Source organism: Pistacia vera, unplaced genomic scaffold, assembly GCF_008641045.1.
Source record: "Pistacia vera cultivar Batoury unplaced genomic scaffold, PisVer_v2 Contig570, whole genome shotgun sequence".
Lineage (NCBI taxonomy): Eukaryota > Viridiplantae > Streptophyta > Magnoliopsida > Sapindales > Anacardiaceae > Pistacia > Pistacia vera.
Genome location: NW_022196413.1, coordinates 2,031,955 through 2,094,921, shown reverse-complemented (window position 1 = coordinate 2,094,921; position 62,967 = coordinate 2,031,955). Strand labels below are relative to the sequence as shown.

At 34.5% G+C, this 62,967-nt stretch overlaps 5 protein-coding genes and 1 non-coding gene across 7 annotated transcripts; 3 read left to right on the top strand and 3 right to left on the bottom strand.

Moving 5' to 3' along the window:
• Positions 1-22,382: 22,382 nt before the first annotated feature.
• On the bottom strand, positions 22,383-22,464 carry TRNAS-AGA. The gene has a single exon. It is a non-coding gene; the product is annotated as a tRNA-Ser (tRNA).
• A 110-nt stretch (positions 22,465-22,574) lies between these two features.
• On the top strand, positions 22,575-28,020 carry LOC116109053 (glutamyl-tRNA(Gln) amidotransferase subunit B, chloroplastic/mitochondrial). Its single transcript, XM_031395310.1, has 9 exons — positions 22,575-22,829; positions 22,926-23,610; positions 23,973-24,182; positions 24,919-25,059; positions 25,168-25,371; positions 25,760-25,957; positions 26,585-26,653; positions 27,024-27,140; positions 27,623-28,020. Exons 2-9 carry the CDS (start codon positions 22,981-22,983, stop codon positions 27,701-27,703), a joined length of 1,650 nt encoding a protein of 549 aa, XP_031251170.1. The 5' UTR covers positions 22,575-22,829; positions 22,926-22,980; the 3' UTR covers positions 27,704-28,020.
• A 728-nt stretch (positions 28,021-28,748) lies between these two features.
• Positions 28,749-30,671, top strand: LOC116109062. Its single transcript, XM_031395319.1, has 3 exons — positions 28,749-28,806; positions 29,852-30,287; positions 30,391-30,671. The coding sequence occupies exons 1-3, from the start codon at positions 28,797-28,799 to the stop codon at positions 30,554-30,556; spliced, it is 612 nt and encodes a 203-aa protein (XP_031251179.1). The 5' UTR covers positions 28,749-28,796; the 3' UTR covers positions 30,557-30,671.
• On the top strand, positions 28,765-29,563 carry LOC116109061. Its single transcript, XM_031395318.1, has 2 exons — positions 28,765-29,242; positions 29,346-29,563. The coding sequence occupies exons 1-2, from the start codon at positions 28,797-28,799 to the stop codon at positions 29,509-29,511; spliced, it is 612 nt and encodes a 203-aa protein (XP_031251178.1). The 5' UTR covers positions 28,765-28,796; the 3' UTR covers positions 29,512-29,563.
• A 730-nt stretch (positions 30,672-31,401) lies between the features above and the next one.
• LOC116108990 lies at positions 31,402-34,905 on the bottom strand. The gene is made up of 7 exons (XM_031395233.1): positions 34,512-34,905; positions 33,775-33,844; positions 33,536-33,591; positions 33,318-33,393; positions 33,142-33,178; positions 31,879-31,993; positions 31,402-31,795 (listed from the first exon to the last, which is right to left on the bottom strand). The coding sequence occupies exons 1-7, from the start codon at positions 34,802-34,804 to the stop codon at positions 31,552-31,554; spliced, it is 891 nt and encodes a 296-aa protein (XP_031251093.1). The 5' UTR covers positions 34,805-34,905; the 3' UTR covers positions 31,402-31,551.
• Positions 34,906-35,700: 795 nt separating this feature from the next.
• On the bottom strand, positions 35,701-51,917 carry LOC116109048 (DNA mismatch repair protein MSH1, mitochondrial). Of its 2 annotated transcripts, none has more exons than XM_031395304.1 (22): positions 51,675-51,917; positions 51,152-51,296; positions 50,655-50,752; positions 49,975-50,050; positions 49,600-49,719; positions 48,809-48,856; positions 47,347-47,411; positions 46,108-46,193; positions 45,419-45,583; positions 44,518-44,627; positions 44,112-44,217; positions 43,941-44,016; positions 43,249-43,307; positions 43,070-43,137; positions 42,218-42,391; positions 40,903-41,109; positions 39,692-39,948; positions 39,475-39,618; positions 38,013-38,070; positions 37,446-37,745; positions 36,498-37,229; positions 35,701-36,183 (listed from the first exon to the last, which is right to left on the bottom strand). In XM_031395304.1, the coding sequence occupies exons 1-22, from the start codon at positions 51,791-51,793 to the stop codon at positions 35,956-35,958; spliced, it is 3,441 nt and encodes a 1,146-aa protein (XP_031251164.1). In that variant the 5' UTR covers positions 51,794-51,917; the 3' UTR covers positions 35,701-35,955. The 2 variants fall into 2 exon arrangements, with proteins under 2 accessions (XP_031251164.1, XP_031251165.1); XM_031395305.1 differs by having other exon boundaries at positions 51,152-51,293.
• Between the last annotated feature and the right edge of the window lie 11,050 nt (positions 51,918-62,967).

The following is a 62,967-nucleotide window of genomic DNA, read 5'->3' as shown; positions in this document are numbered from 1 at the left end:
TTGAAATTTTCATGTTTGAAATGACCATTTTACCCTTTTAACTATTAGATTAAACAGTTATCTGTTAATTTAAGGGTGAGAATCTGCAATTTATGAAACCAGGGGTAGGAACTTGTAGATTCGCCAAACCTTGGGTGGGAAAATATCGTTTACTCTTCAAAAAATAAACCTGAAAATATTTTGCAATTTTTTTTAAGTTAGAAAAACTGACATGGCACACTTAGGATTCATTAAACATGTAAAACGGATTAAATTGAAAAGATTTAAAAATATGTGGGTAATATTATAATTAACAGAAGTTTGTTTAAATTTTGAAAATTAAAAACAACCCCCCACCCTTCAAAATCGCTTAATTGAGCAATATACCCAAAAATGGATCGACGAACACCTTCGATTTCTTTGTGGTTTCCGCCGATAAAAGTGCCCTATTTTCAGTAAATATTCGATCCTAAAGCTTCCTTACACAAAATCATAGTTGATATTCACAAAGAGGAGGAAAATCCAACCCCATTCCAAATCCTAGACTTTGGTGGTGACGGTTGTTCAAAGGCTGTCGAAGAAGATGCTCCGGTGGATCATCTGATGAGTCAAGGTGGTCCAGAGGCAGAGGACATAGCGGCAGCACAAGAACAGAGAGAAGAATCAAAAAATGGTTCTAAAGAGGAGGACGCCGGCAAGAATTCAGGCGAGGAGGAGGACGTCGGTGAAGAAAGAGTACGTTTTTTATTGGTGGTTTTGAATTTGATGAGAAATTTGATTGATTTGTGCGAATTTGGGGGATATGTAGTTGGTTTTATTACTATGGTGGTTGTGGCGTTTTGTCGAGTAGTTGGCAGGCATGGGGGAAGTGGCTTTGTTTGGGTTCCAGAGGATGGGGGAAGGCAAGGGAGGCTGTAGGGAGGTTGTTTGTGGGAGGTTGGAGGGCTGGGGATGGCATTGTAGCGCAGTCCAGCTCCTCTATTCTGCCACCTCCTGCCATCCTCAACAAGCTCTAGTGATGAAACCTGCCACAACAGCCTTTGTAGGGCTTGCATTGGCTTCCCCCAGTCCTCTCGAGGCCAAAAACACCCACTCCCCGATGCTCTTAAAGCCCATATCCCCCAAATTGGCAGCCTATTGGATGTTTTGGTTGTTTGTTTGTTTGTTTTTTTTTTTTTTTTTGCTGATATTTAGTTTATATCGATTGTGCAGATTTTTCGAAGCATAAATTATAAAGACTATGGGTTGGAGGTTGTAAACGATAAAGTACCGTACTTCCCCGTAAAGGTGACAATTAGGTCAAGTTGGCAAGTTTTTACCAGAATAATAGAGATTTTAGATGAACAAAAGAAGGGTATGAATCGATTCAAAGAGAGTTGTTTCGATCATTTTGTGAACATTGGAGAAAATTGGAAAAAAGATGTTCTGGGGGTAGGGAGTGTATTATATGTTGTTGCACTCAGTTAAAAGCCAAAAAAAAAAAAAAAAAAAAAATTTGAAATGTGGTTCGTGGTGGATGGGAAGCCACTACGTTTTGGGATGATGGAATATGCCTTGATTACACGCTTAAGATGTGGGGCATTTCTAGATGCGAAAGAGCAAGAGAGAATAAAGAAGAGTAGGGTAGCCGATAACTTGGCTAAAAAGCTTTTAGGGGGGAAGGTGTCTGTTACGAGACACGATTTAGAGGGGAGGTTAGGAGAAGGTGGGTATAACTCCTCAGAGAGGCTCAAGATGTGCTTGGTATGGTTCGTGCATTCGATCCTAATGGCTTATGACTTAACAAAAGTCGTTAAGATGGATTGGGTGAAGTTTGCAAGCAACATAGACTTCTTTAATGCTTATCCATGGGGACGGGTATCATTTCAGCTAACCATGGACTCTCTGCATGGAAAAGACATGGCGATAAAACATCGCCAATCTGTCGAGAAGAATAGACCGAGCACGTACAATTTGTTTGGCTTTCCATTGGCAAATATTAATAGCTTTTTGTTATATTTTTTGTATGATATGTGTTTTAATTATGATATGAATTGTTTTTTTACAATGTAGGCTTAGATATATGAGGTTGTCCCTGTCCTGGCTAAGCCGAGGAAAGGGGAAGAGGTAGGTGGGGGGGGGGGGGGGGGGCAGTAAGAAGACTTCGGATAGTGATCGCAATTCTAATTCGCACATCAAGAATATACCCATTGGATTAAGACAAAATAGACATGGAAATTCAAGCGGCTAGGTAAGATTAAAGGATTAATCTTTTGAATATGCACTTGCTTTTAAATGTGGCTAAATTGATTGATTTTTTCTTATTGAGGGAGTCGTTCGTCCCTTCCTCGCTGCTACTAGGGTTGAGCAGGAAGAGTATGTTAATTGTTCAGAGCATGGATGATGCAACAGATTAAGGATAGACTACCTAATGCAGACTAGAAGGGGTCACGCAGAGAATGTTGTTGACGCCAAGGATGATGAAGTCCAATCAACGGGAGGGAGGAGGACGACAAAATAGACAGATATGACAAAATAGACATGGAAATTCAAGCGGCCAAGTAAAATTAAAGGAAATTTGAATATGCACTTACTTTTAAATGTGGCTTAAATTTGATTGATTTTTTTATTGAGGGGTCGTCGTCCTTTCCTCACGCTACTAGGGTTAAGCAGGAGAAGGAGTATGTTACATGTTCAGAGCATGATGATGTAGTAGAAGAAGGGATAAAACGCCTAATGTGGGACCTAGAAGGGTCACGCATGTGAGTGCTGTTGCAGGGCCATACTGTGAGAATGTTGTTATGTGAGGATGATGAAGCTCCATCGGCGGGAGGGAAGAGGAGGAGGATGAAGAGGTTCGTACCTCCACCCAATTGCAAACCGTACAACAAGTACCGCTTTACCGAGGTGTGGGGTCAGGAGAATGAGGTAGTTGACCTCATAAACGGTATGTTGAGAGTTTACAATAGCCGTTTATGAGAGATTTGAGAAGATGGAAGAGCAGATGAAAAGGTGGATTGAGAAAGTCGATAGGGTGGCAGAGAAAGTTGGTAGGGTGGTGGAGGAAGTTGGTAGGGTATTGAAAGTGGTTGAAGTGCAACCTGAGCATAAAAGGGAGAGCTGAAAGAGTAAGTACGTAATTTCTCCTTATACGGTAGTAACATATGGAAAGAAGAGGAAAACGAAGAAAAAAAAATGAGGAAGTCTGTGAAAGTGGAGAAGCAAAAATAGAGAAGGGTAAGGAGGAAGGCGGAAGAAATGGGGAAGTGAAAATGGAGGAGGGTGAGGTAGGACATGAAGGAAATGGGGAAGTAAAAATAGAGGAGGGTGGGGAGGAAGGCGGAGGAAGTGGGCAAGTGAAAACGGAGGAGTTAAAGGTCGATTTGTATAGGCCAATAGATAAGGAAAAGAAAAAACTCTTTTATGCCTATTACAATGATTTTGGAAGTGATGGGCATGTGAAGTGCAAGATCGAAGATTATCCCTAGGAGTGGTTTGAAAAGATGTTGACAATGGGTAGGTGGCTCGACGACTCGGTGAATTATTTTCCCTGATTTTTCTTATTTTTGTTTATGTTTTCCATGAGGTATTGTATACTTATGATGTTGTTTTTATTTGATGCAGCACATCGATGAGATATTGGCACTTATGAGGCTATGATAGAGCAATAATGGTGATATTTTGTATTCACACTATGCCATCACCGATGTGGCATTTGGCCAAACGCTAGTAACTACATATGACACTTTAATGAAAAAGGCTAATGGTAGAGGTGCAACAAGGGGAGGCAAGTGGAAAAGATTGGCCACAAATGACTTCGACGGTGTCTCTAATGATTTTTGGTTTAATGACAGGATGATGCAATATATATGGGGGGAAAGGCCCAAACATGGCAAGAGTTGGGCAAACGTTAAAAAAATATACTGCATCATGAACATCAAAGATATGCATTGGATAACCGTCGTCGCGCTACTAGAGGAGGGCTTGCTGTAGATCCTTGACTGCAGCCCAAGTATTTGTCAAGAGAGGCAATTGGAGATGGAGTTACAGCTACTGTGTATATTGTTCTCACGGCTGTTGTGTGACAGCAAGATGTTTCAACACTTGGGTGGTGAACTACTGACGGGAAAATGGCCACTCAAGTGCCTTCCCGTCTAGACAAATGACTCAAGGTAAATTTTGTATAAACCTTACATAATACAATTATTCTATAAGCTGATTCTAATGCTAATGTCTTCCTCCTATTGTAGTGCTGATTGCGGGACATATGCACTAAAATTTATTGAGTTCGACATGACCAACACCCCAATGGACAACTTGAATGACAAAAAAATGTGCAATTGTCGGGAGCATTGGGTTGTTGAGTGCTTCCATGGGCATATGGATCCCTTTTGACTGACCATAGCCCGATCCAAGTCATTGTTGATGCTATCATCAAAAGGTATGGAAGATGGACTTAGAATTTTGTAGTTTATGTGATGTTGTCTTATTAGATTGTCTTGAATAATTGGATTGTCTTGAATTGGATCAGCTGGTGTTGTTAGGCGTCAGGCTATTGATACTTGGGTTGTGGTGTTATGTATGCTTTGTGGCTAAGGCCAAGGCTGGATAATGTTAGAAAGGGTGCTGTAGAAGAAGATGAAAAGGTTGTTGCCGGTGCTGAAGGTGCGCTAGATAATTTTGGAGGATGGAGAAGTGGCTGAAGAGAATCATGAAGAGTGGGGATGGAGGCTGCCGACCCTGCTTTTGTTTTGGGTGTATATAAGACATTTATTTGTTGTATATAATGTTGTAATTTAATGTAATTGACACATTTCAGATTTGTACAAAAGCAATTCAGTATTTCTTTCCCTCTTTTGAGTTTGAGTTTGAGTTTATTTAGTATTCTTGTTACATGACATTGATGTGTTGATGCAATTAGGTTTTCAAATTCATGAGAAAATATGGAATTAATATGTGTTGGTGATTTTAGTTTGTCAAAATTCAGGAGAACATCTGGAAAAAATATTTGTTGCCCATGATCGCTTAAGTGATACATAAGCGACTACATATATCGCTTAAGCGACCAAGGGTTTTCTATATAGGATCGCTTAAGTGATCGTGCATCTAGGAACATCTAGATTCTGCCATGGACATGATCGCTTAAGCGACCAAAGGTAAAAGTGAAGAATCGCTTAAGCGAGACAATAAATCGCTTAAGCAATCGTGCATCTCGGCAGATCTTGATTCTACCTTGGACTTGATCGCTTAAGCTATCTCAAATCGTTTAAGCGACCAAAGGTAAAAGTGAAGAATCGCTTAAGCGATCGTACATCTAGGCAGATCTGGATTGTGCCCTAGACTTGATCGCTTAAGCGATCCCAAATCGCTTAAGTGACCAAGGATAAAAGTGAAGAATCGCTTAAGCGAGACCATAAATCACTTAAGCGATCGTGCATCTTGGCAGATCTTAATTCTACCTTGGACTTGATTGCTTGAGCGACAAAGGGTAAAAGTGAAGAATCGCTTAAGCGAGATCATAAATTGCTTAAGCGAGACCGTAAATTGCTTAAGCGATCATGCATCTGGAATGATCTTGATTCTGCCTTGCACGTGATTGCTTAATGATCGCTTAAGCGTCCAAGGGTAAAAGTGAAGTATCGCTTAAGTGATCTTGATTCTGCCTTGGACATGATCGCTTAAGCGACCAAGGGTAAAAGTGAAGCATCGCATAAGTGATCTTGATTTTGCTTGTATGTGATCGCTTAAGCGACTGTACGTGATTGCTTAAGCGATTGTACTAGATCGCTTAAGTGACTAAGTCTAAATATTCAAGATCGCTTAAGCGAGACATGAAATCTCTTAAGCGATCTAGTGTATTCGGATTATTTTTATTATGCCTTTCACAAGATCGCTTAAAAGATTTAGATTATTGCTTAAGCGATGAAAGCTTATAAACACTGGATCGTTTATGCGATTCCTTTTTTTTTTTTTTTTTGGAATAGGTTGTCAACCCCATATTAAGTGACGTTAATGTGAACTTCAAACGTTCACAACATCACATGATTATTAACATTAAAATTAAGCGACATCGGTTATTAACACTTATTAAGGCCAATTAAGAAGAATTATTTGCAACTTAATTCTATCAACACATATTAAGGTTACAACTGTAAGATATATAGATGAATGTCATAGCGCACTACTGTGACACATTAGTAGAAACGTACCTCATTTCATAAATATGGATGATGTATTTGAGAATGATTAGATTGAAATAAGCTTCAATTTTGACTGTACGATTAGTTTAGTGAACCATGATCTGTCTTGTGTCAATTGATTTGATTATTTATATCCCTTAATCGATTTTTTTTTTCAAAATTATATTTTGATTAAACTAATTTTTTTACGTCTGTACATAAACATGGAAAAAAATATATTAAAGTATAGAATGATTCTATATAATGCAAATTTTAATGTTTTTAAAGTACCAAAGTAAATTACCCTTAATCACTTAAACAATATATGGTTTTGCTTAAGCGATCCTGTCTGTTTAGCCTTGGTCGCTTAAGCAATAATAAATCGCTTACGCGATCTTGTCAAAGGCAGAATAAAGGTCATCTAACCATACTGAATCACTTAAGCAATTATAGGTCTCTCTTAAGCGATCTAGTATATTTAGCCTTAGTCGCTTAAGCGATCACATACAGTCGCTTAAGCGATCACGTATAAGCCAGAATCAAGATCAATTAAGCGATGCTTCACTTTTACCCATGGTCGCTTAAGTGATCATGTCCAAAGCAGAATCAAGTCACCCCAAGTGCACGATCGTTTAAGCAATTTTAGGTCTCGCTTAAGCGATTCTTCACTTTTACCCTTGGTCGCTTAAACAATCATAGACCGATCATATCCAAGGTAGAACCAAGATTACTTAAGTGATTTTTCACTTTTGGCCTTGGTCGCTTAAGCGATTCATGATCGCTTAAACAACCAAGGCCATTTTGCTTCTTATCTCGTCGATCTTTTGATATTGTGCACGTTTGAGTGAGAAATTATATTCTGTTTTGTGGGTGAGCTCTATATTCATTCATAACCATCCATATTTGTGAAATGAGGTACGTTTCTACTAACGTGCTATATTCATGACTAATTCAGTAAATTGATTGATTGATTGACTTGATACGACAATTATGTTGATAACATTTATTTTGCCTATCTTACTTCTTTGGGCGACAATCAATGCCGTATAGAGGTAATATGCGAAATTTTACTTACTTAAACCCTTTTTTAAATGGATGAAAATGAAAAATAATTAATTTGATTTAATACGTTATAAATGATGATTTATTCAAGGTAACAATTCAATTTAAAACATAAAAATTTGAAAACAATAACTCTTCAACGGTTGGCCTTGGCAACTCTCTCGATTTCATTATTTTTCTTGATGACATAGCTAAAAATACGGGTATATAAAATCAATTTAATGCACCACAAAAGAAAAACATAATAATTATATCAGATCGCTTAAGCGATCTTCGGTCGCTTAAGCTATCTGCTTGTCAGATCTGCATATAAAAAAAGATCGCTTAAGCAGCAGTAGATCGCTTAAGTGACCAAGGGTCGGTTAAGCGATCTAGTGTTCACCAGATCTGATTTGAGCAGTAGATCGTTTAAGTGATCTTAGGTCGCTTAAGCGATCTTTTGTTCAAAGTTATAGATAATGTTAGAGTAGGTGCCCTAGAGCCAATCAATTATTGTAAAATTGACTCTGTAATATATGTTTATTTATCAATAAAAGGCATATTCTTCTATATCGTGTATGTAATGATATATGTCCTTAGGATGGTAGAACCGTGACGAAGGTATCAAGTGTTTCAAATCTTGATAGTGGAAACCCTATGATCACATATTGTGGCCATTCTAGAAATGTCCGTAGCCCCAATATTATTTTGACCAAGGACACAGATAATATGGTAAGACTATTATAGTGTTGAACGACCCTGTCGAAAGGCAGTGACTAATCTCACTTGTCAAGGTTGTTTGCCGATAACCTGGTGCAACACATGGGTGCTTGTTATAGGCAATTTCACTGGACATACCCACCATAGGATTCCATATGGATGGTAACCCCAGTGTCTATGGAATAAATCCTCTAACGGATGGTTGTGCATGTGATCCTTAGACTTGAAATCACTGGAGCTCCTTGTGCACTAATTGGTGTAGTTTGACACTAGCCCAACGTAGTTCTATTCAAAGCTATCAATACAGTAGTGATTGGCTACATTGAGAAGTGTATCGAGACTATGGTGGATCAACAAAGGATTCATCACTCCTGGGTACGGGAGAAGTTATCTTACTTGGTAATTCAGTAAATGGCAATGACACTAAATCTGTGGTCACAGTAGGATTGAGTTGATGCTCAATCCAATTTAATATTCCTATCATTGGTCCAATAATGGAATACAAACATGTCGAGGATATCTGAGGTTGACACTATTTATGTACCTCAGTCTCGATGAGATAACAGTTGATGAAAGGATTTGATTGCTTGGTAACCATATCATTGACAGGCTGCAGTTTCGCTGAATCCGAATCTATCGGGTGGCCATGATGTCTTGCTAGGGGTCAATCTTGGTCTGTGTATAGTGAGACAATTAATAGGTGTTAATCGCGATACTACACACTGGCAATATGATGAGGAGCCTACGGGCCACACAGTTAGAAGATAATTTAAGAATCAATTTGTGAGAAGGGTATTTTCATCTTTTAGGACGAAAGGGTATTTTGGTAATCTCACAGTACAATTAAATTTGCTGAGGTTGTTGCCTGTATTTAAGTTTAATATTAAAATTAAATTAGTGAGATTATATTTAAATATATCTCTGTATATATTTAAATGAATTATTATTATTAATTAAATATTATTATATTATTATATATTAATTAATTTTAATTATAATGATAATTAATTAATTAAAATACCATAAAGGGTGTGTTTGGTTGCCAGGGTAAACTAGAGTTGGAACCCATGGCTATTCCTAAGTGGAATAGGGTTTTAATTATTGCACTATATAAGTGCAACTTAAAATTAAAACATNCAGCAAGTTCACTGGACTGACCCACCAGAGGATTCCATATGGATGGTAACCCCAGTGTCTATGGAACAAATCCTCTAACGAATGGTGGTGCATGTGATCCTTAGACTTGAGATCACCGGAGCGCCTTGTGCACCAATTGGTGTAGTTTGACACTAGCCCAACGTAGTTCTATTCAAAGCTATCAATACAGTAGTGATTGGCTACATTAAGAAGTGTATCGAGACTATAGTGGATCGACAAAGGATTCATCACTCCTGGGTACGGGAGAAGTTATCTCACTTGGTAATTTAGTAAATGGAATGACACTAAATCTGTGGTCACAGTAGGATTGAGTTGATGCTCAATCCAATTTAATATTCCTGTCATTGGTCCAATAATTGAATACAAACATGTCGAGGATATCTGAGGTTGACACTATTTATGTACCTCAGTCTCGATGAGATAACAGTTGATGAAAGGATTTGATTGCTTGGTAACCATATCGTTGACAGGCTGCGGTTTTGCTGAATCCGAATCTATCAGGTAGCCATGATGCCTTGCTAAGAGTCAATCTTGATCTGTGTGTAGTGAGACGATTAATTGGTGTTAATCGCGATACTACACACTGCCAATATGATGAGGAGCTTACGGGTCACACACTTAGAAGATAATTTAAGAATCAATTTGTGAAAAGGGTATTTTTTTCATCTTTTAGGACGAAATGGTATTTTGGTAATCTCACAATACAATTAAATTTGCTGAGGTTGTTGCCTGTATTTAATTTTAATATTAAAATTGAATTAGTGAGATTATATTTAAATATATCTCTGTATATATTTAAATGAATTATTATTATTAATTAAATATTATTATATTATTATATATTAATTGATTTTAATTATAATAATAATTAATTAATTAAAATACCATAAATGGTGTGTTTGGTTGCCAGGGTAAACTAGGGTTAGAGCCCATGACTATTCCTAAGTGGAATAAGGTTTTAATTATTGCACTATATAAGTGCAACTTAAAATTAAAACATAAAGAATTATTCATTCAATTAAAACCCTAGCCACCCTATCTCTCTCTTTCTCAAGAAGAAAACTTTTCTTGTTCTTATTTCTTGATTCTTGAAGCCCTTGATTGTTTTAGCAAAATAATCAAGGGTTCTTCGGATTATCTTTATGTGGACTTCTGTGAGTGCGATCTTACTTTGAATCGATTGGCGAAAAATCACGTGAATAGTAGACGGTGAACAGTAATCATGAACAGTAGACAATGAACAGTAACCGTGAACAGTGTTCCTATCCGAAATCAAAGATATTCGAAGGAGCCTCCAAACGTACGTAAGTATTCTAATCATATTTTTTGTTTATAAACATGTAAACGGTATAATCTATACTCGGGTCTAAGCAAAGAAAGGTAATTGATTTACCGATTGACTTTTGTTTTCTGCTACATATGGTATATCAATTACTTACAGACAAGAGCAGATCGTTTAAGCGACCAAGCGATCGGCTGTTATCTACAGATTTGAACATCAAATCGCTTAAGCGACATAAGATCACTTAAACAATTTGCTATTCAGATCTACAAATAACAGCCGATCGCTTAAGCGATCGGCTGTCGCTTAAATGATTCGATCTTATGTCGCTTAAGCTATCTGATCTTATTTATAGATTGCTTGCTTTCTTGCTTCTGATCGATTCGAACCTAATTTTCTAGATCTGCATGTGATCGATTCTGGCAATTGCTTCTTTTATGGCCAGGTTGCTTGCAAATGGAGCACTTATTTATCCTCCGAGGAACCTCACAAGCTGATGGAATACGCTTAACTCTTTTTCTCCATTTTTTCTGTCTTCTTGAATCGCGGATGGATGATAATGTCAACCAACTCTAGCAGCACCACCCACTGGTTTTCTGGAGGAATTGGATATATCATTTTCGAATAAGCCAGCATGTAGTGATTTGCCATATAGAGGGGAGAGCAAAGTTCCATGTAAATTCTTGAACCAAAATCTGGCTTCCGTTGGTGTTTTAGTGCTGCTAGTGCATGAGGACAAAGTAAACGTTGAATGTCAAGCACTTTACAGCTGCAAATTTTACTAAAGAGGGTAACCAGGGCATCCGGACCATAGTTGTGCACAGTGAACTCTTGAGCATTAAGAGGATAGGCAAACAATGCATTTGGCAGTTCCATATGTTCTCGCAATAATTTTTCAGTTGACGGAACAAGGGTTGTGGTAAAATTATATGACTCTATATGACGCTCATGGAACCACCGTGACAATATCCTCTAGATTGCATAAAAAAGGGCAGCTATTGGAAACTCTCTTTCTATTAACAACTTCGAATTTATGGACTCGGCTATGTTCGTGGTCATGACATCTAACCTTCTTCCAGGAAAGTAAGCTTTACTCCATCGCTCAAAACCAACATCATGCTCAAGATACTTAACAATTCTATCATCTTGATTCGGATTTGCCAGAAGTGCTCCTCAAACTCATCAACTTGATAAGCTTTTGCTGCCATGTAGTATGTCTGAAAGAGGCTAGCACACGTAAACTTTTGTTTTATGTTCTCACCAAGGTGCCTCATACAGAATTCGTGATGTGCTTGAGGGTAAATAGTGGCAATCCCCTTCTTTATAAAATTGTGCTTATTGGATATTACGCACAATTCGTCGCTGTCAGGCACAATCATACGTAATTGCTGAAAAAACCAAGCCCACAACTTGTCGTTCTCAAAGTCAACCACACACCATGCAACAGGATATGTGTGATTCTCGCTGTTCTGTGTAGTGGCCACCAATAATGTACCTCCATACTTTCCCGTTAAAAAACAACCATTAACAACCAATACCTTTCTCATGTTTACAACCCCTTACAGCAGCACCATAAGTGATAAAAAAATATTTAAACCTCATATTCTTGTCCCATTTCAAAGCCGTCTTGTTACCTTGGTTTGTCAACTCATGCATATAACGGTATGCTTCTAATACTACGTACCTGTGCTCCGGTGTGCCCCTCACAAAATCATGTGCATGTTGTCTCCTTTTCTAGCATTTCTAGTAACTAACAGTACATCCCAACTCTGTGTGCACAAGTCTCTGAATGTCCTTAGGAGATTGACATTTCCCTTTAACAAATTGACTTTTGACAAATTGTCCAATAACATTAGCGGAGGCTTGTCAATGCTCACTTGAAATATGTCCTAACCCACATCTGTGCTCACAGGTGTATGTGCTAACAATAATTTTTTTAGACTTTGCCAACCTTCTACAATAAACCTGCCACTTGTACTTTCGGTCACGACATACAACCGTCACTACCGATGAATTAGACTTTTTGGTGATGAACTCAAAATTACCTCTCACGGCAACAAGTTTTAGCTTCCTCACCACTTCCTCTTTGTTGTAAAATAAATGCCCTATGAACAAGTCCGATCCATCAGTAAAAACATGAGCTGATTCACTACTACCTGTAATTGCTGCCGTTGAACCTGCATAAAGGACCATAGTGTTCTCTTCCTCACAAACTACACCTTCTGCATAATCTATATTTAAAGGAATCTCTACATCTGCGGGAACATGTACGGGGTCCTCCTCGTCAACATTTCCATTCTGCCACACATGACCAACCTCTTATACAGTGTCCTCCTCACCACCCAAATCATTGCCTATACTTGATTTTTCAACTAAGAAATCAATGCCCTTGTAGTTCAAATTAAAACCAGCATTCTCTCCACCAACTTCCTAGTTATCCCCTTCCTTTGAACCAATTTCCAACGGTTTATCTACAAAAGAAACCCTTAAAATCGGCCTCGAACCATTATCGCCTACATCAATCATATATAACTTCACACCTTCATCCGACTTTAATATAGCAGGAGGTACCTTATAATGTTCAGGAACTCTGTTTAAAACATACTTCACAACTATATCACTACGTGAGCAACTTAAATCATCTTTTCTAATTATTTCATCAATCAACTCATCAAAACTAAGCTCCATGCTCACAACAATTGGTATAACTTCTTTGCTCTTCCCAATCCACTTCCGGCAACTTTCTTCCTCCACCCACTCACCAAAATATTCAATACCCAAAACAACTTGTCCCATGTCTTATAATAGCCAAGTACCTATAATGCAAGAAAAAAAAAATTATTAACTGATGTATTAAGGGTTGACAGATTTTAAAAAGTATTTGCAGAGTCGTTTAAGCGATCTGGTGTATCGCTTAAGCGATTTAGTATATCGCTTACTAGATCGCTTAAGCGATCCATTATATCACTTAAGCGATCTAGTATAAATAAACCTGATCGCTTAAGCGATCTTCTGCCATTTACCTTATCACTTAAGCGATCTGCTACCATATACCAGACTTATAACAGATCACTTAAGCGATCTTCTGCCATATACCTGATCGTTTAAGCGATCTGCGATCTGCTGCATTATACCAGAAATACCATATTACTTAAGCGATATACCAGATTGCTTAAGCGATCCATCATATCTAGAACACATTTTCAGTCATCTCCACCTACAATCGGTGCTACCACCCCCAGCTACCCACAATGCAAGAAAATATTCAACAAATTTCACTCCTTTCAACTTGCATTACTTCAAACACAACCTAATAACCTAAACAACTAAATCAAAATCATAACCCAAACCCAATCCATCATTAAATCTTTGTAAATCGAAATATAAAATTCAAAGAAGAGATACACATACTTGGACAAAATGTCAGGATGAGGAGGAGGAGGAGGCAGATTTGTGGCGAAGAAGATGTCAATGGCAGAGGAAGAAGAAGCTGTAGATGAAGAAGAAGATACAGAAGAAGAAGAAGATGTAAACGAAACTTAGAAGAAACAACAACCAGGCGAGGGATGCGTTAATGGCGGGAGGAAGAAGAAGAAGATGTTTGGGTTTGTTTGCAAGAATTTCGGCTCTTTTGGGACATATTATAATTTTTAAAAGATTACACAATACTTCATTGATTCTAATTAACCACTAATCATGTTTAATTAATCTTAATCAGTAATAAGGCTATTTACTTAACATTTTCAAACTACATGGCCTTTTAATTAAATTTGAACTTGATTTGACCTTTTAATAAAATGCCCCGTTTACGTCCCACTCTCAACTCCAACGTTTCAAGCAAGTTTCAGTCAATATATATTTTTTGGATTTTTTGTTTTACCAGAAAATAGCCTTCTCATAAATCTTTATTTTTAAAAAAATTTTATTCCAAATGTTCAACTACTCTCACTAAAATATTGTTACTACGTAAATAATTATTTATTAGGGCTTAATTACATCATAAGGTACCAATAATCACTTTTTTCTATTGAAGGTACCGAACTATTTTTTTTCTGTTGAAGGTACCAAATTATCAATTATTTCTATTGAAGGTACCGAACTTATATACCATCAAACACTTTAGAGAGACTGACCTCAAACATTGCTAAAAATAAATGATGTGGATTTTTTTTAATTCTAAAATGTGTATGTGGAAATTTATAAGGGTTGACATGTACATGTAGTGCTAACGTGGACTTTTTAGGGCTGATGTGTACATTTTCATATTTTAAATTTGTCAAATTTACATCTTCTTCCAATTTTAATTCCACAAAAAGCACCCAAAATAACCAAAATCACCCAGAACGAAAATATTATAATAACATAAAGCACAAAATGTACCCAACAATTTCATAAATGCGTAAAAAAAGGACCCCGAACTCAGTTAGGCTATGAAAGGTAAAAGTCGTCTTCTCAGTTTTCTATCTAATTTTTATTATTATTTATCTTCTTTTCTTTTTTCTTCCCCTCCCCTCCCTTTCTTTCTTCTCTCATTTTCTTCCCACTCTACTTCCACACTTATTCCCTTTCTACAATCCTCTTTTCATTTTCATTTTCTATACGGGTGAATCTAATCAAAACTCTAATACAAACCAAATCATAACCTAATCAAAGTACAAATCAAACCCTACATCTAACACACAATCACAAATCAAGCAAAAATCAAATTGGGTACCAAAAAATACTCAAAAACAAACCCAAATCTTGAACCATGAAGAAATCCAAATATTAAACCATGAGTGCTAGAAGAAGAAGAAGTGGTGGAGATGGAAAGAAATAGGAAAAACAAAATTGGAAAAAAATAAAAAGTGTTGGAGTCCCACATCGACTAGACACACTCAATCTTTTTTTTTTTTATTTTGGGTTATTCTTTCTTTTTATTAATTTTTTTTTGGTTTTGTTTTTTTTCCTTCTTTAATTTTTTTTTTGTTTTTTTTTTTTGTTTTTTTTTTTTTATTTTTTTTTCTTTTGTTTTTGTTTTTTTTTTAAAAATTTTTTTCTTTTATTTTTTTTTTCTTTTTTCTTTTTTTTTTTTCTTTTGTTTTTGTTTTTTTTTCAAAAACTTTCTTCTTTTATTTGTTTTTTCTTATTTTTTGGTTTTTTCTTTTTGTGGTTTTTTTGTTTTTTTTTTCTTTTTTGTTTTTTTTATTCTTTTTGTTTTTTAAATTGGGTGATCCTCCCATTCAACAGGGCCTTATTGGGTGAGGAGTCAGATTCACCAGATAGTGGAAAGAAATAAAGAGTAAAAAAAAAAGAGACAATGGGTTTTAATTAGGATAAGTTTTCAGTATGGGTAGGTTTTATTGATTCTGGGTGGTTTTAGTGGTTTTTATTGAAATAATAAAAAAAAAATGGCTAATTTGAGATTTTTTAGATTATAAATGTCTAAGTTAGCCTTAATTGCCACGTCAAAATATCTAGTCAGCACACCAAAATTGTCATGTCAACGATTTTTTTACAGAAAAAATGTCATGTCATCAATATTTAACACCGTAGGAAATTTTTTGAAAGTTTGGTACCTTCAATAGGAAAAACTTAAAGTTTGGTACCTTCAATAGAAATAATTGATAGTTTGGTACCTTTAACAGGAAAAAAAATAGTTCGGTACCTTCAATAGGAAAAAAGTGATAATTCGGTACTTTCTGATGTAATTAAGCCTTTTATTAGTGCTGAGATAGGATTGCTTAGGTTTTAGATAATATTATTTAATCAATTTAAAGTAATAAAATAAATAATCTTTCTCGACATAATAAAAATATATTGTTGTTAGATTTTAGGTGTTTAAATTAGCATAACTTCGTATTATTTATTAACTTTGAGGGCCGTTTGGATCGGAGGTATATAAGATAACGGGGGTAATCTTCGCTTATTTTGCAAGATTCCTATGTTTGGTTTGCAAGTAATAAAATATTACGGTAATCTTTTATTGCAAATAGTGTTTACTATTGGTAATAAGGAGGGTAATCTTATTACCTTGTTAGGGGGTGTTATTAAAACATTACTAGGATAATATGATTTTTCTACCCATTTTGCCTTTAATTAAAAACCATTTCGGACACAATTGCCCTCAAATGTCTACCAAATAACAATTACCCAACCCCCTTACGTTTGAGAAATTAGTTAAAATACCCTAGCTACAAAGAGTTTAAAAGTTAACAAAATACCGCCAGCCACCCAAGATCACTGTCGGCCGTGAGTCACCACCGCCGGCCACCGACGTTAATCGTCGTAATGGTGCATGATCAACGAGATCTGGCTGGTAGTGCGCTGCTAAGGCCTTTTCCGGCCATGGATCACAGATCCATGGTCGGAAATGGCCAGATCTGGGGTTTCTATGACCATTTCATAACCAAAGATTTGGCCGTGAAACGACAAAGATGTGGCTTGAAACGGCCACAGATTTGGCCATGAAATGGCCAGAATTTTGGCTGTGAAATGGCATGAAGATCTAGCCTTTTCACGGTTAGATCTGTGGCCATTTCACGACCACATCTTTGGCCGTTTTCCTACCATGGATTTGTTATCCATGGCTATTTTCAGCTTTTTCGGTGCACGACCGACCATATACAGTTAGTCGTGTGCCATTTCGTTGACTACCGGCAGTGGCTTGGGGTAGGTGGGAGTGATTTTACTACAAATTAAAGTTTTATATGGGTAAGGTGTTTTAGCAAAATTTCAAATGTAGGGGGTTAAATGATTCAAAAAATAATAATAAAAAAAATACTATTATATAATATTTAAAAAGGAGGGCAATTTAGTAATCTATATAATATACCCACCTATTTATCCTCCCAACCAAATATATTATTCACCAATTTATTCGGACCAACTAAACATATTTTTTAAACATTCCCAATAGTCTTCAAGGTGATATTTCTTTCCGTTAATATAATATAACCCTATGATAAAACATTATATGATCTAAATGCCCCCTGAACACTATAAAATCTAACGGTTTACTAACAACATGATATTTAAAGAATTTTTATAGATTTTTGTTATTATATTTTATCTTTAAAAGATATATGTCTTTAATTAAAAAAAAAAAAAAAAAAAAGACGAAATTGTAAAATTACATTTCAATGTGTTATAGCAGCATCATTTCATAAATTTAAACAATTCATAGTCAAACTAAAAAATAAAAAAATAAAAAAGATGAAATTGTAAAATTATATTTCAATGTGTTATAGCATCATTTCTTTCCAAACATAAGCTCAATTTGTTTTTACGGTGACTTCATTCTTATAAAATATAAAAGGAAAGAATATAAGTACTTTCAATTTTTACCATTATATTTAGTTATTTTTTTTTTTTTTTTGTTAATTGTGATTAGGGTAAAGTATAGATTAAAGGTGACTAGTATTAAACTCATTTCTTCCCCGTTTGTAATTGTATTTGGTCAATTAATTATCATTAATAATCGTGTCATATGTCATATATTTTGGCTCTTTAATTATGATGGTGGTGACAAAATCATTGGCGAAATAAACTATTTCATCAATTTGATTTAAAACATATTAACTTTATAAATGTAATATTATAGAAATTTAACATTTAGCTTGGATTTATTGAGAGAGACATAATAAATTTAAAACGTGTTAAATGAAGAGGGCATAATTTATAATTTAAGTGATTTATGAAGTTAGTTTTCAAGTCAAGTCAAACTAATTAATTAACATCACTTGAGATACAATTATATGCTATTATTCTTATTACCATCTTAATTAAACCAATAAAATATATGATTCAGAAAAACTTAATTCAGAAGATTGAAATGCTTTAAACACCTTGGATTTAAATTGTGTTTTGTTTAATAAAATTTTAAAATAATAATTGTTTATAAGCTAATTTTCATAAGCTTAGACAAATACCCCCTAAGAGAACCGATAAAATATATGATTAAGAAAAACTTAATTCAAAAGATTGAAATGCTTTAAACACCTTGGATTTAAATTGTGTTTTGTTGAATAAAATTTAAAAATTGTTATTATTTTAAACATGCTTTACTTCTGTAGATGCTTCTATATCTCTAATTCTAAGGTTTAATTACTTTTTATTTATTATTTGTTTGAGAGGTGAGAAAATTTTCTAAATAATTTTATAATGGGAGAATGTCATAGACTATCCTTAAGGTTTAATTACTTTCATTTATTATTTGTTTGAGAGGTAGACATATTCGTTTTTGGCCACATCCATAGATCTGGTTGTTTCTTTCTGGCCAAATCCACGGGGATTTTGCTAGAAATGGCCAAATTGGTGTACGGCCTGCCAGATCCGACCAATTGTGCATCATTCTGACGATGTCTATCGGTGGTCAATAGTGGTGGGCAGATCCGGCTGTGGTCTTAGGTAATTTGGTTGAAGTACAAGGGTAATAATGTCTTAAAAATCTTGTGTATAAGGATAAAATAGTCTATGAATATTCTTAGAAATTGTTTTCAAAACAGGGGCATTCTTGTCCAAACATTTTATTAGTTAGGGATAAAATTGTAACAAAATTAAGATTACCAAGTAATCTTAGAATACCTAAGAAAATGGTGGTATTCAGGTTACCACCTATCTAACTTATAGTAATTACTATTGGTATTGGAGGATTACCGAAATTTTTTATTGCTTGACAACTAAACATGATAATATCAGTAATATAAAATGACATTAGTAGAGTAATAGGGGATTATCCCCAACCAAACACAAGGTAGTGTAGAGACAAAGACATTTAATAAAATGTATTATTCAGAAAAACTTAATTTAGTAGATTGAGGGTGTGTTTGCTTTATTATTTTGAATAGGATTTTTGAAAAAGTTAAGTTGGGTGGTTATTACGAGGTAGGATTTGAAAATTAACAAAAACACCCACAAGCTTGTTAATTTAGCTAAACACTTCTACAATAAAACATTGAAAATTAATAAAAATACCCCCACCTACCCATTAAATGCCGGCAGTCGGCCACCACCACTGGAGGGTGGCCGACAGTTGCTATAATGGCACACGACCAGGCAGGATTTGGCTGGTCGTGCGCCGATATGGCTCGAAAAAGGCCAGATCTGTGGCCAAATCTGGCCGTTGACGGCTAGATCTGACCACGTTTGGTCGTCAACGCTGACCATATCTTGGCTGTCATTGAAAACCAGCTACGGCCATATCTTGGCCGTTGCTGACGACCAGTTATGGCCATGGATCTGGCTTTTTCCAACTAGATCAACAGTGAATTTGGCCGAAAAATGCTAGATCGGCTCACTACCGGCCAGATTTAGCTGATAGTGCGCCATTACGCTAAATTTTGACTAACCACCTTCTGGCGGTGGTGGCCAAAATCTAGCAAATGTGGGTGGGTGGGTGTGTTTTTGTCAATTTCTAAATTTTTTGGGGGGTGCTTAGTTAAATTAACAAACCTAGGGGGTTTAAAATAGTTGAATAAAATAAAATTGGATTTTCAGAATAGAGAAACAAATATGTATTTTGGGTAGGATAGGGATAGAATATGATAGAAACAGTTAACAAACACAGAGTGAAATGCTTTAAACACCTTGGATTTAAATTGTGTTTAGTTTAATAAAATTTAAAAATTGTTATTATTTTAAACATGCTTTACTTCTGTAGATGCTTCTTTATCTCTAATTCTAAGGTTTCATTACTTTTATTTATTATTTGTTTGAGAGGTGAGAAAATTTTCTACATAATTTTATAACGGGAGAATATCACAGACTACTTTAAGGTTTCTAAATCTATTATCCGGATGACAACTTACAAATGTATATATATATTTCATCATAGACTATCCTCAAAATTTGAAATTGCATCATGAATACTCCTTTACCCTAACTCCTCTTGTGGTAAATGAGTAAAATGATTAACTTTTGGTCTTATAAAAAAATATTTTGCAAACCTAACAACAACATGACAAAGTTAGCGCAAAAGGTTGTCTATGCAAAAAATTATCATCCAAATCATAAATTTGAAAACGTTAAAGACAGTATATGACAATCTCCCATTTTATTAATTTTCAACAGAATAAATACTTAAGTTTTAGTTGCGTAAAAGTATATACAAAAGACATTCAATAGGTAACTATAACTTCAATTTTATAATTTTAGCACATCATATTGTTTTTAGAATAAAAGTATGTAACCTTTTAGTTTTTTACTCATCCATTAATATCAAAAAGTTACCCTAAATTTAATGAATTTGGACTGGCGATCAATAATTCTATAGAATCTTTATGATTAGATAAGAATATTATGTCTTTATCTAAAGTTGTATATCCATTGTTAATTAACTGATATGTGCCAAGGGAATTAACTCATTCTTATCTTAATTAATATGCCTACTCTTCTACATGGATTAACGTTATCCGACTTTTTATTAGGGGGAAACTTGTTTTTCTTTTATTTTATATAAAATTATATCCCCATACCAAGTATTCTTCGAGCAATACGATACTTATAATCAAATGTCATAAACTGTTTCTCACAACTCTGACGTGACAGTTTGTAATTAGTTAGTTCGCAATGAATCCCACTTATCCAATTACAAGTTGATCAATTGCGAGCTACCACGTCGGGGTTATGAAAGAAAATTTATAAGATTAGGTTATGAGTCAATCTTTATTAAAATTTATAAGATTAGATTGTAAGCCAATTTTTATTGATATTCTTCTTTTATTTGACTCGTTCCATGCATAAAAATAATAAGAATTTTATATGATTTAATAAGCTTATAATGCAAATTGGATAACTTCTGTTTACAGACAATAAAATTGTAACATTTCAAAAATAATTGCGGAAAAGAAATTGTATAAAATATAAAAAAATATTTAGTACGTAGGAAATATAAGTAATCACATAAAAAATAATCAAACTTAATATTTACTATACGGAAATTTATTACTGTATCGTAAGTCATAACTATAATGTTATTAAATGGATGTTTTGGTTAATTACAAGTAATTTGGTTAACCATGAAGATGAAAGAGACGACAACGGTTATCGTTTTCTCGAGTTTGAAACAAAGAAGGTTTCTGAGTTGAAGAATGTGTGTTACGAGATGAGTGAGAGCTGCTGCATTGGATCATCAAATGGTTGGAGGAAAGAGTTGCTCCTCTTCATTTAGACCCTTCTTTACAAGTTTAAAATGCAGCTCCGTCGTCTGAATTCTTTGATATGGGTATTCTTGAAATGGAGAGAAGTGATCTTTATGGTGAATATTGCATCTACTATATCACTAATAGGAATTATATAGATTCTTACAGGTTAAATCTACATGAGAATCTATCTCATAAACAAAGTTCTTTTGTCATTAGACGATTTTTGTTTTAGTTATCTATGGTCGTGAGGCAAAGCTTGCATACTGCAAGACTGTGGACTAATTGTTGGACGGAATCAGAGGGTAAGCATCAACCATACCATGGTATCATATGCACTACAAAAAATTATGCATTAGGCAAAAATTCTACTGAAGTTTGGTATTTTGATGATTGGTTTAAAGGAGTTATTAACTGCCTCATTTGATCCTTGATGAGAGGTTAAAAGGCAGTTGATGGGAGTTACTTAGTCCCTAGCCTAGCCATATATAAAGATATATCTTCTCCATCAAAGATATATCACAAAAATACAAAAGAAAAGAAAAGGTTTGGAGGCATAGGCTAGAAGACAACTCTCAACTCACAAATCATTCACGTTTTAGCTTTCTACAACACTTGAACAATATGGCTGGAGGTAAGTAGTTAAATTCCGCTTTATATTACATACGTAATGTTTTACAGGATATTGACCTTTCTTTTCTAGAGAAATCATCACAATTTTGGTGGGATTTCATTTGTTTTTGTTTTGATTAATTTGTTCTTTTGTAGAATTGATAAAATGATGGTCGATTATTAATGTTTACTATATTACAATATTTTATGTTTAACATCACTGTTTAAATTTTATATTTCATGCATGAGTTTGATATCATATTCATAAGAACTTATTAGAGGATTAAAAAGCAAAAACGTATTTCCAAAAAGCGTGAGCGGCAGGATTCGAACCTGCGCGGGCAGAGCCCACATGATTTCTAGTCATGCCCGATAACCACTCCGGCACGCCCACATTATTGTAAACTGTGCACTTAAAAGTTATAAATTTCTAATTTAAAGCTTGTTTTTGTGTTGGTTTTGTTCAAATGGATGACTGTTGGAAGGCTGTAATTGCAAAGTCATTCTCCCGGTCTATTTGCTGCATGAGATGTTAACCATTGTCAATCCTCTCTTCAGTTCTTTTTTCTCCATACTGTAAATACACTACACGTTCTTCTTTTCGCTTTTGAATTTCCTCTCCTTTACATTTCAGTGTTGTCTTCTACAGTTACACACAATCAAATTTTTGCCTTTTCAGTGTTTTTATGAAACCAACTCTCCCTCTTCCAGTTCACCCGTAGCCGTCGAACCAATCATCACACTAAAAATCTGCCATTGGTGAGTGTTTTTATTTATTTATTTATTATTATGATCATGATTTTCGATTTAACTTATGTTTTGTATCTTGCTGATTACCTGTTTGATTTTATGCAGAGGCCACACTTGTGTTGTTTGATTTTCCTATTTGGAGTAAATAAGCTATAGAAACATGGCTTCTACATTGTTTAGAACCATTCAAACTCATTCTTTTATGCTCTACCCAACCACATTACTTAGAAGAAGCAATGGTGTTTTTTATTGTACAATGAAGAGCACACATAGCCAGACAGCTACACAAGAGAAGCAGCAAATCAGAGTTACACCACAAAACCAACAGAACAAAGCTAAAACACTTGATAAAATAGCTAAAGATTATGAGGCAATTATTGGTATAGAAACTCATGTCCAGCTCTCCACACTCACCAAGGCCTTTTGTGGCTGCCCTTACAACTACGGCTCTCAACCGAATACTAGTATCTGTCCAATTTGTATGGGTTTGCCCGGGGCCTTGCCAGTTCTAAACTCCAAAGTGATTGAGTCGGCGGTGAAACTAGGCCTTGCTTTGAATTGCAAGCTTTCTTTAAACTCAAAGTTTGATAGGAAACAGTACTTTTATCCAGATCTTCCAAAGGGTTACCAAATATCACAGTTTGATATCCCAATTGCAACTGGTGGTTACTTGGATGTGGATCTTCCTATTGAGTTTGGTGGTGGCCATAGGAGGTTTGGCATTACTAGAGTTCATATGGAAGAGGATGCAGGCAAACTACTTCATTCAGAAGATGGGGATTACTCACAGGAAAACACTATTCCTCATATTTTACATTAGTATTATCCAGTTTCTTTCTATGTACATTACACTATTCATTTTATCATTTGTTTTTTCTGTTGATAACGTTGGCTTCTTCTATTGATTGCATTCTATTTTTCATTGTTTTCTAAAGCTTGAGTGCTATAAAATTGATATTGTTTGTGAAATTATTCGAGCAAGGATTCAACAATAAAGATTCTTTGTCACGTTTAGAGGCTTTTATTGATTGGTGTTTGCTAGAAAGTTGTTCTCTATATTACATTGTTTTATTCTGAAATTGAGGATTGATTATCAAGTTGACAATTGTTGTATGCCATTGCCTTGATGACCATGTTGGTTATGCTTTGCAGGTTGATTTGAATAGAGCAGGGGTGCCCTTGCTTGAGATTGTTTCTGAACCCGATATGCGAACTGGAGTTGAAGCGGCGGAATATGCAGCAGAATTGCAGAGGTTGGTTAGGTATTTGGGAGTTAGCAATGGGAATATGCAAGAAGGTTCACTACGTTGTGATGTGAATGTCTCAATTCGACCAGTTGGACAATTAGAATTTGGGACAAAGGTTAGTAAGTGCCCTTTTACTTTAGTATTTTCAGTTTTTGACGAAAAAAAAAAAAAAAATTTACGATCCTGTGAATTGCTGTGGGTATTTAGGGTTCAAGGATATCCTGATAAGAATCTGTGCGATCATGTTTCAAACTTGATGAAGCCTTTAAAATTGCATTCTTAAACTGTGAAAGTAATTTTAGGTGGTCAAAGCCATCTATAGCTTTTTGAGGAATGGATGAGAGCAGAAACCATTGATATTGCTTTGGCTTCCGATTTGACTTCTTTTAATGACAGATGTTAAGCTACCACTTCACCTAAAAGCTTAAGCTGATAGTTAGTGGTCTAACAATATTATTCAAGATCTAAGACACCCCCTCATACCAGTGCAAGTGGACAAAAACAACCATTACCACAAATACAACCTGAATAACATGCAGAATTTATTATAATTTAACTAATATGATTGCGGATTCGAACACAAACCACTTGCTCAACTTGACTTTGATTCCATGCTAAGCAATCACTTAGTCCAAAAACTAAAACTAATATGTAAGAGCTTAATACTAGTATTTAAGCTCTAACAACATATTTATTATTTCTTGTGATAATTTCAATTGCATTTATCAGCAAGACGAAATAACTTATATTGCTTTGTTTATAACAATTTCTGAAGAACGAATTGTTTTTTTTTTTTTTTTTCTTTTTTGTTTTTGACAGCTCATACATTTGACTATATTTTGTATTGGCAGGTTGAGATAAAGAATTTGAACTCATTTTCATCAATTAATAGGGCCATTGATTTTGAGATAGCACGGCAGGCACTTCTCTATAGTCAAGGCCAAGGTGATCAAATTGTTCAGGAAACTCGTCTTTGGGAAGAAGGTGCACAGGTCATAGCCATATCTAGATTCCATTTTAGTGCAAAATCTGAAATATTCAATTTAAGTTTGATGCTTCAAGACTACTTACATGCTCTGTAAACCTCTTATACTGTTTAGAAAACAATTACAATGAGGAAAAAGGAAGGACTTTCTGATTACCGATACTTTCCAGAGCCCGACCTTCCAGAAGTTATTCTCTCTGCAGAATATATTAATAGCATTAGTAGCTCTTTGCCAGAACTTCCAGAAATGAAGCGCCAGAGGTATGAGAAGATGGGCCTAAGCATGCAGGATGTCCTTTTCCTTGCAAATGACATGAATGTAAGTTTTTATATAGTCTGGTGTGTCTATATCGGATATGTTGGATGGTATTACAGCGATAGGCATCTGTTTTCCCCGTTTTTAATGTACAATTATTGTCCTACTCTTATGATCCTATAATTCACCATTTAAATGTGGTGAGCTTCAAGGGATCAACATGTGCCTTCTGAATTCCTCTCAAATTAACATCAGTCCCCAAATTATTTAAGCCTGAGGCCTGTGCCTTGTGATATCATCCTACGAATCTGCCTTGTGGGAAGGACAGAATGGTTTAATCCTCAAATGCTTTCTCAATTATATCTGCTTATGGTATTACATTATTCCTTAACACAGGTCATGTTGGAATGATCTAAGATATTTTGACCTTTTTTCTGAATGAATATCTCAGGTTGCCCAATTTTTTGATGCGACTATTGCAAAGGGTGCTGATGTGAAACTGGCAGCGAATTGGATTATGGGTGATATTGCAGCCTATATGAAAAATGAAAAATTGTCTATAAATGAGATCAAACTTTCTTCAGAAGAGCTAGCTGAGCTCATTGCTTCAATAAAGAGTTCGACTATTAGTGGGAAGATTGGAAAAGAGGTAAAAGTTTGCTTCCATTGTTAAAGCTACTTCACATTCTATTTTTCTCATTATCTAATACTTCGTCTGACTTTAATCTGGAGTCTAATTGTGTTTGGTCCATTAATTTGGATGCTTGAGTCCTAACCTTGTTTTGTGATTGGATTGTAATAGCTAATTTAGCTTTCAAAGAGTAAATTTTATTTACCTTTTTCCCATTTTCGACTATCTCTTCAGTATGAAGATTTTACTGTATTCTTTTTCCCCCCTCATTGTAAGATTATAGAAGCCTCACATGCAGAAAAAGCAAGTTGAATTGACAAGTGTTAATTAAAGCATATAATTGGATTTTCTCGGAGTACTTAGGAGACATAAGTTTCCTAAAGGCATGCTAGGACTAAGGTTAAAATTGCTGTCCTGTCTACTCAAAGCAAAATTAGATTTTATAATTAGCATCTCCATGTCATGCATAGCTTTTAGATTAGTGGTAACTCAAGAAGTTATAGCCTTAGGTCAATTATTTTCTTTAGGATGGGAAGTTTGGTTGGTCAAAACTTTGAGTTTCTACAGGGTGAGTGGTTTTGTGTATCATGCAATGATTGTCTGAATTTTTTGTTTTTTCATATTATTCTCTTGTAACATTTGCAGATTCTCTTTGAGCTAATGGCCAAAGGTGGAACTGTCAAGAGAATTATAGAAGAGAGGGATTTGGTTCAGGTAAGTTTTAAACTTTGTTGCAGGAGCTTGTTTAAAGAGAAATAATTCAAATGGGTAAATATGTCATTAATATTCATTCTAGCTGTTGGCCTGAGCTCAACTTGTTAAGTAGTCTACTCAATGTCGAGCTTTGGGTCATTTAAGCAATTGACAAGGCTGAACAATTTCAAGCAGTTCACGTCCCTTGTTCCCTTGATTTTACACCTCGAAATGGGGTTGGTTGTTTTGTTTAGTGACGTGATATAAAGGAGAGTATTTATGCATTGGATAGAAAATAGGCTTTGTCTGATGATCAAAATGATAGGCATGTTATGAGTGATAGACTGATAGGCACTTGGGTGGAGAGTTCTCACATTTCCTAACATTGCAGATAGTAGACCCTTCTGAAATTGAAAAAATGGTGAACAAAGTGCTCTCAGAGAATCCAAAGCAGCTGGAGCAATATCGAGGGGGCAAAACAAAGCTACAAGGATTTTTTGCTGGTCAGGTAAACAAATGTTGCAAATTTCGGTGGACCATTTTTATAATTATGGAGTGCAGCATAAACATAGAGCTACTTCTTCATAGTATGAAAAACTCTCTCTTAGTTTGGTACCTTCGATTGAATATTGAAACCCATTCCATACTGTATAATAATCCTTTGTTAGGGATCTAGCTTTATACTTTTGCCTGAAATCCGCTAGTTAAATTCTTTAAAGATGATTTTAACATAAATCAACTATTATATAGGACTTCAGTTCAAATGACCAAAAACTATTGCCAGGTTTTGACCAGACCAGACACACTTCTGCTTATAATTCTCCAGTTGAAGATAAATATTATGATGGCATGCCATGTATTTAATATGTACTTTCAAATTATCCTAAAATAACCTATAGTATATATGAACTTAAGACAAGTACAGATAGAGGACTCATTAACTAACTATTTTTTCTATGTACTTGTTCTCTTTATTATGTTGACAAGCAGGTAATGAAAATATCAAAAGGCAAGGCAAATCCAGGGCTTCTGAACAAGATCCTTATAGAGAAATTAAATGCCAAAAGCTGAAAAGTTGGTAGGCAGGTCTTTTTTTATTACGTGCCAGCTTCCAGTAATGTCCATCGTGGTGTCGGATCTTTCATTGAGTCTACAAGATGCTAGATTAATATTTACCTACCAATGGAAGCCGATGCTGCCTATATGACAGGATGCAGCAGGCATTGGCAGTCTCAGGAGTTTTGCATTACAGTGTCTACTGACAAAAACAGATGTTTAAGCCCGAATTGGTAGTTCAAGCTCCCAACTCTGATTGTTTATAATACTTGACAGTATTTTGTAGGCTTAATTTAATCGTATCATGCATAATATGAAAAAAAAAAAAAAAAGCCTTTGTTCTGACATTTTAGTGGCTTATAATTATGGCTATTCTGCTGTCATATTATTTAAAAAATAAAATAAAATACAATATCTCAACATGATAGTTTATCTTGTTCTTGTATTATGCTCCGGCTGAGCTTGGTGTTTTGATTAAAGGATAAATTATGAAAGGTTGTTTTGTATATTAATTTCCTCAGTTTTGGAGCAATTCAACCTGAGGTGAAGTTAGTGCTACTTAGTTTGGTTTATCTGGTATTTTATATTGTCATATGCTACACAACAGAGGCAAGAGAATAAATACAAATATTAAAAATATAATATTTTGATGAATTATTAGGTGGGTAAAAGAATAAATTATTATTTGTTACATACTGTTATTTTATTTTGCAATATTTCCATTTGTGACAAAACAACTGAAAAATGAATTGATTAAAACAGTTAATATTTCATAATTTTGTTATGAAAAAAGGGTTTGGGAATCACAAACAAAATTAGGATGGGATTGACCAAGTCTAATGATGTTCTCTAAAATGCAAGCACATATCCCTGAATTAGCATGTAATTCTTCACCCCCAAATTTAGCCACGATTCTACATAACTTAGTCTGTGAATCACAAATTTGAAGGCTACAAATTTGTTAGCATTCAATTGTTTCCCGGATAAACCGAACACATAATGAACATATGATATTCTGTGCCATTTCTTCACCCCAATTTAAACCCTCTTTGCAGCATTGGTGGTGGTGGTGGCAGTGGCCATTAGCCGCCAGCCGCCACAACAAGACATGGAAGCTGGTGGGAACTCAACTCCAAGAAAAGTAATGTTGGTTGCAGACCCTACCAGGGAGTCAGCTGGTGCTCTTCAATATGCACTTTCCCATGTTTTGGTTGAGCAGGATGAGCTAATATTGATCCATGTTGAGCATCAGTCTGCATGGAAAAATCCATTTGCAACTCTTCTCAAAAAACAAACCTCTTCTTCTAGCAATCAAACGCCTTCTGCCTTGTGTTCCTCCTCTGACGGAGGAGCACCAGCGGCCGGAGAGGAGGATTTTCTTGATCAAATGAAGCATGCATGTGAGGTTGCTCAACCCAAATTGCAGGTTAGTGTTTCGAGGGTGCAAATGGATGCCAATAACAAGGCTGCTGTTATTCTTTCCCTCACCAATATGCTTGGAATTGATCTTCTTGTTATAGGACAGAGACGAAATCTCTCCAATGCTATACTAAGGTGAGTTTTTAGAATTCTGAATTGGGTTATTTTTATCAAGAGAGAAATGAGGCACTATAATGTTTGTAAATTTTATTTGTCTTTGTGATTTGTAATGAAACAGATATAAGCGGCCAGGAGGAGCATCAAGAGGGGCAAGGGGAATGGACACAGCGGAGTATTTAATAGAGAACAGCAAATGCACTTGTGTTGGAGTTCAGAGAAAAGGGCAAAATGCAGGCTATCTTCTCAACACGAAAACCCATAAAAATTTCTGGCTCTTGGCATAGCCATTCATTACTGTAATCTACATATCATTTCTTCTGTAAGGAGTTTGCTTTCTCTGGTTTATGATTTGTCAAAACTTTTTTTTGGCATGACAAAATATATACAGCAATTTACCATTGTCCTTTTCTCTTAGCTATTAAAACTATTGCATATGTATAATATCTTCACATTCAGTGATATCAGCTAAATTATTTTTGATGAATATGGTTTCTTTCTTTTCTTCTTTATATTTTATAAGAAACATAGAAATGAAATGTATGAACCAGAGGAAAGAAACTAAAATATAGAAAAACAAAACATGAAATGTGGNCCGCCAGCCGCCACAACAAGACATGGAAGCTGGTGGGAACTCAACTCCAAGAAAAGTAATGTTGGTTGCAGACCCTACCAGGGAGTCAGCTGGTGCTCTTCAATATGCACTTTCCCATGTTTTGGTTGAGCAGGATGAGCTAATATTGATCCATGTTGAGCATCAGTCTGCATGGAAAAATCCATTTGCAACTCTTCTCAAAAAACAAACCTCTTCTTCTAGCAATCAAACGCCTTCTGCCTTGTGTTCCTCCTCTGACGGTGGAGCACCTGCGGCCGGAGAGGAGGATTTTCTTGATCAAATGAAGCATGCATGTGAGGTTGCTCAACCCAAATTGCAGGTTAGTGTTTCGAGGGTGCAAATGGATGCCAATAACAAGGCTGCTGTTATTCTTTCCCTCACCAATATGATTGGAATTGATCTTCTTGTTATAGGACAGAGACGAAATCTCTCCAATGCTATACTAAGGTGAGTTTTTAGAATTCTGAATTGGGTTATTTTTATCAAGAGAGAAATGAGGCACTATAATGTTTGTAAATTTTATTTGTCTTTGTGGTTTGTAATGAAACAGATATAAGCGGCCAGGAGGAGCATCAAGAGGGGCAAGGGGAATGGACACAGCGGAGTATTTAATAGAGAACAGCAAATGCACTTGTGTTGGAGTTCAGAGAAAAGGGCAAAATGCAGGCTATCTTCTCAACACGAAAACCCATAAAAATTTCTGGCTCTTGGCATAGCCATTCATTACTGTAATCTACATATCATTTCTTCTGTAAGGAGTTTGCTTTCTCTGGTTTATGATTTGTCAGAACTTTTTTTTGGCACAACAAAATATATACAGCAATTTACCATTGTCCTTTTCTCTTAGCTATTAAAACTATTGCATATGTATAATATCTTCACATTCAGTGATATCAGCTAAATTGTTTTTGATGAATATGGTTTCTTTCTTTTCTTCTTTATATTTTATAAGAAACATAGAAATGAAATGTATGAACCAGAGGAAAGAAACTAAAATATAGAAAAACAAAACATGAAATGTGGCCTTGGTGGTGGTGGGACTCTAGGACAAACTTTTGATTGAGAAGGTTTTTTGTCAAGCATAACGGAGCTATGTGGGTAAAGGTGGTTTTTTTTTTTATGTTTTTGTCATCTATTTGGGCATTATCTTTTAGCTTTCTTTGGTTATGTTCCTAACCCGGGGTATGTCCCGAGGTAGGAAGAGATTTTGTGTATATACATAGTCTTATAAAGGCTATTTTTTGGATTCTAACCCAAGGGATTGTCCTCGGGTAAGTTGACCGCCTTTTATAGGTCTTTTGTATATTTTTTTTCTCTTTTCTAACGAAAGCTTACTTACCCTCCCAAAATAAATAAATAAATAACGAAAATAACATAAACTTATACCAATGTAACATTCCATTGTCTATGAATAAAGCAAACGAATATAATGAAATTTTTTGGTAACTGATGCCCGTAAGGAAGCAAACAAGCCTACCCTGTCCCTAGGAATTCTAGATTCTTTACAACCAACGTATAAAAATGCCATGGCACCGCTAAAGAACCTTAAATTTTTACGCCATCAAGAGAAAAATGATGCATTCATACAAAGAGTACAACAAAACCATTATGGTACATTTGATGACATGCTTTTTGACTCATTTGTGTGAACTGTGATAAAATAAGGACATGGGGATGTCCATTAGCTTTTTTGGATAAATTCTATCAAGCCTTAAAGTTCATCATGCATAGGCTGCTCAACTGGAACCTCTACCCTTGGAACTGCATTGTCACGATGACCCCGCACCAGATTTATACCATCTTCAATAGCTCCAGGTCTGATCTCTGCTTGACCAGCCATGCCGGCCTTTATGGCAGCAGTAACCTTTCTCTGTAACGTCAGTAGCCCAATACGCTTTGAAACAACATAGAGTACAGCACACGAGAACAAGAAAACTCCCAATACAAGTATCACCCTGGCCAATATAACTCAACATGAGTTCTAGCAAATTGATGCAATCATTTAGAACCAAAAAGAGAGTAGACTTTTTCCTTAAACCTGTCAATAACATCCTGACGCTGCATTGTAGAGAGCAGGTTTCTTGTTCGCATCAACAAAGAGCGGTGGCCCTTGTATTCACTTTCAGCTTTGCGTAACACTCCTGTGGATTCATCTACAAAATCCAACACATACATAATTAGTCTAGGCTCCTCCAAACCACTTCGATAATAAGAAGTGCAAGGACAGCCATATCCTAAATTTATTTTTAAGCAGTCATTCTGAAAGCACCTTTCACACAGCAATTGGTAAATATCATTCACAAATGGTTATTAAGTGATGAGGTTCCTAAAGAAAATCATTTTATAAAATCAAGCATTCTAAGAGACATGCCTTATTCCTTTAAATTCAATATTGCAGCGCTATTTTGTTTACTAAACAATGTGTAATTCTGAAAGGTTACATACAAAAAACTATATTCAGCTTTCAAGCATTTACCTTTGTCTTACAACACGAACAGAAAAGTTCACCAAAGAAACAAAGAAAATGCCACACATTTGGGCTCTTCTTGCTGTATCCACATATTAAGGTCTTAAAATCATATATCTCTTGGCCTTAAACATACCCAAAGAGTCCATGGAAGAACTACCATAATACCTAGAATAAGTTCAGTCAAATACAGTATGTAAAATAGATGTCAAGAAACAGCCACCAGAGTTTGATCTAAAGAATGAGGAAAGTTACCAGAGTTTTAAGAGATTAGAGTCCCAAAGAGCAGTCTTGCCAAATAGATAGGCCCCTACTAAATTTTAACAAGATAAAAGTCAAGAGATTGATCCTAATAGCTCAAAGAAAGTCAGACGGCTCTCAAGGACCAATCTGGCATCTGAAATGTGCTTGAACTTCGAAAAGAGATGCAGAGTGAACAAAATACCAAGCAAAGTCAACACTTTATTTTTGAAATTATACAGGGCATAGCAAATGATCTAATGATAGCAGTCTGTTGATTTACACATGCCACAGTCATAAAAAGAATCCACCTTTCTTTATTTTAAATTGACAACTTAAAGTTCACATCTGTATCATTGACTAAATGATGAAGGCAAAACGTTGAGTAACAGATACATCCATAGTCCGCAAGTTTTTTATGACATCTTTTTCCTTTTTGTTTCACTCAATTGTTCAAACAGAAAAGTAAATAAATTTAAGGTGAGATGCCAAATAAGAGAAACAATAACAATAAACAATTTGTTATAGCAAAAGCCAACAGGATAGAAGAATAATTTCCTTTCTCAATGAACATAGAGAAATGAAAAGACCTACCAAAAGTCATGAGTGTGCCTGCACTTCTTTCCACTTCCTATACATGCATAAGAATACAAAAACAAAGGCAAATAAGTAGGCTATAAAAAATAAAAGGAAAACTTAGATCCAATAAACTGAAGAAGTGAGAAGATACACAAACACAAAAATGCGTGCAAAGACACAAACAAACAAACCTGAACCATCAGTTGACGAGTTCGACGAAGGCTCTCTGTGATGCTTTCTGCAGCAGATGTCATTCCAACCTTTGTCCTAGAAATATCATGACACAGTTCAGACCAAAGTCATACATGTTAAATAACAAGCCAAGTGAGAGATTATAAGAATATGGAATATGGAGATGGTTTTGAACCACTTTATCACTGAAAGCTATACTATAGAATGTGATACATACTGTAAATTGCGCCTGCGAATTGTGGACTCTTCTCCACCACCCAAAAGTAGTTCTCTCTACAACCAATACAAGGATATAAAAGAAATCACATACTTCTCCGAATCACTCTTAAAAAAGAATCACAAGTGTAATCAACTATACAATCATTAAGCTATTTGAGAAAAGAGTAATCATGATATGAAAAAAATTACAGATTTTTACAACATATTTGAGCACGTTTTCATAATAAAATACAATACCTCTTCCTGGGCAGCTTTCCTCATATTAGCCTTTGCTTGCAAGTTAGCATTCCTCAGACTCAGTCGCAAACTGATTCAAAATATAAAAAGAGTGTTATAACAAGACAAGCAATTACAACAATAACGAAATCTAAGAGCTATTTGCAATTTTTCAGAAACAACTCAAGGAAAATAAAAACTAATTAAAATTATGAATACAGAAATTCTCCTCTGGAGACAATACTTATCGAACCATTTCACTTTAGCAGAAATTTCAATTTCTTTCTTCTCGCATAAACTAAAACAATTGTCAACAGAAGTCCAATTTCCTCCATTTTCTCAGCTACCAAGCAGAAGCTATGCTCATAAAAGAGAAGCTAGCTAGAGAAAAATATTATATAATGAAATTGGCTAATGATTCAATCCAAAAAAATGGTGTAAAATAATAATCATAATAATAAAAAGTATGTTTTCCCAATCATCTATAGTTTTTAACTCTAAAAATAACTTTTAAATATTACATCAAAAACACTTTCATACAATGAGATACAATTCGGATTATTTTGATTGGTTGAAAATTATTTTGGATCACATACGAATCGGACCTTAGTTTCATTTAGATTTAGAGTTAAAATTTATCCACCTTTTCCGTTCATTTTGTCAGCAAAATAACTATATATGTATATACATTTATATAAATATTCAATATCAAACACAACGGCAAATTTATGTATAGAAAGAGAGTGAAAATAGAATACTTGTTGCATTCTTTCTTCCACGATTGAAGCAGCGACTGGGCGGACTGAACTTGATCATGAGTGGGCAGCTGCGGAGCTAGTAGATCAAGCTGAAATTGCAATGAATTAAGCAAAGCCAAGCCATCTTGGGCCAGCCCATTCAATCTCGGAAACGAATTCTTTTCTTTTTCCTCTGTGTTGTCCCTCCTTGATTTCCCATAGTTTTCAATTTCTTTTATGTGTTCTTGAGTTTTTGCATACGCTTCGTCCCACTCTTTCTTTGCTTTCTCCACCGCCTCTACCACTTCGTCCATTGTGGATGTTTTGTTTGGTTTGCCAGAAGGTGAGGAAAATTGGATGGGATTTTCGGAGAAAAAACGGTTAATGTTTACTATACAGTTTTCGTTTTGCTCCGTTTTTGACAAATGAACCGGGGAGCTTGGGAAATGAGAACAGTAGTGTGAACCGTATATTTTGGGCCGCGCCGCTGCTGAGTCTACTTAAATTATTTGGTTGGGCCTGGACCTTTAGAATTCTTTTACTAAGATAAATTGTGGGGGGTCAATAGCATCACTTTTTTTATTTTTTTTATTTTTTTTTTTTATATACACCTTTTTCCCAATTTCAAAATTAATTAGAGTTTTTGTTTACAACACATTTCCTTAATTTTAAACTGAATTAGGTATTTTTTTTTTTAATACTCATATCTCCCAATTTTAAATTTGAAACTTACTTTTTCTTTCTTCATATTCAAATTCATCTCATGGTATAATTACTTTCTCCATAACTTTAAAAATATATTTTCATCAAACAAAGATATATTTGAAATGAAAGAAAATATTTCGATGATTTAAAAAATTTAGAGTTATGGTTTATGTTAGAACTAAATGTTAAATTATCAAAACAAAAAAAAAAAAAAAAAATTTAAAAAATGAGGATACTAATCAATTTGATGGGACTAAAAATCACTTTCTTTCTGAAATAATAATTTTAGACAAGGTATTAAAATAATTTCAGATTTGATAATATTTGTTGATTATTAAGCTTAATAGTTGAAAATTTGAGTTTAGTATAAATATAGAGAAATCACTGAAATTTTCAATCAATTACCTCATATTCTATTTCTCTAAAACACTCCAAAATTTAGAATTCATATAAATATAAGAAAAAGCAATCAGAATGAGCAGCTTATGACATGGATATAATTGGCAACACTCACTCAGATTCAGGAAATGAATTAATATACAATACAAGCATCAAAAGCTACATTAAGTACCCTGGCAATGAAATAAACAGTTATTTTTTCTTGCCATGTGAGACAGAGACAGCTGAAACTGCAACTGGAATCAAATACAAAATTGTTGCAGCCACTGCCACATGATTTTTTTACACTGAATATACATAAGATGGGAACACACAAACTAAAGCATCTTGTACAAAATGTAGGGTCAAGGATTCTGATTCATTAATGAACAGTCAAAGTTTCTGCAAATTGATTTGATGTGCCAAAATTCCGATGCTTGCCATCAGCAATGTTGGCCAGAGGGAAGCCTTGATTATATAGCTGGTTGATGAGAAGAGTTTCAATTTGGCATGCTACGCTCTTCCCCGGGACTATGAAATAAAGGAAAGAGGCAGTCTGCATTCCTTCTTTTGATCGATGAGAACGGATTCGGCCGTCGAGATCATCAGTCTGACAACCACAAATGAAGAGAAGAAGATATAAATAAATACTTCAAGTTCATTATCAATAAACCATTCAATATAAAGAAAAATAGCATTGCAACAAATGCTGAAACATAAGGTTTCTAGTCACCTTATTGATTTAGTTAGGCCATTTGAGCATTAAAACCCTTTTGGCATTTTCAGTCTTTGACTGAAACAAACCTTCATTTCCATGACATTTTACAGTGCAAGTGATCTTTATGAAGTAAAACTGATTTGAAGCTTTTCTATTCCACCTTATAGTTGTAAGAAACATAATCACAAGGTAAGTCAGAGAAGTACCTGTCCAACATATAGTTTCTTGTCAGGTCTCAGCATCACATAGACGCATGAAGCACCTATAACCGATGGAGGTGGCTGCTCCTTAGCAGCAATGGAGACACACTTTACCCCAGCAATTTCAGATGTGTTTTTCTGCTTATTTAGCTCAATCAACTTCTTCTGACAAATTACAGTGACAGCTCTATTGATTTCCTTATGTAAGACTTCCATTGTCATCATTGACTCAATCTTATGATGGACAGATCCCACACCAATGTTATTAAAATGGAGATCAGCTTCAACAGAACAATCAATCCTTGTTTCAGAACACACTTGCGATCCTTTCCTGTCACTTCTTTCTGAAGAATTCTCTTTTGCATAAACCGACAGATAAAGGTCTTCAGCTCTTTGAATTATTGTCTCAGGAACTCCTTCCTTTTTAGCTGTTTCAAATGCAAGGCTTTCTCTACAGATCCCATCTATTAACTTCCAAGTTGGTTTTGTCTTTCCATCAACATATTCTGTTCCCATTGCTTTGTACATGGTGTTCTTGGTATTAAGCGGTAAATCAAAGATTCCATGCAAGTGAGTGGACACAATTCCTAGACAACCAATTTTATCAAGAGTCTCAATAATACTACCAGCAATACAGGTTCCTTTCGCTGTTTCTGTTCCTCGACAAATTTCATCTATGAGCACAAGACTTCTGGAAGTTGCTCCAGTAATAATAGACCGAACCTCAGACATTTCTACCTGAGCCATTGAAACTGATTAAAATAATAATGTACTAACCTCAACTGTATGTCTGAAGTAAAAATGTTGGAGGAGCAACACAATATTAATACAAGAATTCTTTAGGATTTTGCAAAATATGTTGCAAATTAGTAAATGTAGATATCTTGCCATAAAAACCTATGGAATGAGATTTACATATGAACAGCTAAAATATGGCATAATGAACTACCATACCTGAAATGAACTTTTTCCATCAGCAGGGCTATCATAAGATTTCATGTGGAGCATAATAGCATCTAAGTAAGGAATTAAGGCTGACTCTGCAGGCACCATAAATCCACATATTCCAAGTAATGCAGCAGCACAAATGGATCGCAGCAAACTAGATTTACCACCCCCATTTGGACCCGTCAAGAGAAACAATGACTGCATGTCAACTGTATTATGAATAGCACTGCCTTCAGCTACATCAAACCAATATGGTGATAAACCAATCATCTTCAAGCTATTTGCTCCGTTGAGTGGTTTTATAGTCTGCATTCCAAACATTGAAATTAAGTACCACGAATGTGTTTTCATAGAAATACAGCTTAAATGCTTTGCTAGATAAAAATACCCAGATATTACATATCCAAACATAGAAGAGATAAAAATAATAATAATAATAATAATAATAATAATACATATTCATTGATAATGCACCACATTTAGTTTGTTTACTTGCTTTGTAAACTATTCAATCAATACTAACTTTTTTCAGTTTCCCATCAATATAAAGAGAAAAAAATAGTTTAATACTACCTCAGAACTGTTGAACCCAACAAGTGTAGGGAAAACCCATTTCCTTCTCCTACCTTCACTGCAAAATAACAATAAAGGAGGTATTAGAAAATAGTTGCCAAAAATAGCAAGGAAAAGTCATGACATTGACATGGTGGTACTTCCAATACTTACAATCATTTAGCAGGCGTGCATACAAAAGACACAGATAGAAGTGTTGATTAAATAAGAATCAGTGATTTTATTCATTGACTGTTTGCTAATAAATGGCAACCAGTGGACAAGTTAATATTGCGAAAGGATTCAGGCAAACCAGCCCAAGGGAACCATAGCAGACAGCATTACAAGATCTCTACAGATTAAGTGGCCAATCTCAAAGTTTTAAGATTTATATTTTAAGCTGTTTTATTTTGTTTAATCATTATCATATTTAAGGATTACTTAAATCTTTTTTTATTAGCTTATATTTACCGTTAGGTGACACTCCTATAAATTGTAGGCATTACAAGCAGAAAGATGCTTTTGGTGTTATTTTTTTTTTAAACAAAAAAGACTATCAGTATAAGAATCAGGAAGGAGCGTTAGCATACTACTTTATTCTTCCATTACCATCATTATTCTTCTTTCTTTTCTTTCTTTCTTTTTTATATGTTTTTTCTATTGTTTTTTATAAGAAACTACAAACTCTGTATTAAGTATTCTTTGAATCAAAAAACCAATGAGAAACAAATCCATACATCCTGCAGCAAATAATCATCATTTCTCACTTGAACCAAAACCCAAAACCCCNAGCATACTACTTTATTCTTCCATTACCATCATTATTCTTCTTTCTTTTCTTTCTTTCTTTTTTATATGTTTTTTCTATTGTTTTTTATAAGAAACTACAAACTCTGTATTAAGTATTCTTTGAATCAAAAAACCAACGAGAAACAAATCCATACATCCTGCAGCAAATAATCATCATTTCTCACTTGAACCAAAACCCAAAACCCCCTTCTAGTTGAGATAAATAAAGAAAAATGAAGAATCTTGAAATTCCTTAGCAACCAAAGCCTGAAAGGAATAAAAAAAGTGAATTGTTTTCCACAACTTGCTCATGCTTTCATCTCTTTTCTCACCAAAAAGCAGGTTATTATTTTCAAGTCATCAGCCAAACAATAGCAGAAACAAACATCTTTAAAGAGTTTTAGTTTTCTTTCCTCTCCCAAAGGCAACAACATTGTCCTTGAAATTTGTACGCCAGAATATTACGAATATACAGCCTACCTTATCAGAACGTAGTTTCTACCTTTGGTTAGAATATTACCATAACCCAATACAGACATATATCAATAGTATAGAAATTCCAGCTTGTGTTTGTTAAATCAACCACTAGACTGTAAATCTACTATAGCTTTCTATAACATATATTGTTATGTACTATTAACGTAAGTAGAAAAACTAAGAGATCATATGATATCTATTAAAAATGTGTACCAACCTCACATGAGCAAATAATGCCTTTGCAATAACAAGAAGCATTGAAGCAAACACAAGGATATTAATTTTAGTTTGCAACTCTGAAGAAAGTCCTCTCAACAATTCCAAGACCTTTGCTTTTGCCTTGGCACCTGCCTCATGGTACCTGCAACAAAAATAGTGTAATTTACCAACAAATCACAAAATAAACTTCTCTGGTATCCTACAAAAAAACCCACCTCAATAAAGCATCTTCAACCTTCATTGTGCTAAACCATTCTTCTCCAACTTTTCTACCTTTAGAATCTATAGCGGGCTTAAGCTGTTTAATTTGTTCTTCCCCAGGGGTACCAGCCCATACTGCTGGTCTAAATCGCCTTCCCTTAAACCATACAGCTTCATGCTCTCTAGCGTATAAAATTTCCCCCCTTGGACCACCAAGTGGGGCTGTAGTAGCTTTTATTCTTGAGAAAATAGGAAGAAAATCTTCAGTAACCTAATGCCCAAATATATAAGAGAATATAATAAGCATTTGGGTAAGAAAACACGCTAGAACACATAATATATTATACATACACACACACAATGAAATCATTTTTTTTTTTTTAAAGACAAATTATGACTATTTAGACCATTGAGTCAATGCACTTTAGACGGTTGACATTAAACATAACATGCACTATTAATGCATTTTGGAAGCGCTGCAAATTAAATGTAATGTCAACCATTCAAAGTGTTTATTTAATGGTTCACAACTTGCATCATAATTTATCTAAAAAAATGTGGTGTCAATGGTTCTAACCCATATATTTATATGAGTGTGCAAGCATCATCAAAATTTAAAAGAAAATGTCATTTAGATTTATGAAGTTTAAATTTAACTGATGCAAGGAAGAATACCATACGTTTAGCAGGAAGGAAATGATGGATCAAAAAGCAAAAATTTTATATCTTGCACTACTGTTGTGATGATATGCAGACTGTCTCAGCAACTACTTTGTAAATAACATATTTCTCACGGGAAGGAACACAAAATTACATGATAATATAGCATCACACCTCTTCTACTCATCTCAATACTTGTCAAGTACAATGTTGTGTTGATGTAGCACACACTTGTAAAAACAATAAAGTTTAAAGCTTATGTCAATAAAATTTGGACATCACAAAGGACAAACAATAATTGCTTATTCATCAAATTTGTTTTTCAAAGTTTTATTATGGCAGTATCTCAGTTTGTAGTAGAAATTTGCCTAGCCGCTTAAAAATCAAGTAAAACTTCAAATCCTTCAAGTCACAACAATGACACTATGTATTAATCTTTTCGTATAACAATGTCATTTGTTTGGCCACAAGTGTTAATGCAGCATGAAAATGTCAGTAAGAAAAATAAAATTGAAGATATCTATTCATAACAGGAAAAAAAAAAGGGTATAGTTCTCAGACTTACTGCTAATGACAAGGCCTCAGCAGCCTTTTCGACTTCTGCAATTTCTTCTTCAATGTGGGTCCTCTTCACACGCCTTTTCCACAGACATTCCATATCCTCAAAAAAATCACTCGGAATGCCATTATAGGAACTTATCTTTTGATCACTTTCACCATCAAGAGAGATCATTTCACCAATTCTGACTGAAGCACATTCGCATTCCTTAACCTGAAGATAACAAATACACCTCAAATTACATATATTGCAATGCAAGATGTCAAAATTTTCAATAAATATAATTGTGACCCATATTGATTACACTATTTTCAAATCATTGTCTTGGTAGAATCATCATCAACGTAAATAATTTTCAAATTAATTTTATAGCAACCATCTAGAAATCCATGGTAGATACCAAAACAATAGATCAAAAGAACAAGCACGTACATGCTAAGCACCAACCTTCCCAACCATCCAACAACATTAAGTTAAAATGACATACTAAAGTTTAAGAATTACGACCGCAAAAAATCTTTAAAATGTAAAGACATTCATCTCAGACTTAATAACATGTTAAAAGAAAATCTCTACAGAGCAATCTTAAGATAAATAATCTCTATCTTGGGGTGCTTATCATCACATCTGACAATTAAAAAATATGGCCACAGTAGTCTTATTGCATGCCAATCACTCATGGTTGGCTACATATATCGTTCTGCACCATTCTACTCATATAGGGCTCCACTATGTATCAAATTGTAGTCCATCATAATCCCCTTGTCAGGTCACCCAACAATGATCAGAAGTAAGCAAATCAAAATTTGATTTATTTTAAGGGCTACCAATATGCCATGGAATTCACAGTTAACATGATAGGGAATGACAAGTGGCACATGCCAGGCAATTTCATTGCTACAACAAAGATCTTAAGTGTAACAAGTTAAAAGAGATCTAAAGCACCGTACAGAAAACCTGACTCAACTGTATTTGGCATCCGAAAAATTCAATTATAACAAAATAGAGATAAAAATTGGCGCCAAAAGCAGGTGAAGTTAAATAACCGAAGCAAAGCTCTACTACAGAATAATGAAATTTAGATATCCGGTTAAGATGCAAAATAAACACATCTATAGTTAAATTCTGAAAAATCCTCTTATACCCTCAATGCAATACTAGACAGTTCAATCCAATTTCTAGCTGGGCTACAAATTTTCTAGAGCTGATCAACATTTATTTCAGAATCCATCTGAATTGAGTCAAGCCTCCAAGTATATGTACATATTTCTTTTTTCATCATTGTATTGAACAATACACATGAGAAAACATTAATACTTACAAATGTCTCAAAGTCAATTTTCAACCCTGTTGAAACCCAGGTTGGATCCATCAACAATTTCAGGATTTCATTAAGCTCAGAGTTTCCATACATGTGCAAGGTTTCATCAAGTACATTTTTTATTCTACAAAACTCAATATGATTGGCCTCCCTCAATTCAAGTAGCTTCACAAGCTGTACAACACAAAAGTAACTGGGATCAGATACAAAAGTATGAATGAACCAAAAAGAAATAACAATGACAATGTGCATAAAAGGTTATATTTTGGCATGCAAAGTTAGAGCAAGGATGCAACTCTAATGAGAAACTAAGGCATAAAAACTCTAGCGTTTCTAGATGGTACTAAAGACAAGCACTTTCAGCATGTCAGAACTAAGGCATGCAGCTCTAATGGTTGTGAAGAGCCAAATTTAATACACACTAATTGCATTGTTTAAAATTCACTATATACATTGACAAAGTTCTTTGACCATAAGTAGAGCTTCAGCTATTGAAGATCAGTAACATAATTTGGTAACAAAGCTTACCATGACTCTATGTTAACCAGAAAGAAAGCAACAATACGCTTTAGATGCAAATCACTTAGTTGCATCTGAGTGTGCTTATATAAAGTATATTATGCATGCTCCACTCTACAAAGAACTGAAAACCTTATTTTTGAAATGAGAAACTCTTAAATTTACCATCTATTACAAATTGTCAGACAACATATAATCCAAAAATAATCAAGCATATGCCATAAGGTTAAAAACAGAATCAAATACGAAAAAAATTTAGAAAAGTGCCAAAAGTAAAGTTATATATGCAAAGTTATTTTTGCATCATAGCTATTCAGTGTAATTAAACCTAACCTTGGCAGGTGAAACACATGTAAACTCAGGAATTGAACATGTCACGTTGCTCATAAGTTTGCCTATTGCTGCACAAAGACCATGGCTTAGAACAAAATTTACCCACAAAATAAAAGAGGAAAAGAAATTTCTATTATAATCAGATGATGCACCTAAGTATATTGCTTATCACAACTCACCTTGAATTGTGGATGCAATCTCATAAGCAGGAGGATTGAGGAGAAGATCTCTGACATACCTGAGAGATCAAAATTTAACAAACTGAGGAGTGAAATATTATTATACTGCTCTAAATAGTTTAAATCTGCTGTACCATGCTTACCATTCTGGTTTCAAACTATTCAAGTTTCATAGACAGCAAGATTCAAATTAAGTTAAAAGTATCAAATAATTTATTCAGCTCAGAATCTCTTAGCCTTCCCAACATAAGCCAAAGGTAAACCAAAGAAAAAATATTCAAGAATCCTGTTGACCCTTGGCTGCAAGAAAACATTTTTGCTTTTCCCTCCATGAGATGAGCCCAATGCATTGGACAATGGATAAGAGAACTATACACAAACACTTAAGAAGGACCAGTGATATATCAGAATCCTGATGCAAAAATATTATTGAAATCCCCATGAAGCTGCCATATAAAACCTTTTATATAGTCTGTTTGTTCACGTGTGCATTTGACTTTCACCCTTTTTTATCTCATAATCAATAAAATTAGCTACAATAAAACAACAGCCAATTGTTCATAACTAGAATCATGCAAAATTATTAAGTCATCCAAAATGAGAAAAAAAAAAAACAATTATAAGTCCTCTTCAGGTATATATATAAATAAAAAAAACAAAACTAAAAAACACAAATAAAATATCTCACTCACAATACAGGTAGTCCAGTGCAGTTTGATGGAAGCAACACCTTTAACAAAGATGGTATTCCCTCAGTTGGTATGGCACCTAGAAGTATGCAGCACACAGAGCAATACTACTTTATGTTACTCAAAATTAGATGAACATTAAGTATAACAGATTCTAAATAAACTTACACTAACCAATTTGTGTGGCTGTTCCTAGATATAAAGGGCGGGGCCTATTTTCATAAGGCACAGTAACATTTCTGAATGTAACTTCATTTTCAAGACCATAAACTTCCTTCACCTGCAGAGAAACATAGAATAATACTACAGTATAAGATGAATTTTCGTTTTTCATATATATATATATATATATATATAGAGAGAGAGAGAGAGAGAGAGAGAGAGAGAGAAGAAACTATGAAAATGTCATTGATTGAAAAAATAATCACAAAAGAGTGCACAAGCTTTCTACAAAAGTTAAAATTTATCTAAAGGATCATAAAAGAATCTATATAGCATAGGTCTATTTTCCAAAAAATATAATAATCACAAAAAAGAAAAAGGCTAATATATGTTGAGAGATAGTATTAGAAATCTGAACCTTAAACAAAAGGTCAGTGACTGGATTGCCTTCAAACCATTGAAAAAGTCTGGAATTACATTCTCCCCACAGTAGGCCTCCCTCACCATATTCTCCCCAACGGCAAGTTCCTACAATGACACTTCTAATGCAGTAAGGAACTTAATATGTGATTGGGCATCCAGAAAAAGTAATTAAATCCTTTACAGCTGGGAAAATTGACAATAAAAGGTCAGTAATCCCTAATTTTAAGACTAAAATTTTTCTTTCTCTAATACAACAAGCAACATGATATCTTTTTATATAACATATGTAAAACAAAAAAGAATTAGCTTTCCCACAAATTTATGATACACAACTTAGAGAGAAAAAAAAGTGGAAGACATTCTTTTTTTTATTATAATGCAAAACAAAGAAGATTTGCATTTGAGATACACAAATATTGAATAAGTTGCCCACAGAAACAAAGGGTATATTAAAGATTAAAAAACTGCCTACATATCATTCACAAAGATAAGTGTTAAAACTGGAAATGTCCCTTAAGCCATGATGTCAACAACTTGAGGATAAATAACAAACAGGGTTTCTCTAAAATTTCTTAGTATGCATACTTAAATCAAATTTAACAGCACTCTCTGTTTTATTTTACTTTATCTAATAGATAATATTATATTAAGAAAGTTAAAAAGAAGGTGTAAGGGCCACATTCCTAACACAGGATTGTACAGGAGTAATCCAACCAAAAGACAAAAAGTTCATGAATGTCTACTTGCATCAATGTCATAAGGACAATTCATGCAGAATTTTTGGACACTCACTTAAGACAGGCTTCAATGATTGCCATCAGATATATCTTGCAAAGCTTCATTACTTTGAACAAAGCATAAATGTCTTTTGGGGATGAAACAGAAGAAATGTAAACCTGATGTATTCTGTCTCAAGGATGTATGCAGAAATAGGTGATGGTATCGACAAGTACGTAGCTTGGTAACTAAAGCATCTTCAGTTAGACCATCCTCTGAACAATATGTCTTCATAGTTTCTAAGACTAAAATTATGCAATACCCCCTTGCCGAACGAGATATTCCTGTCAGAATAAATTTGAAGGAGTAAGTCATCAAGAATCCTTAACAGAAGAGCATGCAGAATAAACAAGCAATTTAGTAGCATTGAAAGTCAAGTGCACAAAAGAAAGAAAATGTAATTATGGTATCAGCATGTAAAAGATCTAATAAGCTTGCACAACATGTTTCTATTTAAGGGGGGAAAATATGAGAAAAGTGAGTAATTTCAGGTAATAAAATGTGCGATAAACAGGAGTCCAAACAACTTCGCATTATGGAGATTTTCTTGGATTTAATAATTAAGAAGTAAGCAAATGATGACTAAATTACGTAACTAAACTTACACCTAATTCAGGTTTTATGCATGACGAAAATGGAGCAGAAGAACATGTTACCCTAAACATCAACTACCACATAAAAGGGACAACATATGGTGATGAGCAATGAAGGGAACAAAATCAAATCATAACCATAAACAATAAAAGTTAAACACACTGTTTAGAGAATAACAATTTATTTAATATAGCAATATGTAATATGTTCGTACCAACAACAGGCATTGGCTCTGGAAAGTCAAGATCGTGATCAATTCCAACAAGTCCAAATACATAAGGACTGCCTGGATGTGCATGCCTGCATACTTAAAAATCTAAGTTAGAGTAAGATATGCATGCCAAGAATTGTCAAGAGAACTAGCTAAAAAGTATATATATGTATAACCCTGCTTGATAAATATTTAAATATTCGTAGTACAAGTAACTTATCCATCTATGCTCCCAATTGCCTCAAAAATATGAAAGAAAATTGACACAATTGAAATGTTTTAGAATCCTATAAGAAAATACAGCTTATATTCAAATAATTGATGACAAGACTTTGATTTAATGAATCCTCAATGTCCTAAGGTGAAATTGATTCAGCCAAATTTTTCTAATATAAAGAAAAACCATTCACACTTTTACCCTATTTCTATTTAGGATTTCAAAGTATGACTTCTTTCAGGTTATAATTTAGATAATGGCTGATGTCTCCATTAAATGCCAGTAAGTTGCATGCAGATATGCTATCTAAACCACAATAAAGGGATTTAACTATGAGAAAAATCTTTATGCCTTTCAATACATAAAACATAGATAATGTCAATAAATGTGTAGATACAAAAGACTTAAAAGAAGCAAAATGAGGCTCCCCAGCTAGTGTTGCTCTAAGAGAATATGGAAACCAATTTAAATTTGTTAATTTACTATTTGATTCTTCTTTTTTCTTTTGCTATTTAAATTTAAAAGCTAATCAATAATGCTTGTATACTTCAGAACTTTAACAATAATCAACCAGCACACAATAGAGACGTGATAACCAAACCATATCCAGATCCTAATTAGCTTCTTATAGCCAATTCCACTGTACAGATCACCATCTCTTAAAAATGACATCATACATTTGCATTAAACCAGAACATACTCCTGGATATGAGAAAAAAAATTTCCCTTCTTCACCACAATTAAAGAAAACTTTGTGAATGAATTGCTTTAGAAATGTGCAACAAAACCCGCAGCAGATTAGAGTAATTGAATGGATCCTCATTCTCTCTCTTAGCCAGTGAGTTGAGTTGGCAACATTTTAAAATAATTAAAGTGACAATCACACAGTATCCTAAATTAAGATTTAAAGGACAACTGGAAATTTGATATGTGAAAACTGAAGAAAAAGTTTGTTTGGAATTTTTAATTAGAGAATTGATCTACAAAAAGAATCACAAAATACTCTGTCGTTAGCATGTTATTACCCAGATATAAAACGGCTTTTACGAGAACGAGCTTGTGTTGGACCTTGAACTTCCTCCACTATGCACTACAAAGGCCAAAAGACAACCATTGAATGACTTGTCAGATAGACTTCATGCTTTGACATGTCTACAGTAATCAAAGGCAGAAAGAAGCTAATTGGCAGGGGAAGAATAAAACGGCTGTCTATTAACACCTTCGGAGATATGTTTAGCACATAGACTAAATAAAACATGCACATGAGAACCAGGAAATATTTTGAAAATTTTTGAGGAATTAATAAATAAAAGTAAAAGTACTTTACTCTACAACGAGCGCATAATTTCACAAGATTTGCAGAAGATTACACTACATAAAAGCAACAATTAGTCTTGGACTATAACCCAAAAAATATAGAGACGTTAAACTTTGGCCCCAAGGAAATCTTCATTGGAAGGTCTATATTTTTCACTTCTTTCAGTCATTAAGGATAGACAAGGCATACGCTCAACATACTTCTACAGCAACCATCATGCAGTTGAGATCCTGCTAAAGAATGGTCCTAAGCAGGGTGATTCAGATATGTCCTAGTATTAAGCATTTTTATATGAATTGGTATCTCTTACAACTGAAACCCAGGAACTTGATTGCCCAAATGCCATGCTTACCACCCTAGATAATGACCAGTAGAACTGAGCATTTAAATATTAGGAAACAGTATAAAGAAATTGAGACTTAATTTACAGCTTTAACTTCTCTAGATATATGTAAATTTCCAAGTCCATCGTTGCCATGATGACAGTTGTTAGTTCTACCACATAAAATATCCAATAATCCAAAGGCTATTTAATGTTCTCCCAAAACAAAAGCTTCTATTGCTTCCTTTTTAATGTTCTGGATAGCATGATCTACTCGCTGTCATAACTCCAAAATCAGAAATTTGATCATACCACTCTAAATTCCAATGAAAAAAATCGTTTATTAATATTTTCAATTAGCGAGGACAAACACTTTCCACCTTCTCTTTTTCAATAGAATGGCAAGGCTTCGATGAGCAGGCAATTCATATGTCGTTATTACCCCAAAGTTAGTAGTTGGACAACAAGAGCAAGAGTCTTGAAGTCTAACTGAGAACACTTCTTCACCAGTCCCAACAAGGAACACATGGATCCAGGGAACCTGGCTTGAGAACAGCTTCTTACTATTAGGGACAAATATCAGTAAGAGAGGTCAATCTCTAAAATTGGGCTTATCTATCCAATGGTAGTATATAGGTATATAATAATAGTGTCTGTGTGTAAATCATTCGCACATGATTCAGGGAACGTGGGTTTAGAACAGCATCTTAGTAGAGAAAATAATCACATAAGGAAATTCAGTTTCTCAATAGAGCTTATCACCATGGTAGAATACAAACGAATAAAAGAGTAAATGTCCAGTCACGCAATTATAGAAGCATAATATCATGATGAGCACTAAACTCACAACTGAATAGCCATTACGTGTCAAATCATCCAAAGTTTGTCGTAGATTCTGCAAAAGGATATTTGATAAACATTATCATTAGCATTGACAATCAAATAGAATAAACAAAATAAATAAATGGAGCACATAACTTATGATAGTATATATAGAAGAAACACCTATACAGCACAGCTTAAGTCCAAAGAACCTAATTTAGGTTGTTGAAGAAATTTACATTAACAAGGGAAGGTTTTTTTTATGGAATCATAATCATTAATTGAACTTATATATATCTATCACAGGCAAAATTATAAACTAAAATTAGTCTTCTGTAGACGATTGAAATCATAAGAAAATAAAAATGAAACAGACAAAAAGTAGTTGCTCCAATTTCTGAGGATCAAGAACACAGCTGACAGTCCCGATCAATTAATATCAAAGTTTCAGCACCCCTTCATCTGAAAAACATCATACGATCAACATGGCCAGTGAATCACCAAGGACTGTTCTAGATGGCCAATTCTCTCTCCGAGCAATTTTCTTTTTAGTCTAGCACCTTGAATAGTGCTTATAAGATCAAACATTTCCATCCCCTAACTTAGCTGCACAAAATTTCTTCAACATCATGCTTAAAAGTACAAACCAATTCAAGGAAAGCAAATGGCGTTGGAGGCTTTTTGTAAATCCATTGCTCCTTAAGTTAGGAAAGAACATGACCAATTCACAATATTTGGCATCAAAATCCCTTAATGCAAAGAAAATCAGAACACATAGAAATAAAACTTCACATGCAGAGGGAATAAACACAATACCACGACAGGGCAACCGGCTTTTGGTATGCTCTCCGGACGCAAACCACCAAATGGATTCAAACCAGCAAACTCAACAAGAATACAACCATCTATTCCAATGGCTTCATAAAAATCTCCAACCTGATACATAAAGCACGTATTGCCCCGATCATTGGACAACTAAACTTAACCAACACCGAACAGAAGCATCTATAAAAGATTCCTTTCCAACCAAAAACAGGTGGAAGTGGGGGCTTTATCCATCCTAGATGAATATGTAATTAAAAAAACCAAGGCAGTATTCAGAGATGCAACAGAAAAACAGTGTCATTGGTCTTTAAACTAGAATATACAACCGAACAGCGGTAAGGCTTAGAGGAGACAATATTAACATACTCTGCAGAGCAGAACTTCACGAGGAAACTTAGACTTGAACTGCAACATCTCCCAATTGAGTGTTCCTTCTTTTAGACTGCAATGAATACAATTCACTATGATAATCGAGAAAGAACCTATCATGTGCTTCAAAGCTAAAATTTTAGATATCCTTGAGGGTATTCAAATGTGTGATGGCTTGCTACTTATCACATTGTTCTAGAAGTAACTGCTAACTTTTCAAAAAATTTCATACAACTAAACCATCCTCCATCATGGTCTTTCTGGTAGTAGGATAAAAGATTTCTGTGGCTTGTCTCATTACTGTGCCATGCATACCAAGATGGTAATTAAGTAGTAGATGTCTCGGCTACCTAAGGTTGCATTGTTTGTGCGATTTAAGAGTTAAGATGCACATGATCAATGGCCAAGTCTGCTTGTGGAGGTTCCAATCATCAAAATTTGATGGAAGGTTGTCCCCAATTTATTCTACTAGAATTTAACTCCTATTGTGCTGAAACGAGTAGATTAAGACTGCATTATGGCTAATACTTTTTCAGTTCAAAATGCAAAGTCTTTCACCTCCTCCACAAAAGCAACAAATATTTCATAGAAGTTCGTGGAGGTGAAATTATTTATCTCAAAGAAGAAAAGATACATGAGGTATATTCATAGTTAATTCACACATCATAAGAGCTGACCTCCCATTTTTCAAGCTAACATCCAAGCCGAGCAAATTGGAATATTTGAGCCTTTTAACCAGATGAAGAGTAGAAGGTTTCCGGCAAGTTTGTAGCCTCTACAATAACAGACAAAAAAAAACGTAAGCCCATGTTTGGTTTAATTCTCATAGAATTTAACAGAATCATAAATGTAAGGAAGAAGTCAATGACTGCAATGAAGAATACTGAAACTTGATTTCATTCACTGTTTGGTTAAGGAAACGAAATGGTAGTGTAACGGAAAGACCATATTAATGTGTATGCAATAATTGCCGTTACATCACATAAAGGTCATCAGCTGAAACACAACAAAGCAATCAGCAATCTTGATCACATTTTCACTACACTCAAGAGTCAAGACAACATCCTATGAAATATACCAATAAGATATTACTGAAGCAACTACATTTCAAAATCAAATTCTTTAACAAAAGAAGCAGAACCAATTTGGCAAGATACAATAATTAGAATTTTACCTCTTGCCACCACATTAAGTGGGAAAGATCCTTGTCATTTAGAACATTATCATTTGATACTTTAACTTTCTTCGAAGCTTTCGTAATCCCTCTCGAAGCCTTCCGGTCTTTGAAAAAATAAATCTGACCAAACTGTCTGCGGCTGCTGTTACAACTAAACACAGTTCAATTGTTCATTCTCAAATACTCAGATACGATAGCAAACATCAATTTCTGGAATATCTTACAAGTCATAAGTTCCCACAATAACAAAACTCATACATGTCTTGTATCTTTTTCTCTCTTGAGATGCAGAGATTATCCTTTAAACGATATAAATAGATTTAAAAGTAACGATAAAAGAAAAATACATTTGTAAACTTCTTATATATAGAAAATTCATTAATTCTTAAAGAAGACGAAATTAAAAAAGTGGTACAGGCATGACCCAGAACCCAACTCAATACGCTCTGTGGTTTTTTAGTAAGAAAAAAAAAATGAATAAACAAGAGAAATATATGAAACATAAGAGAATGGAGATTACAGAAACAGTGAGGAGGGGCGAAATGGAGTGTGACTGAGAACAGGGGAACGAAGGAACAGAGAAAGTGAGCGCAACTTTGGGAATGTAACGGCAGCGTTTCTGGTAGCTAGCCAGTACATGGTAGAAAATAGTTGGTTCTTTCTTTTTTCTTGTTAAATTTTCTGGGGTGGAAATGAGACACAGTGATTTCAAGGTTCTAGGGTTTTTATTATAAGCTCAGGTGTGTTTGGTTCATTCCTTTCCTTCCCGCCAGAAAGAAACAGAAGAAAATGGGTTTAGACTTTAGAGTCTTTAGACGGTGGAAAGTGAAAGGATGTTTGGTTTGGTTTGCTTTGTGCTTTTCAAGATACAGTATTTTTGTCTTTTTAGCCTTGCAAACTTTTAATTTATAAAAAATTTTATTTTATTTTTTGAGGCTTTGAGGTAATGGACCTTTCTCTTAAAAGTTGGAAATTTTTTAATTTGAATATGCCATTAATTCACGTTACCATTTACTAACGTAGTAACTGAATTTAGTTCGAGCTAATTTACAGGTACTCCAATTAATACATCTCTCGAGACAATTAATCAGATAAGAGTTTTTAGTAAACAATCTAGAAGGATAGTTAATGGTCTTTTCATAAGGATATTTATTTTCCATTTGACTTAGGAGTTTTAGTTGAAGACATCCGATGGTCTTTTCCATCTTCCTCTTCATTTTGATTTTCTCTTATGACCCACAAGAATGGAGGAGATTGCACGTGGGTTACTAAATTAAAATAAAGAAGGAAAGACAGGATGGCTAAGAAAGAATTCCCTAACTGCATTCAAAGAAGTAGAAGTCCCTCTTTCTGATTCCCTTGACCCCGTTCTCACCAAAGATGTTCTGATCAATCCATCCATCATACCTGGTAGCTTGTGTCTCACTCATATTGACCCAGGCAGGAGAAGAATTTTGGAGTCTATCAGATACTAGCCATGAGTAAGAGTGAGATGAGAGAATGTGCAAAACTGATTGAAGATATTTGGAAGACGGGAGTGAGTGTGAGTAAGAACGAAAAGGACGGGCGTCCATTCCTCCAAACTTAAAGGCAGGGGCGGATCCAGAAATATTTATTAGGGTGGGCCAAACAGAAATTTTTAGTTCTAAAATTGAAAGTGGGCCATAATTTTTTAATATTTGACAATAAAAATTAAGGGTGGGCCAAAATCAAACTAAATGGAATAATGTATTTAATTTTTGTTTTTTAAAAATTGAGGGTGGGCCTTAATACACTTTGGATCCGCCCCTGCTTAAAGGGACGTCTGTCCACAGTTTATGGACGGGCGTCTGTAGTAAATGGACCTCCGTTCATATAATATAAATGGGAGTCCATCGTAAGTGAACGGTCGTCCATAGTTGATGAACAGCCGTTCACTAGAAAAAAAAAATTAATAACGTGAAACGTGTCTGATTTGTTGGTGTAAATTACGGAACACGTAGGCCGGTACAAGATTTCAGTGTAAAAAAATTGGTGTCCGTAGCATTATTGTTTTTAAGCTAGCTATCAAGTTCTTGAATATAAAAAGAAGAACCAAATCATTAATATTGAAGTAAACTCTTAACTAAAAATAGTTTATTTATTTCTTACTTACTGAAGACATTTTTGATGCAAACGTAGGATGCTTTCTCATAAGCATCACGAAGTTATCCAAGAAGACGGTGTGGTGGTGCTGAAATTTTCGTCGGTGGTAACAAGAAAGGCAAAGATCATATGAATCATCACCACACTCAAAGCATTCAACACTCCTAAAATATAACCTTGTCTGAAACGCTCTACAATGATCGCAACATACACTACGAGTCTTTAGCACGTAGAAAAAAGTGAGAACCTCCGAGAAATCTAGGCTACCATTATCATCGTGGTCTGGTTCATCGAAAAAATTGGGCCGAATCATTCAGTAGCCTGCTTGTTGAACGAATTCCTTGAATCATCAATGTTCAGCTCTAAAGTTTGGATTTTATGTCAATCACCTTGAACCAGCATTCACTAAGAGCACTCTTTGAAGTTCATCACATATACATATTTTTAAGTCAAGGTTAGGGACGTAATCCATAGTCAATTTTTCTTAAGTGTTTTGAAAGGATTATTATCCGATACCTTCCTCTCAGGTTTCAGTTTTAGTCATCAAACCCCACATGTATTAAAAATTATCCCTGACCTTCCTTCACATTTGAGAAATTGTTTGATATCTCCTCTCATTGGCCTTAATTAATAAATTTCTTATGTTTGATACATTTTTTTTACCCCCCATGAGATCAATTAATGTCATACTCATCCACTTTGTTTAAAAAAATTAAAAACACTTTCATCGTGTTAGTGATATGTTATGGTATCTAATTTTTAAATTAAAAGTCTATTTTACCTTTCCATCACTTACTAACTCAACAAATTTCTTAAATTCTTTTTCCCTCAAACTTAGAATCATGAATATGGGTTTGAACGTTTTAAGAATTCAAGAAAAAATAAGAAGAGGATAATAATTGAAAACTCCCTATTCTCTTGAAACGATGCATATTTAGGAAAAAATAAAATCACTTTGAGCACTTTAATTGGAAGAATTTTATTTTTTTATTTTGGAAAAAGTTTATATTTCACAAAGAAATCCACATCGATGTAATGAAAGTGAGGGGCCTTTGACAATGACAAAACGACTCGAATGATCTTCCTTCATTGCCTTCAATTATATTTGAAAATGACTTATAAATCTTATTATGACCATCCCTTATTGGTTGTTCCCATATTCCATTATCTAGAAGTGTATCCACAACTTCTCATACTAATTTCTCTTGACACATTGCAAATACCCTTGGCGTAGATCTACTTGTTTTTAATAGATCAGTAAGATTATTTGATTGATAACTCTCCATATAGTTTATTAACATCTGAACTCAATAGTTTATTGTCATCTATCTGAATGATCAATCTCAACTCAAGAGGAAGAACTAAAACTCGAGTAACTAGAGTCTAGTTGCTCGAATCCAATCATTTGAGTGTGGTATATTGATATAAACGTAGCTCAGGTGGATATTTTGTAAAATATCAATACCACCCATATAAAATATAAAAAGTCAACTCGAGCATGGATAATATCATTAAATCCTACTCGAGCAATTCATAAGTTTTTCAGAAAAGTAAAATTTCAACCCAATTTAAATTAATAGAATTCTATTTTGCTTCTTTATATACTAAATGTATTTTTGACATTTTATATATCTTTTAACACTATATTCTTTCAAAATAAAATCAATATTCTATATTTTAATCTTAAATTAAAAGCTATTTTGCTTTTCATAGAAGCAACGGTGTTCATGTGATTAACTATTTAAAAGCGATTTTGGCTGGTCTAGTGATCAACATATTTCAAAGATTTTGAAATAAATAAACTTTAGATCTTATTTATATTTTTAGATAAGTTTATCTATATTATGGAATAAGGAATATTGGCTAATTTAATTCATGGGTTTATTTAAAAAAAAAAAAAAAATATTTAAATATAAACTAAGATTTTGGATGTTCTAAGACTTGTATATAAACTAGTGTTGTCGGAGAAATTATTTGGAAAAAGTGTTTGCTATTTTCTCAGTTTCAAATTCTATTTAACTTGTTATTTCACTCTTTTAAGTTAGTATCAGAGCCATTTGAGCTTCACTGGCAGGAGTTAAAAACTCTTATCTCTTCAAATTATTCAACTGGTTCAAATAATACTTTAATTCTGTCGACATCGTTTAATAAACTTCTTTAGCTGCTGGAGGCAATTATGTGATATGGAAAACTCAAGTCCTTCCTTCCTAACATTCATTCCAATAATCTTGAAGGTTATATTGATGGTTCAAAAAGGGTTCCAAATTTTACAATTTCAGAAGAAGACGGTACTTTAAATTCATCTGAAAACATAAATCCAGAATACTTAAATTTTGAAAAAATAAGATCGAAGGTTAATGAGTTTGTTACTGTCAACAATATCTGAGAGAGTTTTAACTCTCAACTGTTATTGAATGTGAGATCTCTTAACTTATGGAAGGCTTTGGAGAAGACAGTGAAAATATGACTCTATCCATAATTTTTTTATTTATGTCCTTACGTGTATTTCTTTTGTAACAATTTAGTTTTAATATATGTACATACATATATGAACTACGTATTGGATCCAATTTATATTATACAATTCAACCAATTTAACTTATTATCCAATTCAAGCTCGAGAAACATTCTTATTTAGTGCATAATTACACTAAACAATACTAAATATATCTTATTCACGACAATAATTTTCTTGTAGTTCATAATGAAGGACACCATCTTTTTCGAGAGGGTATAGAAATGTCCGAAAGGCCAATTCTAATTAATGAAGTCCTAAAACCGACAGAATCTCGAATGGCTGCTGCTTGTATTACATAATGCTACAACCAAAGGTAGCTGCTAAATTCCAAGCAGTAATTGCAATGTTCAATCCTTCAATTGCGGCCTGAAATCTTTGCTGTATTATATTATGAGTAATATTACATATACAATATTTTTATACAATATTTTTCATACAGTAAAACCTCTTTATAGTCATAATGGTGAGATTAACTAATTTTATTACTATAAGGAGGTTATAAATTAACGGAGGTGTAATTACAAAAATTATAGTTTTGATTTCTTATTTTTTAATCCATGCTTTAGTAGTACAATATTAGGATTTCAATTCATATTTTAATAGTATTAGGATTTCAATTCAGCGCTTCAATTGCCTACTTTTTAAATTGATTGAAGATTGTGTCTTGGAACCAACAAAGATAAGTGTCATTGATAGAACTATAAATACAGTTGATGCATGGTCAATTGATGTGAAGTTATAGACAATTGCCAATGGTTTTAAGCATTGCAAAATTAGGACTCTCGATTTTGATGAATTGCAAGTTACAAATGAAGTGGACGAGAAAAATAAAAGAGTCATTGCAAAATTGAGTGATCAGATTCGACAATTTCACCACAATAATCTAATAGATATTAATGTCTTCCTTGATCATCCAAATGAGCAACAAATCTTGTATGTTTTAACTGAAGAAGAAATCATTGCTACAATTAGACAAGGAGATAAAGAAAATAATCATAAGGATGATAGTACAGAAATACAAAAAATTTCGTGTCATAAAGCTCTAAACATGCTTGAGAAGCTAAAAATATTTTGGCTTCAACAAGAAGGTGTCTATGTTAGCAAGTTATTACATACTAGCAAGGTAAAAGATGTGGTAACAACTCTAAAAATATAAATCATTGTTCCAAATAACTTTAGATAAATATTTTATTTCATCTTAAACCTATAATGTAACATAACATATATTTTTTGGTAATATATAGATAATTATTACTATGTGGAGACAACTTTTCTTAAGACGGGAATTAGAAAAATTATAACTTATTACAATGTGGAGTTTATTCTTATTTATAACTATCTCAAATTGGGACTAGAGTTTTTTATGACTATGTAAAATTTATTCATATATAGAGTATCACTATAGAGAGGTTTTACTGCATACCATTATGTGGTAAAATATGATTGATTGATATCTTTGCTGTATTATATTATGAGTAATATTACGCATACAATATTTTTATACAACATTTCTCATACATCATTATGTGGTAAAATATGATTGACTGATTTTAAATTAAAATTATATTTTCACCCAATCATCTTTTGTTACATAATGTTATATGAGAATATTGTACGAGTAGTATTATTCTTATATTATATCATTTCAAAAATGAGATACTAAAATTAAAATAACAACTCAACTAAAGATATGCCTTAATTTTTAGCAGACAGACCACGATCGAGTCTGAGTCTGACGAAGCTGAAGCTGAGGCTGAGGCTGAGCGTTACTAAACTGCATCATAGATATATCCAATACAGCCTTATGAGCTACGTTATTAATCACACAGTTGTAATGTGGTGAATCGATATCATGAATTGTATGTTAAAGAACATAAAAAATTTAAGCTATAGCTATCTAGTTCTTGAATATAAAAACAGGAATCAAATATTGAAGTAACTTTAATTAATAATTAATTAAAAGTAGTTTGCTAATTTCTTGCTTACTAGATACATGTTTGATGGAGGCGCCATAGGAGGCTGTCTTCTAGAGAGGAGCATGATGTAGTTATCCAAGAAGACGGTCCGGCAACAAGAGAGGCAAAGATCATATGTATCACCACCAGCACACTCAAACCATTCAACACATGTAAAATACAACCCTGTCAGAATTAACGATCTACAATTAAGATCTTCAGGCCCATTGTTATAGGAAGCAATTGCAGCTTCACGTAACTCCATTTTTCTTTCTCTTTTTAATAAGTTATAGACATACGAGTTTGTGAAATGTGAATACATATATAGAAGCAAGTGCTATGTTTGACAGGGTCACCAATAGACATTTGACAGAAAAAATTTATTACATATTGGCGTATTTGGTATATATCATTGCCTTTGCCCCGAGCTTAAGTGAAATCCCAAGTTCATACATCTGGTTGCATTTATTCTAGATTTCTACTCTTAAACTAACATTATTAGTGAATTTTGACTCCTAACTTGTGTTATTATCATACTACCATTGACTTTTGATTTCACCCCACCTAGCCACCATCACTATCACCATCCAGCCACCACCACCATCCAGCCGTCAGCGTTTTCAGCCTTGTTCTAGTTGATTTTACACTCAAAATCACCTCCAACCTCTTCCTTTTAACTCATACACCAAAACCCTTCAAACCCCTTCATCGTTGCACCCTTCAATCGCCAAAAAAGGACTTCCTTGGTGTTTGCGTTTTCTCCCAACTTTGCGGTTCCCTTATTGAAAATTCACCTTGAAGTTGCCAATCGAATCGCCTTCATTGCCTCTACAAAACCCACCCTCTCATTGGCCGTCATCACTTGTCGTTTGCTACCCAAGTTCCAATCTCACCGCTGTGCAACAACTTCTTTTGTGCCTTTTTTCCATCATTTTTTCTCCCTTTTTGATCCCCATCCTCCTCTTTGTTGCTTTGTTGTGGTTGTTGTGTATTCCACCAGTTATCTTCTGCTAGCCCAAAATCTCCATTCAAAGTCACGCCTACCAACTGTTTGAAGAAATTCCTCAACTAGCTGCCTAGCCAAGTGCAAGCCATTTTTTTGGCAATCGGAGAGTGCAATGGTGAAGGGATGGTTGGCAAGGAGAGGACGAAAGGCGTGCAAGATGGTGGCAGGAAGGTGGTGTCAATAGGTGGGGCTGGCATGTCTGTTCAAAGCCGTAAAGTCGCTTAGGTGAGTGCTATCATGACCAACGACTATTGGGGGGTTAAGGCAGTATGGAGATGGGTGGGGATAGGCCGGTAAGTGGGAAAATGGGGTCGAAAGCAATTTTTGTCGCCATTGTCCCACTCATTGACCCTTCCTCTCCCTCAAGAAATGGTGTAATTGGGTGGTGAGGTTGGCGACTAAAGTTACTGGTGGAGGGGATCTCTGGCCAACGGTAGTAGAGGTGTTGACGATGTAATCAGAACTCCACCACCTATTATAGATCAAAGAGAGGAAAGATAAAAGGGAGAGAGAAGGAGAAAACGAGAGGAATAAAGAGGGAGAGAGAGCGCCATGGTGAAGGAAATAAAAAGACCATTTTAGCCTTTAACGGTTAAAAAAAATAAAACAATGTCCATTTAAGGGTAGGAATCTAGAAGGGGTGCCAACTTGGGATTTCGCTAAACCTTGGGTGGGAATATGTCGTTTACTTTAATACTCAATAGTTTTAAGATATGCCACTAAGATTTTTTTGGCTAGTTTTAACATAATGAAGCCAAGTGACTTTAATACCCTCTCCACCCCTCTACCCAACAACTCTACCAGCCACCGCCACTATGCGATGGGATATGGCTATGAGCTATAAGGATGTGACAATGACAGAGCAGACAAGAGATATTGCAGTGCTGCAAATGATGGTGTTGGGATGGTTGTGGTGTGTGACAAAATAGGGTGGCCAAGAGATGGGGGTGGCGATGGAGAGTGAGTGAGTGGTGTCTGAAATTAGCTTTTAGATTTTGTGGTGTTTAGGGATAGGTTTTGGTTTTACTCTTTTACCCTTTATTTTTTTAATTAAAAAAATATTAGGTTTTAACAAGCAATGTTGTGTTCTTAATTAAAAATAAAACTATGTACATAAAATATTTCACCCAAGCTATTTAAAGTAAATGAATCGTTCTGTTGGAAAATTTCCCAATTATGAGATACCATGAATTATATTTTGATTTAATCAAATCGTTTGAACATATAGTTCAATGAGATATCTTGATGGGGTTAATGTGATTATTCCAGGATTGTCCAACAAACTTCATTATTGAATAATCTAGGTTGACGATAAGTGTAGGTTTGGGCCTATAATGGGCTTAGAGTTTATTGACCTTTAATGAGAGGGCCTAATAGATTGTTATTAGTTGGCTAGGTCCCCTCTCCAAAATGTGATCGTATGCTGGAAGTTGTCAATTTGGTGCGTTTTCCGAAAAGGATGGTCACTGGAATTGCAGAATTCAAGAGTTTATGAAGATATGGCACAATCAAGTATTCCTATAACCATTGATTATTAATTAAGTATCATAATCTATGAATTGATTCTGGGAATTATGATTAAGAATGAATTCCGTTTCATGTTGATTGATTCATTGATTGTTGATATTGAATTCATTTGTGTATAAATTCTATCATGTTCAACTTCTTGATCAAGATGAGATGATGGTTAATTATGATGACCACTTCAGGCTTTGAAAATTTTAGTCTTTCTATCATTTAGATTCTATAAAGGCCTTGCATTGCACTTGTTATCCATGTCCAATGGAGCTCTCAAAGTCTCTATTTGCTCTTTTGAAATTGTTATCACCTGCACATTTTTTTTTTTTTTATTATTATCAATTAATGTACACGTATGACTTTAGTCATTTTGTTTTGCACACATTATAAAGCAATGTTTTAAAACCCAACCTAGGGTGAAACTCGGCAAACTAGCTGGGTTACGAGTTGACCGGTGTCCATAGGTTTGAAATCTAACAAAAATACCCTTAAAAATTACATGTAAGTCTCATAGGTTTGAAATCTTGCAAAATACCCTAAACATCACTGTCGATGTTAGCCAATAGGGCCTGTTTCCAATGACGATAACACTCCTCATCACCACTAAAACACTCCCCTTAGATTCTTGACCAAAACCCATCTCAGCCCTCCCCCGTTCGCCTTCCCAATCGCTAGCGACAGTGGGCTTTTTCCGACGACATTGTTTTGTGATTTTTGGTTGATTCACTCACCGAAATCATTGTTGTTGCCACCATTGCACTCACCAGCCATTCCTTTTCAAAAGCCCTAACATTCCAGCGTTCAATTGTTCACGGATTGATGTCCTAATTTCTAGGGTTTTCAATGAATAGGAAAATTTGTAATCCGACCCATTGAAGGCTCTGAGTCTTGGTTGAACAGACTAGGTTGGGCTAGTTTTTAAAACATTACTATGAAGTTCTCTGAGATGAGGTAATTGCTACATAATTTGAGAAAACTTAAACAGGACAATCACTAAGAATTTTCATGTATAAATTATTCAGGAAATTGTTATATGATTCGGGAAAATTTAATCAAGAGAATTATATTTGAGAGTTTGCATGTATAAATTACTTAAGTACCTTGCCAACAATATTTCATACCAATGTTTAGATAACTAGACAAGATCGGCCGGTTCAACCAATTCGACCGTCAACCGGCCACCTATTCGATCCAACAACTTCCAAAACCCATTAATAGCATTTAAATAGGTTTGGGCTAGATTTCAATCGAGAGAATAGTGGTGAACCGCCGGTTCAACCAGACCGGTGACTAAGCTGATCCACCAAAATCAAATCCCTAGAAAGAAAAACTAAAATCCCCTTCCTTCTAATTCTCAATTTCTCATTGTCGTCCTTCTCTTTTTACAATTTTTCGCTGCTTGTAATCCTTTGATCCACTAAAAATACATCATTAAGTACCTCCCACGCGTTTTTGAAAGTGGAGAAGAACATATCGAGACTAACAAGGCAGACAATATGCAGCTAGTTTACCATGACAAGTTGATGAGGCTTTGGAAATTTCGCTATTGCTATTGGAAGAGTAGTTAGAGCTTTGTCTTCACGAGGGGTTGGAATTGATTTGTGTAGGAAAACCAATTGAAGACTAATGATACTGTTGCTTTCTACTTATGCGAATGCATAGAGAAGGCGCAAGTAATTAAGACATTCTTTATGATTGACGTAAACAATGTGGAACACTGTGACACCTTAATGTAGATCTCCAATCAATATGTTGACTTACAAGTAGATTCGTAGCTTCAATCAAGCAGTAACATTGTTGATGAGGATAAACATGAGGATGAAGAGGGATCTAATTGGATCAGGTCGATTTCAACCTTAGTAGAATCATTCCTTTAGCCACACAATTGCACTTAGGCGTCGTTGGTTGGGGCTACACACGACAATGCCTACCTAGACTTGTGACTTAACAACCGCACTTAGGGATTGCAGTGCACATCTACAATGGCCAAGCATCATCGACCACCATCAATGGTTTTTTATATTTTCAAATCATAAAACCGCTAAATTTTCATATCTAGAAATTTAAAAAAGAACGAAGTGAGAAATAGGAAAAAGGGTGGGGAGAAAACGAAAGAATAAAAAAACTGACGTTAGTGATGACATCATTAGTCTAACCCGTTGGTTTGACCATTTAAATCACTCTACTTGGGAACTGGTCGCTTGACCGAGTTAGTCTCCCCGTTGGGTTTCAAAACATTGTTCCAAACAACGTTGTCGGTACATGAAGGTGTGGTGATAAAACCTTTGTATCTATAATATCTATTTTTCTTTCTCCTATTGTGCTGGGTATCCAACTTTCCAATTGGGATCCTATCTTGTTCATGAGTGCTTGAGCTAGCCATCTCATGCAAGTATTTATTTATTTGCAACAACTATCAAAACTTGAACATAAATAAATATTAATGTGATGAGAATTGTACCTTTTTGACAATTGGATCTTGTTAACCACCACTAGGTGGCATGATGGTAAAAGAGTAAAGAGGTCTAAAATGGGTTCCTAAGCTTGAGTTGCCATTGACTACATTGGAATTTTCTCTTCAGTTGTCAAGTTGACTACAATAAGAACAATACTTGGATTAGTCACAAAAGAAAACCTTCACCTTGAGCAGTTAGATGTAAATATAACGTTTCTTCATGGAGAATTGGATGAA

Coding starts and splice junctions, on each gene's coding strand:
- LOC116109061 (XM_031395318.1), top strand. CDS start 28,797: ATGGAAGCTGGTGGGAACTCAACTCCAAGAAAAGTAATGTTGGTTGCA. Junction 29,243..29,345: donor CTCTCCAATGCTATACTAAG/GTGAGTTTTTAG, acceptor GTAATGAAACAG/ATATAAGCGGCCAGGAGGAG.
- LOC116109053 (XM_031395310.1), top strand. CDS start 22,981: ATGGCTTCTACATTGTTTAGAACCATTCAAACTCATTCTTTTATGCTC. Junction 23,611..23,972: donor AAGATGGGGATTACTCACAG/GAAAACACTATT, acceptor TATGCTTTGCAG/GTTGATTTGAATAGAGCAGG. Junction 25,060..25,167: donor TTTGGGAAGAAGGTGCACAG/GTCATAGCCATA, acceptor TATACTGTTTAG/AAAACAATTACAATGAGGAA.
- LOC116108990 (XM_031395233.1), bottom strand. CDS start 34,804: ATGGACGAAGTGGTAGAGGCGGTGGAGAAAGCAAAGAAAGAGTGGGAC. Junction 33,394..33,535: donor ATTCGCAGGCGCAATTTACA/GTATGTATCACA, acceptor TGATATTTCTAG/GACAAAGGTTGGAATGACAT. Junction 31,994..33,141: donor AGGCACACTCATGACTTTTG/GTAGGTCTTTTC, acceptor TGGATTTTGTAG/ATGAATCCACAGGAGTGTTA.
- LOC116109062 (XM_031395319.1), top strand. Junction 30,288..30,390: donor CTCTCCAATGCTATACTAAG/GTGAGTTTTTAG, acceptor GTAATGAAACAG/ATATAAGCGGCCAGGAGGAG.
- LOC116109048 (XM_031395304.1), bottom strand. CDS start 51,793: ATGTACTGGCTAGCTACCAGAAACGCTGCCGTTACATTCCCAAAGTTG. Junction 49,720..49,974: donor GTGAAGTTCTGCTCTGCAGA/GTATGTTAATAT, acceptor TTTATGTATCAG/GTTGGAGATTTTTATGAAGC. Junction 37,230..37,445: donor ATGGAAAAAGTTCATTTCAG/GTATGGTAGTTC, acceptor TCAATGGCTCAG/GTAGAAATGTCTGAGGTTCG.